Source organism: Solanum verrucosum, unplaced genomic scaffold (genome assembly GCF_900185275.1).
Source record: "Solanum verrucosum unplaced genomic scaffold, falcon-dt-bn FXZP01000035.1, whole genome shotgun sequence".
Lineage (NCBI taxonomy): Eukaryota > Viridiplantae > Streptophyta > Magnoliopsida > Solanales > Solanaceae > Solanum > Solanum verrucosum.
Window position 1 is genome coordinate 92,722 of NW_026020234.1, and position 72,089 is coordinate 164,810.

The 72,089-nt window shown below is 36.9% G+C and overlaps 1 protein-coding gene across 1 annotated transcript; it reads right to left on the reverse strand.

Moving 5' to 3' along the window:
- Nucleotides 1-3,680: 3,680 nt before the first annotated feature.
- LOC125832781 (membralin-like protein At1g60995) lies at nucleotides 3,681-49,042 on the reverse strand. The gene is made up of 14 exons (XM_049511977.1): nucleotides 48,734-49,042; nucleotides 48,142-48,204; nucleotides 40,623-41,027; nucleotides 39,139-39,220; nucleotides 35,613-35,674; nucleotides 35,402-35,496; nucleotides 23,130-23,209; nucleotides 9,531-9,614; nucleotides 8,931-9,047; nucleotides 8,520-8,605; nucleotides 8,315-8,421; nucleotides 5,276-5,367; nucleotides 5,118-5,194; nucleotides 3,681-4,346 (listed from the first exon to the last, which is right to left on the reverse strand). The coding sequence occupies exons 1-14, from the start codon at nucleotides 48,884-48,886 to the stop codon at nucleotides 3,873-3,875; spliced, it is 1,977 nt and encodes a 658-aa protein (XP_049367934.1). The 5' UTR covers nucleotides 48,887-49,042; the 3' UTR covers nucleotides 3,681-3,872.
- Between the last annotated feature and the right edge of the window lie 23,047 nt (nucleotides 49,043-72,089).

The following is a 72,089-nucleotide window of genomic DNA, read 5'->3' on the forward strand; positions in this document are numbered from 1 at the left end:
TATAGGGGCGATTCTTAGACATAACATGATGAAATTTTGGAATAATATGAGGTGGCGTCTTTGCTATGGGGGTTTGATCACCCGGTTTCTGAGGGACCGGGGTATTGAGAAAGAGGTTGTGGACCTGACTACTGCTTTTCACCTAGATCTAACGGCTAAGCTAGTTGATGTGACTGGAACAAAGGCAATAGACACGTCTCATGGACCTGTCTTGTCTTCCCAAGAGAGGCAAGCCCGTGATGACAGTGTCATGGCAAGAATGTTCGGTATGGCAGAGCTGCAGCTGTGAATAGGAGGACGTCTGTTTACAGATGAGGAAATGGAAAACCTGGCGGATCGATACCCTTTGACCGAGAGTGCAGCGTCCTTATGCAAGACTAGTCCCGCAGTTTTGGAGCCTCTAGATGATGATGAGGCTACTGCTGATGAGGTGATGGATGATGAGGAAGATGATGCTAATAATGAGGAGGTGAATGCCTTAATGGTGTTGGATGGCGGTGACAACGAGGCCTGAGGGAGTATTCTTAACTCTATACTTTGCTTTAAATTGTGCATTGAGGACAATGCTTATTTTTAAGTGTGGGGTGGGGTAATACGTCTCTGTTGTATATAGATGTTTACTGCTTTATCGAGTCTAGTGTTAGTTTTAGTTGAATTTTTAATTTTTAATTTTGGGTTCCTCAACATTTGTTTTCGGTACTTTTACTGAGGATTGTCCATGTGAACCGACTAGGACTAGTTTACTGCTTTATTGAGTCTTAGAGTCATCATAGGAGTGATAGTTCCTAATGATGGATGGATAACGACCGTCTTAAGGGAAAATTAGTCACATAGAAGAGTAGGATTGAGAAACCAACCTTGGTCTTTTGAAACTATGTCCGAAAAAGCTAGCCAAACGTCATGGGTAGTCACAATTGGAAAAGTGAAATAGAATGTTAACCTTGTAATAAGCATATGTTCTTAGTTTGACTCAAAATAAAATAAAATAAATGGGCTTAATTGTGTAGTGATATTGTAATGCAAGTTGTATGAGCATGTTAGTTGGTATGTCTGTATATGTGTCATGATGCCATGTGTGGTGAGAGTTGATTGGTTCTTGCTTAACTTGATATCTAGAACTTGCCTTGTGTGTGATTGAATTAGTAGCTTGTATGACTTAGGGAATGTGATAGAGGCGTTTCTTTGAATTAATCAATTCTTGACTCTACTTGTATGCCTACCATTGAAATTATCCCTAGTGAAGCCCTATTGAACCTTTGGCCTTGTTTATTGATAAGCCACATGATAAGCCGAAACCCGTTTGTTTGATACCAAGTCTTTTGATCCTAATAAAATCTTTAATGCACTATGTTAAGAAGAAGGGTTGAAAATTGTGGGTTGATATAATAAAGGGTGAAATGCTACATTGTGTGGAAAAGAAAAGGATATTTAAAAATTATGTTCTGGCCCTGGTCCTAAGTGACAAAGTGCACCTCAACTCAATTGAGGGTGGCTATTTCAGAACTATGCTCGAAACATTGGCCCTGGTCCTATCAAGGATAATGTGTACCTTACTTGGACCTTAAAATCTAAAGTGAGGGTGGCTAATGCAAAGACATGAAAATATATATATATATATATATATATAAATAAATAATATAGAGGGCAAAGATGGAGCAACAAAGAGGGGTAAATATTCATGAAGTGTGTACTAGGAGAAAAGAAAAACTATGAAGGAGATTGTTGGCAAAATAATGACATGTGCATTAGGGAGGTGTAGTCACTAAAATAGTTCCTAAATATTCCCTTCCTTACCCTAAGCCGACATTACAACCAAATGAAAGTCCTCTTGATTTCTTGAGAATTGTAATGTGAAGGTAAGAATACACTATTGGCAAGCTTATGGTATGTTGAGAAAAGTAAGAACTTCTTTTATGAGAGTGAGTTGATTGTTTGAAAAATAGGCCTTGTGATATTGTGAGTGCTTGAGTGAAAGGCTTTACTAAAAGCAAGTGAGGGCATTCATGGAATGTGTAGGATTATCTAATTGATGTGTTTGTATGAGTTTGCATTAGCCCGGAAAAATATTAAAAGAGTCATTCTTTGAGTATGTGTTGCAACTTGGTGTAAATGTTGTGAAATGTTGCATCCATTGTGAACTACAAGATCATGATTAAAAATGTTTGGTTGATTTTAAGGTGGCTTGACAAGTCCAAGGATTGTGAAAAAAATTTGATAGTCTAAAGATTGTTTGAGTACAAACAAAAGTCTAAGTGTGAGGTGGTGATCTTAGGCGTATTTATATGCCTAAGTTATCAATATTTGCCCATGAATTGATTGAAGTAACGAATGATCTTGAGTCTATTAGCTTGATTTCGTTATACTTGCGATATTATGCACTAAAACATGTGATTAGAGGTTTCGGGAACTCTAAGGAGATTGGAGTCAAATTGAAAGAAAAGATGCAAGGATATGTTGAAAAGAAGCTAAGGCTGAAGGCCCCAGGGCCAGGCGCACTGCTAGGCGCGAGGCACCAAAGGCCAACATTCAGAGAGGCCTCTCAGGCGATCTGAGAGGCGCGACGCGCCAAGGCCCAACATTCTGGGGCCTTTCTCAAGCGCTTTGAGAGGCGCGACGCACTAGGGTGGAAACCTCAGAGGTGAAGTTTGGGCGCGATGCTAGGCACGACACTCTAGCAGGATCCCGATTTTTCCAGCTTAAAAGTGTTAAAAAAAGGATTCCTAATTGTATTAGACTTTGGCTCTAATTTTTCTACCATTATAAATAGACCCTTAGGGATCCATAATTAGGGTTCGACTTTTATTGGGTGTGCAAGAATAAGTATTCACGTTTGTAATAGGTTTTGATCTTTTAACTCTTCTATTTTTCGGAAATCGCATGAACAATTGTATTTTGTTATTTTCTAATAGCATGAGTGGCTAAACGTCTTAGTTATGGAGCTATAGCTACGAATAGATTGTTGACTATTAAAGGCCTGCTGAATTAATTCTTGGTTGTCATTATAAGTTACTTCTACGTTCTTGTTTTAGTATTTTATGATTGATCACCATAAGATAAATATATTGTCTAAACTTGAATCGGGAGAGGAGATGTTAGATAGACCAGAGAATATAGAGAGCTTGATCGACCTATTAAGTTGAGGTGATTTGTGTTCAGGAGTGACGCTCGAACGAACAACTCGCTTGGTTACGAAATAGGATGAAATATAAATGCTCATCAATTAGTCTATTTATCCCCGCTCAACGATGTAGTTAGATAGCTAACTGGGGTAGGCGACTAGAGGTGTGAACCCGACTCATACAATTAACCCTATAAATCAGTAACTTGACGACTAAAATTAGTTCTAAGCCAATAATATGATACATGAGATTCATTGCATGTTGCAGCCTTGGAATTGTCTTTTACTTGCTTGAAACATCATCTTAAAGTCATTCACCTTTAGTTACATTTATTTAGTTGATAATTAGTAGTAGTTAACAATCATCACCATCTCTGAAACGGTTACTTCTATTTTATTTGTGGAGTTAAGTGTTGAATATAAGTTAATCACAAGTCCCTTGAAAATGATAACTCGTTTCTTTAAGAATCTATATTACTTGAGCGATCATGTATACTTGCGTGTATATTGGGGAGCAACAAGAAGGTTTGCACATTTTACTTCAATTCATATGTACATAAGATTAAGTAAACCAAATAATAATAAGTTTTTAGCGATTCATCAACTACAGAAATCTCTACAACTTCTACATATCTGTCCAGACAATGACAGCCTCAGTCCTTAGCCTTATTTCACCATTCTCATGGATAAACAGTGTTTTCGAAATACTTCTCCCTTGTGCTTATGCTGCCAACATTTCAGCTACCATCTGCATCTATTCAGGATTTTGGGTGGCATGAGTTTCTTGTCCAGCAAAAACTTGACCATGCTCTCGTACATCTCGAAATATAGAGAGAAAGGAGTTTAGACCTTCAGAAGAAGCACCCCCTAATATCCACAGCAGCAAGGAGCTGAATGAATTCATAGACCCCGGGTTAGCTCCACCTTCAGACTGGCGGGTATCCACTTGCCCTCCAAGTTGAAGAGAATTACCAAACTCATCTTGGTTTCCATTACCTTGTCCATCTGCAACTACCGGAAATTCATTGGCACCATTTCTTGGCAGTGACGGATCAGTTCTAGGCCCAGGACCAGGAGCCAAATCAACATTAGTTGGAGCAGGACCCCTTCCATTTAATCTTGTAATGTGCAAAGTTGATGCAAGAATCGTAGAGGAGGTGATATGAAAGTCAGGATGCTGCTGAAAATGTGATCGTCTGCTTTGCATAAATCTCTGCAAAGCTGGAACCTGAACAACAAACATACATGGACAGATCCCAAAATGTATTTAGGTTGCAAAAACAAGGAAATTATTTTCCTTTTAAAATATGTATTTACATACGTAGATGAACTCCCATCTAATCTGAAATAAAGCTAGGAATTTGAACAGAGATCAAGTTTAAGCAAATACGCTCGGGATCAATCAGTTGTAAACCTAATTCAAGGAGTGTTAAGATTTGCTGAGGCAGTCATCTAGTCAGCTAAATATAGATCAAGCATGGAATACTCAAAGAAAATACATTCAAGCATGATTTTATCAGCATGATGTTGTCATTATCAATCTGAAATATCATAGTCAATTTGAGAACAGTCAGAAAGTTATTAGGCGTTTAAGTCGAGAGGAACTGTATGTGTAATCTAACTTCAATTAGTTATTCCTCTAGCGTTTCTGTCAGTTGAATTCATTCCTAAAGACATAAACTTTGATTCAACATTCTCTCCATGGGGAGAAATAACAAAGATGTGCTCAAAATGCTTAAGAAATCATTGTTTTTTCTCCTCTGTTTCCCAGCACACTAGCAACTCCTGGACATGGCTGTACAGGATCGACGGAGTATAATAGAACACCGGTAACACATCTTTCAGATGAACTGTTACTGTAAAGCCAGGGAAGATATATTCACACCCACTAAACAGAAATAATATAAGGTTTTCTAGTGTCTAAACATGTTTAATTTCTCAAAGCCCCTAAAACAAAAAGAATCTCTAACTGCTAAAAATATCAAAAGTTGCATTCTACCTCAAAACGGTTCCAGAAGTATAAAATAAGATGTTGCATAAATGCAGCTGTTGTCGAGAGTGCTAGATAAGAAAAACCTGAGAAGATAGACCATGTTTGTCAGATAAGGAACACTGGAAAAGTAAGCAAAAGCTGAACCTTAAGTAATTTGGACATACCATAACTATAAGAAAAGAAGTAGATGTGGAAAACCAGAAAGTAAAGCAAAAAGAAGCGTGGAAAGTACTTCATGGATATTGGTGTGCGTACGCTGCAAAAGATAACCAACGTGGTTAAAATAGAGAAAAAAAGGTAAACAAGAAATAAAATTGTTGAGAATATCATTAAATAACAAAAGTGTGCTCTCTCTAACAGCTTAAGCTTTTAGATGAGATGGTCACACACTTCATCGTGGTAGCAGAGCAGGGCCCATCTCAGCCAATGTTGGATCCCAAAAAAAATCAAAATTGCTCACGCACGCATATGCTAAGCATTGGGCGTGAGGTGGGTAAAAATTACCCAAAATTGCCCATGCATCAGAAGATAAACTGGGCGTGAGGTAGGGTGTTAAAAGCAAAAAGTCTCGCATTGATGGTTAATGAGATGAGTGGACTCCTTATAAGGCTTGGGCAATCCTCCTCCCTTTGAGCTAGCTTTTGGGGTGTGAGTTAAGCCCAAGACCTAATTTAACATGGTATCTGTCTGATATTGAATCTCACCACCACCCAAAATTAAAAAGAATTTCCACGTGCTTGGCCCATGAAAAAGAATCAAATCTGCACATGAGGAGACATGTTGAGAATATCATAAATAATAAAAGTGTGCTCTCTCTAATCTTTCTCAAAAAAAAGCGTGCTCTCTCTAACAGTTTAAGCTTTTAGATGAGATAGTCACATTTTTAACTGAACCTATTTAAGATAGCAAAATAATTGTACTCCTACTTGTACTGGGACCGGGGTGAGGAGAGTAGGGTTGTATGCCCTTAGGCACCTTCCCCGAGGATGGCACTTCCCAACCTTTCTTTTTCAGTGGTACCACAATTTAAGAGGGGTTTTCAAGTTCGGCCGGAATCTATCAGTTCCAACCTTTCAAAGTACAGACTAACTAGCTTGTTGAGATGGAAGACAAGACAATTTATTTTGTTGTGGATATTAAATCCGATGAGATGATGTTTGTGACGATAAATTCCCCTTTTGTGATCTTGTTACATAAAAACATTGAATATACGTCTTGTTCGTATCACTAACTTTTTTGAGTATACATCCAAGTCGGGTCTTTCTTTTGATCTTGTGACGTCATTTACAATCTTTAAGAGCAAAAGAATGGAAATTCCGCGACTGCAATATTTTAAAATAAATCGATTGAAATGGACTATTAGGATAGAATTGAAATTCAGTTACTTTAATTGAAAATTTTTTAACTGAGACTGGAGGATTTGAAAAACTTTTAATCTCAGCTACTATAATTAACCAAAAAAAATAGCAGCAAAAGAAAGAGAAAAACAGGGTAGAGAAACAGCAAAACAGAGCAAGAAGAAAAAGAAGAAAACAAGCGCAGAAAACAGAGGAAAGAAGAGAAGAAAAAAACCATAGGCTGAAGTCGAGAAGCAGAAGAGAGAATGAAAGAAGGATTGATCTCCTACGAAGTCGAGAAGCAAAGAATTGTGTCAAAACCCTAGGCTCTGAAATGTCGAGGACTCCAGGTAATGTCGTAACTTGTATTTATAATTAAAATCAAAGTCTTAAAAGGTTTAAAACAAGAGAATTTTTTTTCTGCGCTTCACACTTCACGCTCTGCCAATTGAAGCGGTCGCTTATCTTCTCCAAGGTCGCTTTAGGTAGTTCAGCAAGAAAGGGTCACTTCGCTTGGCTTCACCGCTATAAGTGTTTTAAAATAGTTATTCCTTTAAAAGTTGCCCAGTTTTTCAGCTCCCATTATAGTTTTTAGTTTCAATAGTTTTCAGATTTAGTTTCAGACTCAGTTTTCAAATTCAATTTTAGCTCACAGGTTCACAATATTTATTATGTGGATTACTTGCTTTACTTTTCTCATTTCATTATATTACATACTTTGTCCAGACTAGTCTTATCCTCCACTCAGGGGGTTAACAGAACTTACTGGTATCCTTCAGAGGTAGTTAACCCGTTTGGGCCTGTCGCATTGTACGGTAGGTGTTGAGTGCGCAGGTGAAGAAGCATGTGGCTAGGGGTAGACTTTCTAAATTTATTGACAGGCTCCGTTGATTTGTTCACAGCAGTAGCTGACCGTTCCAAGAGTTCCATTTATTTAAGACGCTATGTATTTCCTGGGAATGCCCCGAAGGCTTTGTATATAGATTGCAGTCCTTAGAAGCTCATGACTTATCAGTGGATTAGTTTTCAGACGTTTTAACGTTATGTTTGTATTTCAATTTTTCAAACCATTGATTACATACTAGTTTTTATTGTTATGATTAGTTTCTTAATAGCCATCAGACAGAACAGGGTTTACTCAACGGGTATTACAAGTTGGGTGCCAATCATGTGGCACACTAATTTGGGAACAACAGACTACAATTCTTTTCTCCACCAAACGTCTTCTGTCTTGGCAAATAAACATTAGAAATAAGAAATAAAGATAATCATGTAAAATATACTCACAAATAGTGATAGATACAAGAGTACAGGTTTATTCTTCTGATCAATACATAATATTGGCAGAAGTTGCTGATCAAGAAACTAGCCATTAACTCCAGCAGACTAACAAAATGCTGAAGGGGTCTTCCAAGCGGGAAATGTGTGGCTGTTATTAAGGGAGCACCAGATCATTTTCAAATATTAGGCAAAATCTCAGGCAGTATGAATAGGGACTTCAAAGTTCAAGCAGCTTTAAAGAGGTGTTGAAATTGTTTTCCTTCAATCAACTAGATATAGAGCTGACAATCATCACCCAAAAATGTATAGGACCCATCAGGATGTACACCGCTATAGACGTTTCTCAGGTTCCAAACTTAAATCATACTAGTATGAAAGGAGGAAGACCAAAGCATGTATTGCATAGGACAGTCAAGCAACATTAGCACTTCAGATTATCAGGAAGTTAAATGACTTGGGTCGCTACCAAGTACAATCTGAATTTGTCATTTTTTAACTAGTAGAGAGTAGTAATCCATGTCTATGTGCATGACAGCACATGTGACAAACACACACACACACACACACAGACAGAGAGAGAGAAACCTGATTAATGTGAAAAGTTCGCACAGCCAAACAAAAATTAACACCATGAAAGCCAGCAGCTGATCATCATAGAACTCGAACAAAAAAAATAGGATGCCTATCATGATCTGCACGTCGAACTCTAAGTTACACCTGAACGGCCTTGAATATATAACCAACATTCACTGACTACAAAACATACATGGAATCAACTGGGAAATCTTACCGGTACAAAAACAAGGGACTCAATTACATGCACAAAGATCAATTGAAATGTTGGAAGCCTGTGCCGAGCATGATGCTGTAGCTGCACTGCACATATTTTTACAGTAGAAATGTCTAAGAAAGGAAAGGAAGGCAACATCAAACAAAATATAGACAACAAGCAGTAGAGGCTCAACGAATCAACAATTAAACAGCTTGTTTAGAATACAAGATCAACAGAATATTTGTATATGAAAGTTGAGTGCTTCATACTTTGACAACAGCATGACACACCTTTCTTGTTTTCATGTTGACATGTAATTTAATCAATAGAATATGATTGAGAAGTATCCAGATGTGTAAGGCATTATAATTTCACGATATAAAAACACCACTGCAGTTTGTGGCATCAAATATACAAAAGAGAACCTACCCGTAAACTTCAGCATGCGCGTTTGGGTCTCTCTCAATGTAAATGAAACTGACATTGTCGTGGTAAAGAAAACAAAGAGTGACATCATGAGTACACCACACTTTGTGACAAGGTAGTCTGCAAGAAATATGAAGCAAATATTCAAATGGGATCTAATGATATGTTGGGAAGTGCTCACAACAAATCTAACATGTATTTAAGGTGCTCATCATAAGACTTCATATAATCAATATACATGCAAGTGCAAGTACCAGTATGTCAGGTGGAATGTTACATAACTGTTGCACAAATTTTAAATTCTGACAAAGAAGAGAAGCAGCATCTAACTTTCAAGAAATACAATTCTGTGCATCTGTGAGTTACCTAGCTAAGATCAAAATTCAACACTCCGCTAACAAACTACAGAAAACCCCATTGTTCAAAGTCACTAGATGCCATACCCTGCTGTTATTCAGGGTGAAACAACCTTGAGATGAGTATAAGGAAAAGGAACATCCAATTTTCACAATAAAGTTCAATCGAATTCAGTAAAGGATGCAGTAGCCCACAATATAAACACATGACATTAGACTTGGAAGAGAATAGGAAAGAAGGATAAACCTCCAAATCTCGCAGAACTTTCAGGTTGCTCATGTGCATAAGTAAGATTATAGAACTCCTTTGTTTGGTGATTATAAAGATAACCTGCAGAATATATATTATCATGAAGCATCAGTACAGTAAAAGGCAATAAACTATGCCAAAGAGACTTGAATACTAGAATCTTCATAAATCAAGAGGCTGTGGGATTCTCCCAACCCAAAATAGAGACACTTTGAAAGAATGCAGAAGTTTAGATCTGCTACACATTGTGTGTGTGTGTGGGGTGGGGTAACCAGCTGCAGAAGAGCACTAAGAAATAATATATCAGTTTTTCAAATGAAGGCATCATAAGAAGATGCCTGAAATTAACACAAAAATGGTTTAAGTACCAAGATAGAGAGTTTATTGGACCTTATAGTTATTCGAAAAAATACAAGAATTAAAGTAAACAAAACAGAAGCTGATGTTAAGTAAATTAACCATGCCTACAGTTTCTACTGATTTTTCCGTTATGTTAGGTGACATGGTTTTTAATTTTGGAAAACCGTCCAGAATTTGGTTTTGGTTTTGGCTTAGAGAACAAAAATCACACACACATACATTCACACAATGTTGTAGTCTAAATAAACTATACATTTCTGCCTAACTCCAGCTTTAGAATCTCTCCTGACCCTGTTTAGTACATGAACTTCTAAATCATCATACTCTACGGTATTTGCTGTGTACCACATGAACTTCTAAATCATCATATTCTATGTAATTTGCTAATTTACAGGCTTCAGTTTTTAAGATTGGCTTTCCTATTTGTCAGCGAAACTAAACTGTTGTGGCCAATTTGCCTTTTACTTTTATCTACGTAAAATACCTGGAATTACTTCCTTAATACTTGGACTCTTAACATTGTTATTTTCCATCATGTTCTCTTTTCCATGCCAACTTATATAACAGTAACAACTCCTCAATCCCAAACTAGTTGGGATCAAATCCATGTTAACTTATCAAAGGAGAAAAAGTTTTGTACAAATAGATACTCCCTACATCCCATTTTATGTGGCACCATTTGACTTGGCATGATATTAAAGAAAAAAGAAGACTTTTAAACTTGTTGTCTAAAACAATCCTTAGATATTTATGTGGAGTAATCATTTCATTAAGGGTAAAAGAGGAAATTTTAAAGATAAAATCCTTTCTAATTATAGTAAAGTGACATTCTTTTTGGGACGGACTCAAGAGAAAAGTGTGCCACATAAAATGGGATGGAGGGAGTATTTTTTTTTTCAATCATGTGGAGTTCAAAAAACGTTCTACAGAGTAGTGGTTAGATCGACTTTGTAGTACGACGCGGAGTTTTGGCAAGTCAAGAACTCTCATGTTTAGAAGATGCAAGTTGCAGAAATGAGGATGCTGAGATAGATGTGGGCATACTACGAGCGTTAAGATTAGGAATGAGGATATATGGGACAAGGTGGGAGTGGCCACTGTGGTGGATAAGATGAGGAAAGCGAGGTTGATATGGTTTGGGCATGTGAAGAGGAGATGTGCAAATATAAAAAAAATGCTCTCTCTTGTGGGAAACACACCTTTCTCTCTCTCGTGTCCTCTCTTTTTTTCTTTCTCAGTTCGTAACTCCGGTGAGTGCTTTACCGATGGAATTCCTACTTTGCCCTAAGTCATGGATTGGGGATTCTCTTTTAGCACGAGAGGAAGTTTTTCAATTTAAGCATTTTAGTTAAAAGATGGTTCCTTTTAACAGAAGTAGTAGAAGGTTCACTAGCAGCATCAAAATCGATGGCAATAATCCCCAAGTGATCTGCAAAGCCTTGAAACATGCTTCTTTACAATATGGCAACAAGTGCAGAAGGTGGGGAAGACAAGTCCAAGCCTACACTTTCAGAGTCATTCAAAATTTCAATAGTTAAGGTCGATTCGTGAGAATAGAAAGGGATATAAAGGATGCAGTCATCATACCAAAAGGAATCTATAACAAAGGGTGCAGCGACACAACAGTGAAGATTCAGAATTTTTTGGGTTCTTGCCCAAACCCAAGGTTCCATCTTTATGCTGATAAGTCGAGATCCTTTAAGGAGGCCGCAAGATTATCAAACTGCCAAGCATAGCCAATACTGAGATAGGGGCTAGGAACATAGAGAATTATCTTTCAAACATTTGCCCTAAAAAGGATGTCATTCAGGATTGGTTCATTGGGAAATGGCAAGTCACTGTAGGGCTCAAAGTCACCCCCATTTAGAACAACCAATTTTAATTTGAGCTCCCCTCTCAGATTGAAGCAGCAAGGGTAAAAGCCGGTGAATGGTTTAGGTAGGGAGAATATTGACACTGGAATGGTGGTCGCCGGTGGCTGGATCCACCTTAATGGTGCAGAAATCGGAGAACGAATGGATACGAGCCTTAGGAGTCCCAATCCATGCCTTGTCGTTCGAAACTTTAAGTTTTATCAGAGATAAATGTGGAGGATTTATCGGAATAGACGAAGACACAACTTTGAACCTATCTTTATTGGGCTCGAATTTGTGTTGGGAACAACATACAAGAAATTCTGAGGCAATTAGAGATTCTAAGAGAGATGGGGGGTATGAAATCATGATTCTAGAAGATTTGCACACAAAAATCAGGCTAGCCGGAAGAAACAATGCCGGCAAGAAAGGTTAGACGTCCGAAGTGGATGACACATCAGAGAACGCATCATTAGAGGAAGGACAAGTTGGCAGCTTTAAATTGAAAGCAGAAGCACAGCTTTGTCCAGCAGATAAAAGGGCAAGGGTAAAGCAGATAATTAGTAAGAATGGACAATGGAGGTGGGCCAGTCTTGGGCCTAGAGGCTGATAAAGAGTGCTATTTTTAAGGCCCAAGAAGGAGAAAAGGCAAAGCAAAAGTCTCAAAGGAGGTCAGTCTCTTACTTCAAAAGACAATTTGAAAAGTAAAGTCCAGCCCAAGCACAAACAAATTTAATGCGCAGGCATCTGAGATACAAGAGACACAGGACTGAAAAATCCACAGCAACGTCATGCAAAAACAATCGCCGATTCTTTCCTCAGAAATTCACCCTCAGACGCTGATGATGAAGGCTATCAAGAAGGAAGAATACAAAGACCTCTGTGACTCCCATGCATGGACTTAATCTTTGTTTCCAGCTCAGATACAGACTCAAACGGAGTGTGCGATGCTCTCCCTTTAACCTCTTTAACATGGTATAAAGGAGGGTACTTGTCCCCAGGTTATAGACAAGCCTAATACCATTGACACATCAAAGTGGACGAAAATCACCATGTTGAAGTCTTGTAAAGCGTTTGGTGTTAATGCAACAAGATTCGAACATGACCTCTTGGATTTAGTTCTTAGAATGGAGTAAAGAAGGCAAATTCAAATAGAACAACATGAATCCAAGCAGTAGAGGTTAGGGAAAGAGAAGAAGAACAAAGGGGAAGGGGAAGAAAAGAGACTAACATGTGGGATCAATTATGATAGAAGCAGGCAACAATCGAATGGAGTCAAGGGTAGGCAGTACAACTCATTGTCTGGATGAACTTAAAAATCTTGAGTTGGAATGTAAAGGGGCAGAATGAGGAGAGGAAGAGATGCACAATCAAATCTCTCATTCCAAAGTGGAGAGTTGATATCCTTTTTTTGCAACAGGAAACCAAAATTGAAGAATGTTCAGGCTTATTAATCCAACAGTTGTGGAGCAATAGATGGGCGTATTGGGTGGAGCTTAAAGCATCAGGCACTTGGGGGGGTATTCTTGTGATCTGGAACAAAATGAAATGGGTTAAGGTGGATACTTTGCTAGGTTGTCATTCTATTTCTTCTATACTGGAATGTTCTAATGAGAACTTCAGATGGTACTTTACTAGCTTCTATGGTCCTCACACAAATCCGCAAAGGGAGGAGATGTGGGATGTATTAGCAGGAGCCAACCGCTCTACCACTGAGCTACGGAGGAACAATTGGAGATTCAATCTCATCGATTTCAATTCCTAACAAGCTTCAAGAATAGACAGATTTCTTATTTCACCAAAATGGAGTGATTCCTTTAGAGCTGTGAGACATCCTTGGGTGTAGCATTGCAGCACTTTCAACCACCTATTTAGGAATTCCTCTTGGAGCTAAGTTCAAAGCAACAACGTATCTAGAGTTGGCTTCTTGGTAAATCCAGTATTTATCTATGGGAGGAAGATTTACTATGATCAGCAGGTGCTAGATAGAATTCCAACTTATAATATGTCTCTCCACCCCATTCCTGGCAAGGTCTTGGAAAAACTTGACAGAATAAGAAGGGATTTCCTTTGGGAAGGAAACAACAATAAGCACAAATTTCACCTAGTCAAGAGGGACAAAGACATACTGCCTAAGAGGCAAGGGGGCTTATGCATACAAAATTTAGCCTTGCATAACAAGTGTCTCCTGATGAAGTGGCTATGGAGATGCACACGGGAGGAGCAAAGCTTTTGGAAGGAAATTATAATTACCAAGCATGGAGCACTGAATCACTGGAGATCAAAGCTGTTTAACTGAACCGTATGGGGTTGGAGTATGGAAGTATATGAGTAAGCAATGGGGAGAGTTCTCACCGTTCCACCATCTTGCAGTAGGAAATGGCCAGAGAATCAATATTTGGAAAGATAAATGGCTTGAAATTTCTCCTTTAATGTCTGATTTCCCCAACATTTTTCAGATAGCAGTGAACCTGACTCAACAGTACCACAGAACAGAGAAGGAAATGCGTCTCAGAAGGAACCTACAAGACTGGGAGTGGAAATGATAAATCTGCTAGCAGCACTTCACGATGGAAACATCAACCCCTAGGCCCAGACCAATTCAAATGGGGAGTTACAGATAAAAAGAAATTCTTAGTGAAGGCAACCTACAAACTTCTAGGTCCACCGGGCACAATCACAGAGAGTTGGCCATGAAATCTTATTTGAAAGAGCAAATTCCCCCCAAGATAAGTTGCATCAGTTGGACTGCCATGCATGAAGCATGTTTGACACAAGAGAACCTAGCAAAGTGGAAGTTTCAGAATTCAGATGGTCAACAGATGCTATTTGTGCCTGAGGGAAACAGAAACACATAGCCAGCTTTATCTACAATGCCCTGTGGCATCGAATCAATGGAGCATGTCTATAACACTTTTTGGTCTCAAATGGGTCATGCCACAAAACATCAAAGACGCATTCGAAAGCTAGAGCAAATGGAAAGTGGATAGCCCCATCAAGATAATATGGAAGATCATACCAGTAACTATTTGTTGGGAGTATATGGAATGAGAGAAATAGAAGATACTTTGATGGGATATCTGTTAGAAAATTGGCATTTTTTCCAGCTTATTATTTTTACTGTTTTTTACTTATTTCAGTTTAGTGCTTCCTATTTTTAAGCTAGACTTGGTCAACTTTAGTTGCTCAACTTTCTGTAGTTAGTGGCCCCTTTTATGGTTGTTAGTGGCTACTAGATAGGAAATGGTTAGGTTTTTCCTTGTATAAATTCAGATCTTATGCAAATTAATATATAGCTGGAATTTCATAAGTTCACTCAATTTTTATTCTTCAAATCAGTTTCTTGAGTATTTTTGTTCTAACAGATCAGTTTCTTGAGTATTTTTGTTCTAACAGTGGTATCAAAGCCTCTAGTTGATCTTACAGGACCAAAGAGTTTTAACCTACAACACAAATGGCATCCAACAACCTACCTTTAAATCCACCATTCACTTTCACCTGTGAAAATTACCAAATCTGGTCTGTGAAGATGCAAGCTTTTCTGGAAGCCTATGAACTTTGGGAAACTGTGATGGAAGATAAACCACTTGCTGCTCTACCAGCAAATCCTACCTTGGCTCAAATCAAATCCAACAACGAAGAGAAGGCAAAGAAATCTAAAGCCAAGTCGCTTATGCAGAATGCTGTGGCAGATTCTGTGTTTTACAGAATCATGGCTTGCAAAACAGCAAAAGAGGCTTGGGATAGGTTGAAAGAAGAATATCAAGGCAGCGATAGAACACGTCAAATGCAAGTGTTGAACCTGAAAAGAGAGTTCGAGTGCTTGAATATGCAGGATGATGAAACAATCAGTAAGTATGCTGATCGAATCTCCTTAATTGTTAATAACATTAGACTTCTTGGTGAAGAATTTACAGACAAACGAATTGTGGAGAAAGTTCTTGTCACTCTTCCTGAGAGGTTTGAATCTAAGATTTCCTCTCTTGAAGAATCCAAGGACCTGGGCAAACTTTCATTAGGTGAACTAATGAGTGCTCTTCAAGCCCAAGAGCAAAGGAGGACTATGAGACGGGACAAGTTCACTGAAGGAGCTTTCTCTGTACAAAAACAAATATTTGGTAAAGGAAAGCAACAGGTCAACCAAAATAATAAGGGCAAGCATGATGGAGGAAACAATAGTGGAGATGTTAAGAAGAAGTTCCCTCCGTGCAAACATTGTAAAAGAACTACACATCTGGAGAAGTACTGTTGGTGGAGAGTCGATGCTATATGCGGCAACTGTAAGCAGACAGGGCACATATCCAAGGTCTGCAAATCAAGAGCAAAGGCCTCTGGTTCTTTACAAGCACAAGTAGCAGAAGCTGCGGATGCACATGAGGAGCAACTCTTTGCGGTTTCATACTTTTCAATCAATGAATCCTCTGATTCATGGCTTCTTGACAGTGGTTGCACACATCACTTGTGCAATGATGCTGAAATGTTCAAATTCCTCGATGATACTTACAAATCTAAAGTAAAAGTGGGAAACGGTGAGGCAGTAGAAGTCAAAGGCAGAGGTACAGTGTCTATCTCAACAATATCAGGTATCAAAACTATTCCTGATGTTTTGTACACACCTGATATGAGTCAAAATTTGTTGAGTGTTGGACAAATGCTTGAAAATAATTATTCTCTGCATTTTAAGAATCGTGAATGTGTTGTTTCTGACCCTTCTGGAGTAGAATTATTTTATGTCAAGATGAGCAACAGAATGTTTTCAGTTGATTGGGAGAAAATAACTGAGCAGGCTTACACTATTACTTCACAAACATGTACAAACCTATGGCACAAAAGGTTTGGTCACTTCAATCTGAGAAGCATCGCAGAGATGAAAAAGAAGGAGCTAGTGGAAAATATGCCTGAATTTCTTTCTAATGCTCAAGTTTGTGAAACTTGCCAACAGGGAAAGCAAACAAAATTGCCATTTCAAGCAAATCAAGTATGGAGAGCTAACCAGAAACTTCAGCTCATTCATACGGATGTTTGCGGCCCAATGAAAACACATTCATTGAGTGGTAACAAATACTTTCTCCTCTTTATTGATGACTACACCAGAATGTGTTGGGTTTATTTCATTAGACTGAAGAGTGAAGTCTTTGATGTTTTTAAACAATTTAAAGCTTTAGTAGAAAATCAATGTAATCTTAGTATTAAGGCTTTAAGGTCTGACAATGGAGGAGAATATACTTCTTTTCAGTTTGTGGAGTTTTGTAATAGCACAGGTATTGAACGTCAATTGACATTACCATACACTCCTCAACAAAATGGCGTGTCTGAAAGGAAGAACAGGACAGTAATGGAGATGGCCAGATGTCTTTTGCTCGAAAGAAAGATCCCAAATCAGTTTTGGGCGGAGGCAGTCAATACCTCTGTATATTTGCTGAACAGATTGCCTACTAAGCCATTGCAGGACATGACTCCATATGAAGCTTGGTGTGGGAACAAACCATCAGCACACCATCTCAGAATCTTTGGGTGTATATGCTATTATCGAGTTCCAGAAACAAAGAGGACTAAGCTGGACAACAAGGCTCATAAAGGCATATTTATGGGCTATAGTTCATCCAAAGGTTACAGGATTTTCTGTTTGAGATCAGAAAAAACTAATTCTCAGCCGAGAAGTGAAGTTTGATGAAGCAGCTGGTTGGGATTGGAAAAATCAGAAGACCTCTCATTCTGATTTATTTTCAAAAGAGCAGCCTCAACTTTCAGAAGATGAACTAGTGGATGATGTACCAGTGAGGGGAACTCGATCCTTAAAAGATGTCTATCAGCGGTGTAACTTGGTTACCTCTGAACCAACAAGCTATGCTGAAGCACAAGACTCTCAGGCATGGAGGAGAGCTATGCAAGATGAACTAGACATGATCGAGAAGAACGAAACCTGGCAGCTTGTTGACAGACCTAGAAATCGCAAGGTGATTGGTGTAAAATGGATTTTCAAGACAAAACTCAATCCTGATGGAACAATTTGCAAACATAAGGCTAGATTGGTGGTGAAGGGATACGCACAACAATATGGTGTGGATTACCAGGAAACATTTGCTCCTGTAGCAAGGTATGACACAATCAAGCTTATTTTTGCATTTGCATCTCATAGCTCCTGGCAGATTCATCAACTTGATGTCAAATCAGCTTTTTTGAATGGTTTGCTTGCTGAAGAGATCTATGTAGAGCAACCTGATGGTTTCTCAATTCCTGGAACAGAGGATCAAGTTTATCTCTTAACGAAGGCCTTGTATGGCCTAAAACAAGCCCCAAGGGCATGGTATGAGAGGATGGACAATCATCTCATCCAACTTGGCTTTAGTAGAAGTCAAAGTGAAGCTACTCTGTATGTGAAAGTCACTGCAGGTGAGTCCTTAATTGTCTCAATTTATGTGGATGACATGCTTGTGACAGGAAGCAAAATTGAACTAATCCAAAGGTTCAAGGATGAAATGGAGAAAATCTTTGAAATGACTGATCTTGGAGTCATGAAGTACTTTCTTGGCATGGAAGTGTTGCAATCCAGTGATGGAATTTTCATATGCCAGCAGAAATACATTTCAGATATTCTAAACAGGTTCAAAATGCAAGACTGCAAACCTGTGAGTACTCCAATCTCTACTGGTGTGAAGCTTGGCAAGGATGAGGATTCCGAAAAAGTGGATGATAGTATGTATAGAAGCTTAATTGGCAGTCTTCTATATCTAACCGCAAGCAGACCTGACATTCTATTTGTTGTAAGTTTGCTCTCTAGGTTCATGCATTCGCCTAGAGACACACACTTCACAGCGGCTAAAAGAGTGTTAAGGTATATTAAAGGAACCAGCAAGTTTGGAATTTTTTTCCCAACATCTGCCGAAGTAACCATGAACCTGATCGGGTACTCTGATAGTGATTGGGGTGGCGGAGTTGATAATTCCAGAAGCACCACTGGATATCTTTTTTGTTTGGGGACAAGTTGTTTTAGTTGGAGCTCTAGGAAACAAGAAACTACAGCTCAATCAACAGCAGAAACTGAGTACATAGCTGCTGCATCTGCTGTGAATCAAGCTATCTGGCTAAGGAAGATGTTGAAAGACTTGGGCTATGAACAAACAGAAGCTACCAAGATCATGTGTGACAACAGTTCAGCAGTTTCTATCTCAAAAAATCCAGTGTTTCATGGTCGAACTAAGCATATCAAGATCAAGTTTCATTTTATTAGAGAAGTCCAACAATCTAATGAAGTGTTGCTTGTTCATTGTTCATCTCAGAACCAGCTAGCTGACATTTTCACTAAGTCATTGCCAAAGGAAAGGTTTGAAGATCTGAGGCAACGAATTGGTGTTTGCCACAAAAATGCCAAGGAGGAGTGTTAGAAAATTGGCATTTTTTCCAGCTTATTATTTTTACTGTTTTTTACTTATTTCAGTTTAGTGCTTCCTATTTTTAAGCTAGACTTAGTCAACTTTAGTTGCTCAACTTTCTGAAGTTAGTGGCCCCTTTAATGGCTGTTAGTGGCCCCTTTTATGGTTGTTAGTGGCTACTAGATAGGAAATGGTTAGGTTTTTCCTTGTATAAATTCAGATCTTATGCAAATTAATATATAGCTGGAATTTCATAAGTTCACTCAATTTTTATTCTTCAAATCAGTTTCTTGAGTATTTTTGTTCTAATAGATCAGTTTCTTGAGTATTTTTGTTCTAACAATATCAACTACCTACCGATCTCTAAGAGCTAAATGCATTTTGTATCTGTATAGTTGGGTTTATTTGTCCCCTATAGATTCCCCAGATACCCTTTTGAACTTTGCTAGTTCCTTGTCTTTAGTATAATGTTTGTAATGGAGCTTCTTAGTTATTTTTGCTACACTCTTTTGTAACTCGTATGCATCTCCTTGATGCAAGCAATGGAAGCCTTTAGTTCATCAAAAAACAGGAGATGTGCAAATGCCCCCATGAGGAAGTGTGGGAGGTTGGATACAGGGGGTACGAGGAGAGGTAGAGGTAGGCCAAAGAAGCATTGGAATAGGTGATTAGAAAGTACATGGCGCAACTTCAGGTTACCGAGGAGATGACCTTAGATACGAAGATGTGGAGGTCGTGAATTAGGGTAGAAGATTAGAGTAGGCAGTGGAGCTTTTAATTGCTTTTCAATGGGATTACGCTTAGTGGTGGTCTCGAGCATCGTGTCAATCGTAGTATTAGTGCTATTCATGTAATTTTTTTCTTTTGTTATCTGTTACCATTTGTTATTTATTGTATTTCGGTGATCACACTATTTTGTGGATGCTACTTTTTTCTTCTCTATTAGTTGGCATGCTTTCTCCACTACCGTTTTTCATTTTTCATTACTATTTTGATTTGCTACACTTGAGATGTGGGCCCTTTGGAAATAGCCTCTCTACTTCCATGAGGTAGGGGTAAGATCTATGTACACTCTACCCTCCCCAAACCCCACTTGTGGAATTTCACGAGGTATGTTGTCATTGAGAGTTTGGAGAACAACTTTGCCTATGTGAGTTTCGCATATTGATTCCAAGCCTAGATAAAAGGAGGGAGTAGTGATAGGTTGACGATCACATAAAAAAAAAGAGTTTATAACACAAACCCATTTTGCAAGTTTGTTATTATGGGAAGTTCCTAAAAAGAATCGGACATTACATATACAATACTTGAATCTCCCAATTGAATTGAGGACAAACACCTACAAAAAGATTGCTTGAATTCAAGGAGGTCGCTTTGATTGTCTTTTCTGAGTGACAAAAAGAGGGAAAAGAATGGGTCAGAAGAAAGTGTCATTTTGGACTTACCCAATCAATGTCCCGAGATGTTTATCAGGTAAATTCAATATAACAAGCACCTGTTGGCATTCTAGACTTCTCCTTTCATGGCCAATCCAAAACATAATTAGGTACTTCTTGATCGTAAATATTGTTATTTATTATTCAAGAATTCTTGTTTAGGTGCTTGGTAGGAGCAAAGGGTCTAGCAGAGAGTGAAATGCATACAGATCGGAAAGAACACCTTTGGTGAAACCACTCTGCTGAACCGACACAGTAACTGGTCCCAAACATTGTGGGTAGGTCTACTTTGTCCCTAAAATATAAACTTGAGCACTTCTGATCTTTTTTACTTTAATTATAAAGTTTGTTTGTTGAAAGAGAATTTATGAGACAACTCATGTAGATGGAAAGTCACGAGCAATGCATATGATCATCTTATGCTCATATCTAAAGACACACTAGCAAGAGTCAAAGCTAATTGTGTCGGCTCTTTTGTAGTGGAAAGTTATGTGTCATATTGTGGTGAGATGAATGTATGTTTTCTCAACTAACTCAGTATGGGCGTGGGTATTTGTGTCAGAGTATGAATGAGTGCCTCTAAGAGCTTTCTACTTGGATGTGATGAATAAACTCTGAAATTAGAGGGAAAGTGGGCACCAATTGTCACTATGGTAAGCTCTTGCATGCCTCTATTGTTATGGTATGGAGAAAAAGAGTGAAGGAATGTGAAATGTATGTCATTTTTTGGGGATGAGTGAATGTGTGTGTATTTGGCTAGTCTGCTCTCCCGGTTGTGATAAGAATGAGAAGGTTGTTTGTGTATCGCAAAGCTCTTTCTACTTTATTATATACATATATTTCTCGTTATGTTGTTTTGTATGTGTTGTCTCTATGAGTGAATTTATATAGATCATGAAGGAATGTAAAGATGACTAAAAATAGGAGTTAGGTGTAAGATTCTCTGGGGTGAGGTAGAAGAGGTCCATGGTGTAGTCATGTGAAGGAAGAATTGTGTGACACTTTGTTCTACAATGATGAAGAAAAAAAGGGTGGGGTGTTTTTTATATAGATAAAAGAAACAAGAGTTTTTTTTTGGCTCTTTTCTCAAGAAGAGTAGAGTTGAGGTTATAAAAGTGACTTCTCCATCAGTTTTAAAAAACATAGTTTGACATTCTACTAAAGACTAAGCTTAATTTTTGAAAACTTGAATGACTAAATATGTTCCATTGTGATATTTCGAGGAAAATGGACTTACCCCAAACTTCAGAGAAATTGTGTAAAAAACTCATAAATTAGCCATAATGTGATTACCCTTCAAAATGACTTTATAGTCTAGTTAGCATACATGTGCATGTAGGGAAAGGCATGTCGGTACCTAATTATAATAGGAGTAGATTACACCTATGTTGCTCGGACTCTTCAAAAATGTCAACGGGTGTGTGTTGGATCCTTCAAAAATAGTGTTTTTTTAAGGATCCGACAAGGATGTGGCAACATTTTTGGAGAGGCCGAGCAACTTAATTACACTACCTACTATTTATTTTCTTATTTTTTACGACAAGGAAAATTTGTAGCCGCTACCCTTTGGGTGTGCACAAGGTAATACCTCCGCTCCTATGCAATAGCTCGCAAACCTCACAGGAGAGGTAACCCGCACTAGGCAAGCCCACTGCAACGTGCTCGACCCTTCTACCTACTATATTTACATATATTCTAGAATATTCACAAGGACTCTTACACACTGATTCTAGAGAACCGCTAATATGTCTTGAAAGAAAATATTTAGTATTCTAATGAAATTATCCCAAATAGAAGATGTTTTGAAGATTCTGTGAGCTCTACCAACAAGATAAAGTGTAACTGTATATTTTGTTTTGCTTATGGTGTAGGATGGAACATGCATATGAGGCTGAAACAGTTCTACAATCATTAGACTCTTTACAAGATTAGACAGGGCACACTTTTGTTGAGTGTTCTTTTGCTAATGGTACATCCCAATAGCACATCCTTTGCGCTGATCTAATTCATAAAATTACTTTACCTTCTCAAATATATTAGTCCAAATGAGCACACTTGAAATAGAGGATCTTTTCATGGATATAGAAGATTCATATAGTACGGCTTTTAGGCATAGTAATTATTTGATTGTAGTGTTTGGAAATTATTGATCTTCCACATGATGTAATTTATGTACAAAAACTGACTTTTCAATGTCAAATGTAGGCGACTAGTGTGCAACTGTGTTGAACCATAAATTTTCACTCTACAATTGCGCACAAGTCTTTTCTTTAAGCTGCCTAAACCAGTCACAATACGTTTCAAGCTGTTCAAACCAAGTATTTGTGCAGGTAGTTCTGGTTCTAGTTCAACACAATGTCAAGTATGATTTGATTTTTCCATTTATAACGAAACTGTCACCTACTTATTTTGTTCTAGCTTTAAGTATGCAGATGGGGCCTCCTGGTTTATCATACAGTAATATGGCCAATGTAATGGAATATAGCAGTGGACACAGAACCTCAGGATATGCTGTTACTCAAGTGAGAGCAGATAAACAGACAAAAGGTTGTTGAGGTCTTGAATACTTTATACCTTCACCAGGAGAATTCAACAAACTATTCATCAATATAGTGTCATATCCCACAAGTCTGTTTATAAGAAGCTGCTGCCACCTGGATAAAAAAAAAGAAGTTTTCCATTAAAATATGAAGTTTTACCTAAAATAAGTTATCAGAACTCAATTGTATTAAAATCTTCAAATAAAAACTGAATTCAATAAGAGTAACAAACTTTGACCAACCAAGTCGTAATCACAAATAAGAGGGCATAAGAAAGAAAAGGAAGTTTTTGGGTAAAGGAATCCTTGCAGTTATAATTTTTGATGAATGACTGGTGTTACAGCAAAAGTGTATTCACAGGAGTGAAAGATTTGCTAATCAAGCAAGAAGTTGAAAGAGAAAAAGGGGAAGGGAACATTATTTGCATTGTAAGGCCATAATCCTGTCCCATGTTTTTCCACCACGTCTGTTCTAAGAGATAACAAAACAAGCTCAGTAACATAAAATGGGAAATAAAATAGAGGAAAAAAATAAAAGATAAAACAAAGATGAGAATTCTTCTTCAATATATGACAACCGCTGGGTAACCTGCAATTTCCCAGCAACCTTCGGCAAGAATGATCTCCGGCAAACTCCTCAGAGTAATAAAACCTGCCGGCGACTACGACTGAATAAGGAAAATACTGCTTTGGTCTTCTTATTCTTCTCTCTTTCATTTCCAGCGAATGCAAGAAACTCTGGTCTTCTTCTTTCTTTTCCGGCGAATGCAAGAACCTCTCTGCAACACTTTCTTTCTCTATCTCTGCCGGTGACCACGGAAACACCACAAAACCAGATCTGTCTATTTTTCCATTAGTTCATTCTAATATTTGGGGTCCTACTAGAATCAGCCAACCTTAGGATTTTGTTAGTTTGTTAGTCTCATTGATGATTATTCAAGATGTAGTTGGATTTTCTTAATGCAAGATCATTCTGAGTGATTTCCTATATCCAAAAGTTTTCCTGAAATACAAAATCAATTTGGTGTTCGATTCATACTTTTCGTAGTAACAATACCTTAGAATACTTATCCTACCAGTTTCAGGAATTTATGATTCACTAAGGAATTATTCACTAGACATCTTGTTCGTACACCACTCAACAAAAAGGAAGAATAGACATCTCATTGAGACTGCTGGCACTTTTCTCATTGAATCCCATGTTCTACTGCACTTTTGGGGTGATGCAATCCTCACATCTTGTTATTATTTAATTAATAGAATGCCTTCATCTTACATTCAGAATCAGATTCTCTATTCCATATTGTTTCCTCAGTTACATGCAGTGTTATCAAAAGCGAAAAGCGCAAAAAAGCTCTAAGGTCCGTGGGGGCTTTAAGCGCAAAGCGCAAATAAAGCGTGGGCTTTAATGAAAAAAGGCGCAAAGGGAGAAAAGAATACAAATATATATGTTTAGCCAAGACTAATAATTATAAATATGAATGACAAATATATGACCAAAGAAATTGAAAAAATATTATGATAAAGTGAAATATCAATTATTTAGTGTCACTTCTTCATAAGAGGCTCATTGGCAAGGAAATGTTTGTCTTAGAACCTTGATGACAACACTGAAGCACACATAAAGCGAGGCGAAGCGCTCAACACGTTTTGAGCCTCGCTTTAGGGCTTAAGCGCGCTTAAAGCGCGCCTTTGATAACACTGGTTACATGTACTCTATCCCTCTTGTGTCTTTGGGAGCACATGCTTTGTTCATAACATATCCCCAAGAAAAGATAAATTTGCCCCTCATGCTCTCGAATGTGTCTTTCTTGATTACTTTTGAGTTCAAAAAGGGCATTGTTGCTATTCACCTGATCTTCGTCGATATCTTATGTCAACCGATGTCACATTCTTTGAATCTCAACCTTACTATACATCTTCTAATCATGTTGATATTTCTGAGGTTTTGTCCATATCTCAGTTCTTACCTATACCGGCTTTTGAGAAATCTACAGTTACTCTACATCTCCACCAGCAATGCCACAACTCCTGACTTATCATCGTCTTCCGCATCCAGCAGTAGGCCTAGATGACTCATGTCATACGCCAGACTTTGCTCTTACTACGGACATGCCTTTTCCTAGCCAGCCGATTGCACTTCAAAAAGGTATATGATTCACTTGTAATGCTAACCCCCATTACACTTTCTTGAGTTATCACCGTCTATCATCACCTCATTATGCCTTTGTATCATCTTTGTCCTATATTTCCATCCCTAAAACTATAGGTGAAGCACTTTCCCACACAGTTGGAGGCAAGCTATGATAGACGAGATGTCTGCTTTACATACAAGTGGTACTTGGAAGCTAGGCAAATCCACTGTTGGCTACTGTTGGGTTATGCCATCAAAATTGGTCTAAATAGTCAAGTTTATCGACTTAAGGCTCGCTTTGCTGCCAAAGGGTATACTCAGATATTTGGGCTAGATTACAATGATACTTTCTCTCCCAAGGTTAAAATAACATGTGTACCTTTTTTCTATCTATGGTTGTTGTTAATTATGGTATATTTGGATAGTGTAGATATGAAATTTTTTTAATATGGTATGATTAAATAATCTAGATATGAGAATATTTTCTAATCTCTTTAATTAGGCAATTACGAGATTGTGTAATATTTTATCATCTTCTTTCCTTATTTACATTATCTGTAACAAGTTATTTAATCCCATCAACTTGAGGGAGTGATCAATCAATTCAATTCCCAATATCTCTTCTTCTTCTAATTTCTCATGGTATCAGAGCTATTGGTTTTTTAGCCCTTTCTCGGAATGTTCTTCTATTTCAGTAATAAAAATTGAAAAAAAAAATAGAGGGATTGATCAACTGGTTGCTAAATCAACAATATCAGAAAACTGTCAAATCTCATCTCTCTTTCTTCAATACTTCTTTTTGTGACAAAAAAAAGGCTCATATTGGATGGATCATCTCAATCTATCCCTTTAATTGGACCAGACTATAATGACTACCTTCAGTATTAAAAATCAAGGCAACAATCATCAATTGCTTGCACAATACAACCTAATAACTCCTTTTATTATGTCGCATAGTCTTCGTTTCAGGAACAATGGATTCTTGATTCTGGTGCTTCTGACCATATTTCTGGTGACAAAAACACTCTCTATCTTACTTCCCCTTCTACTCTCTCTATTGTTACTTTGGCGAATGGATCAAAGACGATTGTAAAAGGGATAGGTATAGCTCATCCTCTGCCTTCCATACATGTAAAATCAGTCCTTTTTGCACCTGAAGGTCCATACAATCTTATTTCCATTAGCAAATTAACAAAAAACCTAAAATGCACTATAACCTTCTTTGATGATTTTGTTTTGTGCGGGATCGGAGTACGGGGCAGGTGATTAGAAAAGGACACACGAGTCACAAGGATTGTACCTACTCTTTATCCCAAAACCACATGTTGCTTTCACTTCTGTTGTTTCTTTTGAATTGCTCCATAGTCAATTGGGTCATCCAAGTCTTCTAGTCTCCTGAAATTGCAAAAGATGGTCCCCAATTTATCTAGTTTATCTTTGTTAGAATGTGAGTCGTGTCAGCTTGGTAAGCACACTCATTCCTCTTTCCCAAACGCGTCAATAATAGGGCCACCTCTATGTTTGAAATTATTCATTCGAATATATGGGGTCCAAGTCGTGTCAGACTATTCTCGGTGCACATGGTTAATTTTAACGAAAAATAGATCTCAGCTATTCTCTATCTTTCAGAAATTTCATGCTGAAATCCGCAATCAATTTGGCATTTCCATTAAGAAGTTAATCAGTAATAATGCTCGAGAATACTTCTCTACTTCTCTCTCTTATTTTATGTCATCCCAGGACATATTGCACTTGTCTTCTTGTGCACATACTCCTCAACAAAACGGAGTTGCTGAGCAAAAGAACATGCATCTAATTGAAACAGCTTGAACATTGCTCATTCACAATCATGTCCCTATACGTTTTGGGGGTGATGTTGTTATTACGACTTGTTATTTAATCAATCACATGCCTTCATCTATTTTGCAGTATCAGAGTCCTCACTCAGTCCTTTATCCGGACCAAAATTTGTTTCCTCTTCCTCCACGTGTGTTTGGTTGCACCTGTTTTGTTCATAACCTTACCCCGGGAAAAGATAAATTTTAGCACACGGCTTTTAAATGTGTCTTTCTTGGGTATTCTCATCTACAAAAAAGTTATAAATGCTTTGATCCTTCTACCAATAAGTACTTGATCTCTGCTAAGATTGGCAGGGGGACCGGGTCGGCCCGCGATCGGTCCGAGAACCGGCTCGCTGGACCCGGTCCCGTTAAAGACTCGCGGGATGGGGGCTTCGGGATTAGGGGACCGGTACCGGTCCGGTTCACCCGTTGGTCCCAGTCGACCCGGCCCGGTCCCGGCCCAGATGAACCGGCCGGTTCGCGGGATCCCCTAACAATTTTCTTTTTTTTTTTTTTTTTTAATTCTATCCGTTAGGCAACGGCTAGTGGGCCCCCCCAACGGATTTTTTGACAGTTTTTTCCCCCTACCCAACACCCCCTACCACCCCTACTTTTAATAATTTACTTTAAACCCTCAAGTTATTATAAATACACTTTAACCCACTTTTAATATTATAAATACCCCTCTATCCCTTATTATTTCTTACAAAATCATATATTCTCTCATCTATTTTTTATATCCTTTCAAGTCTCAATCTTAAGTCTCAAATCTCAATATTTTATTCCATTTAAGTCTCATATTATATCATAATATATATAATTCTCATATTTGCTATCAAATATTGCTATCAAATATTGGAGTTCCAAATTACAAGTTACAACAAACTACAAGCTTCAAGAATCGGTTATAACGTCTGCTATTAACGCAGACGTTTGGTACATTCGTTTCATAATATTTATATTTTATTTTTCTTCATTAATTTTTGTGTTATTATTATTTTTATATTATACTTTACATATAATTAAATATGAGTTCTAACAAAAAAGATACCGGTAAAGGAAAAGAGAAAGAACCAAGTGGCATTAGTAGATTATTTAATTTTACTAAAAAAAGTAGTAAGGAAAAAAATAAGAGTAAATGTGGTGGTACTTCTAGAGTTAGATTTAATACAAATGATTCTACTTATGTTGATGATACTTCTTATGATATTGATTCAAATGCTCAACTCGATCGTGAACTTTTACAACAAATTTATGGTGATATTAATCCTTATCTTGATGAAAATTCAGGTGAAGAAGTAGAAGTTGGTTCGGGAGAAGATGAATTAGAAGATACACCTACTAGTCCGGTGACAAATCTTCCAAATGAAACTACAAATTCAACGGAGCAAAATTCTGGACGCCCACCCCTTATACCTCCTACAAGGGAGAAGGTGTAGTATCAACACCCTAAAACTTCTGTTGTGTGGCAATTTATGACTTTAGATAAGGAAAATTCTATTGCTATTTGTAATAAATGTAAGCAACCTTTTAAACTTAAACAAGGTGGAGGTCAAGGTGGGACGGGGGGCTTAAATAGACATTTGTTATCTTGTGTGCCGATTCAATATAAAGAAGCTAAATCATTAGACAGTAGAAAAAAAGGAATTCCAGTTAATGATTTTGATATTAATGTTAATGAATCGGTAAGGGCTTCTAACATGGTTCAAGGAACATTAGATCCTTCTAACCCCGGTGGTCCACTAACACAACGTAAATATAATAAGGAAAGAGATCGTGAAAATTTAGCTAAAATGGTTTCTGTTCGTGGTTTACCTTATAGTTTTCCTTCACATCCCGGTTTTATTGAATATATTCAACAAACTTATAATCCTAATTATAGAGGTTTTTCAAGAAATACTGTTAAATATGATGTTTTTGTATATCAAGGTAAACATTGTCAATATCTTCGTTGTGTGTTTAGCATATTAGATTGTAGAGTGTCTATAACTTCGGGCATGGGTCGTAGTTTAACTGTTACAGCACATTGGATTGATCATAACTGGAATTTGCAAAAAAGAATCTTAAGTTATAAAGAATGTGTAGAGAAAAAAATTGGTGCATATTTAGCTTCAAATATTTTGAGTGTTATAGATTATTACATACTTATAGATAAAGTAATGTCTGTCGCATTAGATAATGCATCTAATAATGTAAACGCTGCTAGTATGTTAAAAACTAGATTATGTCCAATTGATGTTAATTCTTTTCATGTTAGATGTGTTGCACATGTATTAAATTTAGTTGTACAAGATGGTATTTCATTATTTGAATGTGGTTGTATGAAAATTGAATATGTTGTTGCCTGGATTTTTTATGCTAATAGAGCTGCTAGAATTAGGGAATTTAATGAGCGTTGTGTACTATGTGATTTGCCACCAAGAAAAATTCCAAGACATATTAAAACAAGGTGGAATTCTTTTTACGAAATATTTTCAGTTGCTTACGAATATAGAGGACCCATACAAATGGTGTTTAATGCTCATAATGCTGACCCATTAGACAGAATTTGTGAAGAAGATTGGGAAGAAACTAATGAACTATTAGAATTTTTAAGACTTTTTTATGATGCTACACCCATGTTTTCTGGAATTTATTATCCTACTATTTCATCAGTATTAATAAATATTTGTGCTATTTCAATTCAATTTTCTAAATACAAAAAAATTGAAAAATTTAGAGTTGCAATTGAAGGTATGATTGAAAAATTTTAAAATTTTTTTTTTTCCTATTCCTCAAATTTTTTTAACTGCTACTTTACTTCATCCTGACTATAAATTACAAGGTGTGCAGAGACTTGTTGACACTTTTTATGATACCTTAGAAATTTCACCGGAAATAAATCCAACTTGTGAATTTTGTAAGTGTAGCATAAAAGTAGAAGCAAAAATTTTGTATGAAAAATATAGAACTACAGGAAATACTCAAGAAGTTGGTCAAACTTCTAATCCTCAGAGTAAAGCTCGAATTTCAAGTTATATGCGAGATTTTCTTGGTCTTAATTCTACTAACCGTGATGATTTTGAAGAATATCTTAATCAATCTTTAGAAACAGTGGAAGACGAAGATGGCAATGAAGAATTATTAGCATGGTGGAGGAGGCGGAGCGTTGCATTTCCAATTTTGAGCAAAATGGTTCGTGATGTTCTAGCTATTCAAGCTTCATCAGTTGCATCAGAGGCTGCTTTTAGTGCGGCAAGGTTTCAACTTGGCGATCATAGACATTCATTGGCGGAAGACAGTTTGGAAATATCAGTTTTATTTAGAGATTGGGTCAACGCCGAGAGGAGAAATTATAATTTGCCAAAGTTAAGTTCCAAACAAGAAGCTTGGATTAATGCGGTACTTGGATCTAGTGATGATGAATTAGAGTCACAAGAGTTTCTAGCAAGTTTGCCAACACCGGAGGATGTTATCGTCGATATGATGCGACAATTAGAATTGGATTTTAAAGGAAAATACAAATATTAGATTACATCCGAGAACTAATTGAAACAGAACTCTTCCTAGAAGGTGGCTGCGTAAATTAGTTACTCATCTAATATTTGTAACAAATATTAGTTTTACATATGAGAACTTATTGAAATAGAACCCTTCCTAGAAGGTGGCTGCGTAGATTAGTTACTCCACTAATATTTGTAAATTGTAACTTCTAAGTTCTAAGTTGCAATTAGATTTTATTGAATAAATTTGAAGGCTTTGTTAAGTCTTTTTTATATAACTATTGTCTTGCATTTTAATTTTAGTATATTCATACATATTTACATATATACTAAACTAACTTTAAAATACTTAATTTAAAAATCAAAATTTCAAGTTTAAATTACTTTAAAATATTTAAAATACAAATTTGAACTTCTCAAATTTGAAATTTGAAATTTGAAAATTGAAAATTGAAAATTGAAGTTAGAAATTTGAAAGTTGAATTTGAAATTTGAAATTTGAAGTTTGAAATTTGAAGTTTGAAATTGAAATTTGAATTTAGAAATTTGAAAACTTAAGCATTATTTATTAGCTAAAAATGTTATTGAAAAAAAATCAAATAAACTAAAAATGTTATTCAATAACATATAATTTCAATACAAATAAATAAGTATATAAAAATAAAAAATCCCCCGTCCCGTCCCGTCCCGTCCCCCCAAAGCCCGTCCCATCCCGTATATATAGTGGGACGGGACGGGACTTCTTTTGTCCCCCCAATCCCGGTCCCGGCAAAATCCCCCCAGCCCCGTCCCCCGTCCCGTCCCCCTTCGTCCCGTCCCACAGTCCCCGTCCCCGTCCCCTTGCCAGCCCTAATCTCTGCAGATGTTACTTTTTTCGAGACTTCTCCGCATCTTTCTCCTAATACGGAAAATCAAAAGGCCATAGCAGTTCTTCCCATTCCAACTATTCCAACCCCAGCTCCACCTCCAACTCTTAAGGTCTATTCCCGACGACCTCAGCCTCCTGCTAAACTTGCTAATCCAGTTGGTACTTCTAACTGAACAGGTGCACAAAACAATCTTGGTGACTCATTACCTGCTCCAACAATGTCTTCTGCTTCGGTCAAGCACTTATCTGATGATCTTCCCATTGCTCTTCGCGAAGGTACTAGAACTACAGCCAATCAAATTCCTGTTTATTCTTATTTAAGTTATCATCGTTTGTCACCTTCATATCATGCCTTCCTTACTAGCTTATCATCAGTCAAAGTTCCTAAGACTGTGGCAGAAGCACTGGTTAATCCAGGTTGGTGTCAAGTAATGATTGAGGAGATGACTGCTTTGCATGATAATGGTACTTGGGAGCTTGTTCCTTTACCTGAAGGCAAAACCACAGTTGGTTGTCGTTAGGTATTCACCATTAAGGTCGGTTCGGATGGAGCTATTGATCGTCTCAAAGCAAGACTAGTTGCTAAGGGATACACTCAAATTTAAGACATCGATTATGGAGACACTTTCCACCAGTTGCCAAGATGGCTTATGTCCGTCTTCTCATCTCTATGGAGCAACAAATCATTGGCCCCTTTTTTAATTGGATATCAAAAATGCATTCCTACATGGAGAACTTGTTGAAGAGGTATATATGGAGCAACAATCAAGGTTTGTTGCTCAGGGGGAGTCTAGACTAGTTTGTAAACTTCGTCCATCTCTCTATGGTCTCAAGCAGTTTCCCAGAGAATGGTTTGGTCGCGTTCGAGATGTGGTTCAACATTTTGGAATGATTCGAACAAAAGTTGATCATTCTGTATTCCATAGGCATTCTTCTTTTTCTTTTTTTTTTATGACAAGGGAAACCCGCAGCCGCTACCCTTTGGGTGCGCACAGGGTAAAACCCCCGCTCCTATGCAATAGCTCGCAACCCGCACTAGGCAAGCCCAGTGCGACGAACTCGACCCAGAAGGCAAACCCCTTGCTTTCGCTGGCAAGGGGTTTCGAACTTGAGACCTCCAAGATGGAAGTCTCAAGCCCAAACCACTGGGACACCCCGAAGGGTAATATTCCATAGGCATTCATCTCCTGGCAAATATATCTTTTTAATTGTTTATGTTGATGATATTGTTATCACAGGAGATGATTATGAAGGTATTGCTCAACTCAAATAACACCTTTCATGTCACTTTCAGACTAAGGATTTGGGCAAGTTGAAATACTTTCTAGGCATTGAAGTGGCACAATCTGGCCATGGTATTGCTATTACTCAAAGGAAATATGCCTTGGACATTTTGGAAGATGTTGGTATGTTGGGTTGCAAACAGGTGGACAGTCCAATGGATCCAAATACTAAGCTTATTCCAAGACAGGGGGAGCCTCTAAAAAATCGTAGCAGATATTGGAGACTTGTTGGCAAACTCAACTATCTTACGATAACACGACCAGACATCTCATTTGTTATTAGTGTAGTTAGCCAATTTTTGCAATCACCTTGTGATAGTCCTTGGAATGCAGTGATTCGCATCCTGCGATATATCAAAAGCTCTCCAGGACAAGGTTTATTGTATGAAGATAAGGGACACACCAACATTGTCTGATGCAGATTAGGCAGGATCACCTTCTGACAGACCGTCCACTTTAGGTTATTGTGTTCTTAATTGGAGGCAATCTAATATCTTGGAAAAGTAAAAAGTAAGTTGTCGTAGCTAGATCAAGCGCAGAGGCAAAATATCGAGCTATGGCACTAGCTACATGTGAGCTTATATGGTTGAGACAACACCTCTCCTTCTTGAATTACTGTGTAAATCTGAGACCTCATGGCTCTCAACCACTTCATTGACCACTGGGACACACCCTTGGGTGCCATTAAGAATGTTTTTCTACATGGTGATCTTGAGGGAAAAGTCTATATGGAGCAACTACCTACTTATGTTGCTTAAGGGGAACTTAGAAGCCTTGTGTGTCGACTGTGCACATCACTCTCTACAATTTTAAACAGTCTCCTCGAGCTTAGTTTGGAAAGTTCAACATAGTAATTCAAGATTTTGGCATGACTCATTGTGGAGTTGATCACTATGTTTTATCAACATTCTACATCGAATCTATATATTTATTTGGTGATTTATGTTGACAACATCATTATCACAGGCAATAAACAAAATGGTATCACTAATTTTAAGCAACATCTCTTTCACCAATTCCATCGGCAGTATGAAGTATTTTCTAGGTATTGAAGTTGCTCAATCCAGATCAAGTATGCCTTAGACATTCTTGAGGAGACAAAAATGATGGGGTGTAGACCCATTGACACTCCTATGGATCCAAATGCTAACTCCTACAAGGGTAGGGGAGCCACACAGTGATCCCGGAAGGTATAGGTGACTGGTTGGAAAGTTCAATTATCCCACGGTGGCTAGACCTGACATCTCTTTTCCTATGAGCGTGTTGTAAGTCAATTTATGACTTCTCCTGTGATAGTTATTGGGATGCAGTTGTTTGAATTTTGTGACATCTAAAGCCAGTTCCAGGTAAGGGCCTACTCTTCGAGGATCGAGGTCATGAGCATATCATTGATATACAAACGTTAATTATGCAGGAGCACCCTCTGATAGACATTCTACATCCGAATATTGGGTTTTAGTAGGAAGTAATTTGGTGTTCTACAAAAGTAAGAAACAGAGTGTGGTTGTTTGATCTAGTGCAGAAGCATAATATCAAGCAATGGTTGTAGCAACTTGTGAGCTAGTTTGGATCAAACAATTGTTGAAGAACTAAAATTTGGAGAAATCAATCATATGGAATCTGTGTATGATAATCAACCAGGCCTTCATATTGCACCAAATCCAGTATTTCACAAAAGGGCTAAGCACATTGAGATTAATTGTCACTTTGTAAGAGAAGATACTCTTAGGAGATATTGTTACAAAATTTGTGAAGTCAAGTGATGAACCTTCAAATATATTTACCAAGTTCTTCATTAGCTCTCATATCAATTACATTTGCAACATGCCTGGTACACACAACTTGTATGCACCCGCTTGAGAGGATTATTAGAATAGGAATAGGAACAGGAAAAACATATAGAATACTACTTGGGAAAGGATTTGGAATAAAGCATCTATAAATAGTACTCCCTCCGTCCACATTTATTTGTCATGTTGCGCTTTTCACAAGTCAATTTGACTAATTTTCAAAGTTAAATTAGATTACATTAATTCGATATTTTAAACAAAAAACTTAGATATTCAAAAACTATACGAAAAGTACTATACATTGCAATTTTTTGCACATCAATATGATGAAAAAATATATTGTAAAATGTTAGTCAAAGTGTTTATAGTTTGACTCTAAAAATGGAAAGTATTACAATTAATAGTGGACGGAGGGAGTATCTCAATTTAATAATGTAGATACACAATTCAATAATATTTTTCTCTTATATTTCTCACATGGGCCTATTTACACTAATAAACAGTGTTGACTGTTTAGAATGTGTAAATTAGTTTCTTAAATATTCATTAGAACAGTTGAACTCTTTTTCAAATCTAATAAAGGGATTCTTCATTATTTTTAAAAAAAAATTAAGTTGGTCTATTTTATAACATAGGTACAAAGGAAAAATGTTATATTTTCTATTTATTAGATTAGTTTTGCTAAGTGGTGTCCTCCCCTGGGAGGGTGTTATACAAATGCTACAGCCATCATAGTCATTGCCTTTATGACCTTAAATTCATATCGAAGGGGTAGACTTGTGTATGAAGCATCCTGCGTTCACGCAGGACCCAGGGAAGCACTAAAAAATCATTTCATGAAATGAAAATCATAGAACACAAATTCATGTATTCAAGTGATACCTTTTTAGTGAAGGGGTATGAACTGACCTGTTACCAAAGCAGGAATGCCGAGCAGAGATGCTTATGTTTATTGTGCGAATGTTATGGCGCAATCTAGCTTCCTCGGGCAGTAACAAGTAACCCTAAAAATAAATGGTAATACCCAAGAATTTACAACAAGACAAACTTTAGCTTTTCATCAACAACTTGAGAGAAGATGCATAAATTAACAGTAAGAACCACAAAGCAACAGTAGTACCTTCTCTTTGGTGTATAAATAATTAGGTTCAAATGCATTGCTTCTTGTCTCAAGCCACTGCACTACCAGGTCAAATAAAGATCACAACCATCACAAGATAATTCAACAAAACCACCAACAACAATTAAACAACTAAGGGGTCGTTTGGTAGAATGTATAAGAATAATGTTAAAATAGACTGTATTAGTAATGCTTGCATGAGCAATACATGTTTTAGTTGTGCTTGCATTAATTATACATAGATTATTTTATGCATCGTTTGGTTTGATGCATAAAAAAATAGCATGCATTGCATAATAAATTTAATTTACAAAGATACCCTCCACTATTATGGTGGAAAGGATGTAAAAAAGGTTTTAAGGGGCAATTGCGTCTTTATATGCTAATGCATGCATAAAAATCATTGCATTGCTAATACCTAGAAATCCATGGTATTAGCAATACACACCTTAATACACTATAGAGTGTATAACTAATGCAAGCATTAGTTATGCATAGGTTGGAAAAGAGTACCAAACAAGGTACTAGTAATACACAAGACTAATGCATGCATTATTTTTACTAATGATAGGTGTTTTGAGAACGTAGAGAATAGTATAGAACAGATCAAGTTGTTTGTATCTTGATTCTGTGTTTTTTGGTGTAACCAAATTTGGTCTAGTGATCCTGTATTTATTATTGATGTGTTAGATTCATTATAGACATAGGATCTGGATTTACTAGTGAATATGGCTCCAGTAGTTTAATGTTATTTTTAGGACGACAAAAATGCCCAACGAATGGAGGTGAATACAATGATTCCATTGTACAAGAACAAGGGTGATATCCTAAACTATAATAATTACACGGGTATCAAATTGTTATGCCACATTATGAAAGTTTGGAAGAGAGTGGTGGAGATGAAGGTGAGGAAAGTGGAGTCCATTTCTGAGAATCAATTTGGATTCATGCCAAGACGGTCAACTACTAAAGCTATCCATCTTGTGCGGAGAGGGGTGCAGAAATATAGGTAAAGGAAGAGGGACCTACATATGGTATTCATTGACCTTGAAAAAGCATATGACAAATTCCCGAGGGATGTCCCCCGGAGGTGCTTGGAGACTAGAGGTGCTCTGATCGCTTATACTAGGATGATAAAGGACATGTAGATGGATCCAAGACTCCGGTTAGAATGGTGGCAGAAGACTCGAAGCACTTCCTAGTTGGGATGGGGTTGCACTAGGGATCAGTTCTTAGTCCTTTCCTATTTGCCTTGGTGTTGGATGAGTTGATGCAGTCGATTCAGAAGGAATTTCCATGGTGTACGTTATTCTCGGATGACATAATAATGATTGATGAGACACAGGATAGATTTTATGTTAGGTTGGAGGTTTGGAGACAAACTATGGAGTCCAAAGGGTTCAGGTTGAGCAAGACCAAAACGAATATTTGGAGTGCAAATTCAGTGTTGCATTGGATGAAGCAAACGTGGAAGTGAGGCTTACGACACAGACTATTCCTAAGAGCTTGAGTCTATAATCCAAGAAAGTAGGGACATCGACAATGATGTCACACATCGCATTGGGGTAGCATGGATGTGATGGAGACTTGCCTCGAGAGTCTACTAATAAAGTACCACCTAAACATAATTAAGAACTCCTTCTCGCGAGATGTAAAGATGGCTGAAATACTAAGAAGTATTTCCTTCTTTCTCAATTTTTACATGGTATCAAAGCAATTGTTGCTTGAGTTTCCCTCCCTAGAAGAATTAGGGCTCCTTTTTTCTTCAAAAAGAGGTCGAGTTTTCTCTCCTTTAAGTTGTCCAATGCTTTTTTCCAATATTTACTTCTTTGTCAAATCAATCATAACCACTACCTACATTCCAGGTGATTGTGCACCACAAATAAGAGCTAATAAAGAGACCAACAATTACTTAGAAAGATATCACGATTCTTGGTGGAAAAAAATGATTTGTTGAGGCAGAAAAATAGATATCAAATTTCTACCAAGATAACTGGAAGTTCTAACTTGATGACTCCATCATCTATGATTGAGTTGCAAAAACTTCTGGATAGGTATCCTATATCTTAACCAAATTCTTTCTGGTTAAAGAATTTCTTTCTAGTTGCTCTGGAACAATTAGGAGATTCTATAGAAGAAATATGGGGTTTTGCTTTTGGCGGCAACATGCTTGGTCCCGCTCATGGGATCAAATCAATACGTTCAAGAAGAAAATTGGATTATCAATTTGATCAAGATCTCTTTTCCTGATTTGCGGTCCTATATAGCTTAATCAATACTATAGTAAAGGAGGATGCAATTGGATTTGAGTTGACATAGCTTCCTGGATTTAAAAATGTCAGGGAAAGGTGTGCAAACTGAAGAGAGCCTTGTACATAAAGAAGCAATCCCCTAGAGCTTGGTTTGATAGATCCTCCAATGTGTTGCTCTCTTTCAATTACAACAAAGTAATGTCGATCACACCCTCTTCATAAGACATCAATAGGGTAAAACTCTTCTCATTATTTATGTTGATGACATAGTAATCTCAGGAGATGACCCAATTGAAGTTGTCAACACAAAAAAAAAATTAAAAAAAATCAACTATCTAGGGAAGTTATTTCTTGGGGATTGAGGTTGTTGGATCAAAAAGAGGATTTTTTATTAAAAGGCTTGCAAGCTTTTACTAATTTGGATTGCACTTGATCTTTAAATGATAGAAGACCTTATCCGGTTATCATACACTCGGAAGAGGGAACCTAGTTACTTGAAGAAGTAAGAAGCGACGTGTAGTTGCAAGATCAAGTAAGGAAGCAAAATATAGAGCTATGGCCTAGGGTGTTAGCGAGCATCTTTGGCCACAAAAGTTGCATGGAAGAATTGAGCTTGTCTGAAAAAGGAAAGTCTTGTACTGCAACAACAAAGTTGTAATCAGTATAGCTCAGAATCCTGTTCAACATAACCAAAGGCGAACAAAACATATTATAATTGATTGACACTTTATTTAAGAGAAAGTTACTAGTGGCCCCTTGAGTTTGCTTCATGTACCGTCAAACAAACAGCTAGATAATGTGTTTATAAATGGCCTCAGCAAAAGGACTTTTCATACTTTGGTTTGCAAGGCCCCCATGTGCTACATCTTTGCTCCCACTTGACAACTTGAGAGGGAGTGTTGATTGTGTTAACTAATTAGCATGATTTTAGGAGACTTTACTTTTCCTTTTTCTAGAGTAATCATCATAGGATTAGAATATTTCCTTTTATTGTAATTGATTGTCTTTCTCTGATTGATTAGGATTCACTTGAATAATACCTCTTCTTATGGTATATAAAGACATACTGAAATACAAAGAAGTCTTTTCTTCTTGCTCAATTTCTACATAACATTCAAAAAAGTGAGCAGTTAAATACCAACTCAGTAACCTTTTTCGCCATCCAATATTGGGAAGAAATGGCATAAAAAGAAACTCATATTTTTCCTGTACTAAGATTAGCTCATTATATAGTTGCAGATACTGCACAGAATTATTCAAAGTTAGATAGATACCAGCATAAGAGTTTAGCTTGTCCAAGTGAAGCGTCTTGAGCAACTTAGGAATGTCAATATGTAGATGTATACCAGCAATTTCCTGCACATGGAACTTTAATCTGAGAACCACGTTAAAGCAGCAACAGAATGTGCTTAGCTCTTTAATTTACAAGGAAAAACTGAAAAGAAACGAAATGTGCATTTGCTTATTAAATTTGACTGAAAAACTAACAGCTCATAATTAGATATGGGTAGAACCAAACTTGATAGTGAAAGCAACCAAGTTGGATGTCACCTATATATAAGAGTGTACAGGATAAGTAATGCATCATTTCTTTTGAACAAATATCAGGTATTTAATATCTAGCAACACAATGTCTCAAGCCCAAGCACTACCATAAATATGATCAGCAAAGTAAACCCCAAGTTAGACGTTCTTATCAGTCAGTAATCATAGAACTCAAACAAAACTTCCGCAAAACACAATTAGGTGATAGCTGTTCTAGACAATTTCATAAAAACAACATAGGGTAATCTTAGTAGCTCAGCTGGTTGGCTACCTGAACTCCCACCTTGTTGGTGAGGGTTTGATTCCCCACATTGTAATCCCCATCCATTTCCCTTTCCCCTACCCCTAATTTAAAAAAAAAAAAACAAAAACATAGGGCAAACGTTGGCACTAGTCTGCAATTCAATCAATGACCTGCCATAATCCAGAACCCAAAATGTGCAGAACAGAGCAACCGAAACTGAAAGATGAAACAAAGCAATCATATTTTTACAATGTGAATTTATAATTTACATTCAAACTTCAAAATCTTTTATTCAAATGCATATCTCAATAAAAACTCAACTTATGTTGCGGGTAAAAAAAATTGTGACTGAAGGTACAACACAACACCTGATCTCCCCAGTTCCTTAAGAATAACTGACAAACACAATAAACCTTCCATGTAGAATTTTAATAAATTGGGAAAAATACAATAGCTATCACCTTCTTCTCTACATACCGTAACCCTTCCAAAAGATAAGCACAGAAATGCATAAAACTGCAATGTTATAACACAATGAGAAACATCATTAAACATCTGGGTAATAGAAGTAGGCAGGTATGTGATATTCATATTCATTTTCTTAATTAACTCCCTTCATAAGAGATAACTATACCTAGTCTACCAAGTACAAAGAGTTGCATGTGAAGCAATAAATACATGGGAAATCCACAAGTAAAGCTAGTCTTCCTAAGTGTATTTCTAGTCTGTTAAATGGGGAAATATCACAATCTAGGATTAAGACCACTCAATATGACCTAGGATCTTCATTTACATCTAAAACACTAATAAAAGATGACATAATTCGATGCACAACAAGATGTTAATACTTCATAACAGTATTCACTTTGCTGTTCCTCAAATAAGGGAATCCCATAATATGCCAAAATAAAGTATCAAAGAAGATGCAAAGAATTCTTCCGAGCAAGTTTACACTTTATCCAAACTTACCCATAATCCTCCAAGGACTCGCTTGGAAACTCTCCAAATGAAAGACAAGCGCCCATTCCATTTTTGGCCAATTCGAATTATAGCTGCTTTTAGTGATTCCTTCGGCGAGATGAAAAATCGTGCACGTGAAACTTCCTTACTGATTTTGGGGACCACATCATCACCCACTGACTCACTGTTCGTTGAACTTCCCAATGAAGACTCAGAGGGCTCATTGTTTGAATATAATAGAGATTTACCACTCTTAGCTCCATCACTTAACCAGTCCAACCATGGTTTTGTAGCAGCAGTAACTGAACTATCTTCATTCACATGTTTCAGGTTCTCATCAATAGGTTCTTCATTGACAACATTTACTACATCATAGTTGGTTTGATTTTGTGACCACAAGCCAGCACTAGTTATCTGTAGGAGAAAACAGAGTCAGCTGAATCTTTCAATAACTGGCACATGTGAGTGTTCAGAAATTTACTAAACAACCATTACAGCTAGCAGCTGCAATAGTGCAGTTGATGTACAAAATCGAGATATAATAGATTCATGAAAATGCTAAATGTTCTGCGAGAACTCATCCTTCAATATTAGTCAACTCAGTTTATCATCGATATTAACTTTGAACCAGGTCATTTTTCACTGTTCATATTTCTATCAAATTTTTTTAGAACAATTTGTCGAACTTCATTTTTTGAGAAGGTAACATATATTATATAATATCAGTTGCACAAGGGATGCGCACAGCATATTTACATTCCAAAAGAAAGCAAAAAGATCTCCTTGCTCTTCTTACAGTTTGTTGAACTTTATTAGCACACAATTTCTTTTGCTAAGAAATAATGTGAACCAGTTCCAATTAGACAAAAATGCAAAAGAAAGAAACAACCAAAAAACATAGCTTCTTAAGATGTTATGTGAATCATTCAACTGTACAAGATCTAACCTCTTTTTTATATTTCTTTGGATAACAGTAGCGTCTTGGCCGACTAGCACACCTCAACTAATCTACCAATACTTGTTATCCACCACCAACACATGTACTAGATAACGCCTTTTTTTTAAGACCGTGGTATCTGTGTCAGCTTTCGCGTACCTCGACTAATTTCACGGGATGCCTACCACCTCCGACCAGCAACAGGTACCAGGTAACTCTGTCTACCAAGCCTATGACAGATGGGAGGAATCACCTAGTGTTTTTGTCTCCGCTATGTTTTGAACCTGAGACCTCAAGGTTCTCAACCACTTCATTGATCACTAGGCCACACCCTTGGATGCCATGTACTAGATAGCTCTGTTAACCTAGGTATGGACAGACAAAAAAATCACCTAATGTTGTCTCTGTGCTCAGCAAAGATTTGAACCTAGGTTCATATGTTGTTACTCCAACTCTTCAACCTTAGGCAATAGATTCCTAGGCATGTACTTAACTCATCAAATGAGCCACCTTAAACACGCAAGCTTATCAACATTACCATTCTCAAAGACAGTGTTTTGAAAGGCGAGAGGCGAGGCGAGGCCTCGTCGCCTATTACAGGAGTGGCAATGTGATTTCAAAATGGCGAAAGGCGACAAGGTAAGGCGCCAGGCGTCACCTTTTTGTTTTGTTTTTTAAAAAGGTCTAATTTAATAGTTAAAAGGCAAAATTAGGGTTATTTTGGTGTATTTGCAACCCTGGGATCCTCTTCTCTCTATTGCGACCTGCGAGATCTCTTCTCCTCTTTCGTCGCGACTCTCTGGCCTTCAAGAGGACGAGACTTCAACAATCAATGGCTGCTCAGACCTTCACATCGCGAGTGGCGACTCACTCAGCTACGTTCTTCTTCTTCATTTTTTTTTTCTTCTTCTTCAGTTCTTCTCTTATTCATCTTCTTCTTCTTCTCTTCTCTATTTTTCAGTGGCAGTGGCACAGGGTTCTGTTTTTCTTTTTCAATTTGCAGCTACTAAACTGATTGTCATACTGTTTCTGCCTATATTTTAAAAAAAAAAAAAATCAATCCTTCTATATTTATTTCTTCCCTACTAAATTTAGTTTTATACCATATAGTATTTATGTGTTCATAAATAGTGAATATAATGGCATCTGATGCTAACAAAAAGAAGAACATTGGATGGAATTATGGTATTCAAGGACCAAGAAAAGATTCAGTTATATGTATGTTTTGTATAGTTACTTATAATGGTGGTATTACTCGACACACGCAACATTTGTTGGGTGGAAACAAAAATGTAAACAATGTCCAACTAGTCCCACGGAAGTTACAGAAGAAATAAGGGTTAATATGGAAAATAAAATCGCCAGTAGTCTGAAATTTCAGGTGAGACAACCAGAAGAATTTGTGGTTAATATTGATGATGATGATGATGATGATATGAATGAATATGGTAAAATGATGCCTCCCTCAAAAACTCAAAAGATATCTTCTAGTGGAAGTGCATCGTCCACGGGGAGGAACGCGACGAAAGGCCATATCATTCTATATTCTGCAAAAATACAACAAAAAGTAGGCATTGAAAAAGAGCAGGAATTGATGAAACCAAGAAAATTCCAAGAGAGCGAGCGGTAAGTGCTTTTGCATCATGGATATACGATGTGGGGTTTCCTTTTAATTGAGTTTAATTACAAATCATTTGATAAATACAGTGAGACAATAGGACAACATGGCCCCGGAATGAATCCTCCTACCTTTCATAAAGTTAGAGTTACTCACCTAAAAAAAGAGGTGAAGAAAGTGGACAAAATTGTTGATGACCATAAAATGCACTTCCATCAGCTTTGAGGAGCAACAAGAACTACAAAAGCCTTTTGAAGAAGAGGAGGTCCTTCTTGGACTTAAAGCTTGTGCTGTAGACAAAGCACCAGGTCCAGATGGATACACAATGGGTTTTTTTGTTAATTGCTGGGAGATAGTGAAGGGGGATTTGATGTCTACTATGCAGAACTTTCACTCCCAGGAGTTTTTGAAAAGAGCTTTAATGCAACATATATAGCTCTCATCCCAAAAAGAGTGGTGCAAAGGAATTGAGAGACTTTAGACCAATCAGTTTAATTGGAAGTGTATACAAGTTGATTGCAAAGATTCTCACACAAAGATTGAAGAAAGTGATGCACAAGCTAGTAGATACTCAACAAATGGCCTTCCTAAGAGGAAGGCAAATAACTGATGCAATCTTAATTGCCAATGAGTGTCTAGACTCGAGAGTGAAGGAAAAGTCCCCAGGAGTCATGTGCAAACTGGACATAGAGAAAGCATATGATCATGTCAATTGGAGCTTCCTACTTGAAATCATGCAGAGAATGGGCTTTGGATTGAAATGGATCAGATGGATAAAGTTTTGTATAAGCACTGTTAAATTATCAATACTAATAAATGGATCTCCTGAAGGTTTCTTTCCATCAGACAGAGGAGTAAGACAAGGTGATCCCCTCTCACCTTTTTTATTCATTATAGTGGTGGAAGGCCTTAACAATATGCTAAAGACTGCTCACACTAAAGGGTGGATAAGGGGCTTTAATGTAGCAAATGAGGGGAATCTAAGATTGGAAGTCACTCATCTCCAATATGCAGATGACACTCTCATCTTCTGTGATGCAGAAGAAAGCCAACTTAAGATCCTGAGAGTGATACTCATTCTTTTTGAAGCAACTTCAGGTCTCCATATCAACTGGAGAAAAAGTCTTATTTTTCCAATTAATGAGGTGAACAGAATGCAACATCTGACAGAGATCTTGGGAGGAGAAATAGGTAAACTACCAACAGTATACTTGGGGATGCCTTTGGGAGACAAAAGCAAATCCAATGAAATCTGGAATGGGGTGCTGGAGAGATGTGAAAGAAGACTATCTAGATGGAAAGCACAATATTTGTCTAGTGGTGGAAGATTGACCCTGATCAACTCAGTCTTAGATGCTTTGCCAACATATTTGATGTCAGTTTTTCCTCTCACCCCTAAGGTGGAGGAAAGAATTGATGCATTAAGGAGGAATTTTTTGTGAAATGGAGAGAGAGAATACAAAGGATTTCATTTGGTCAAATGGAAGACTGTAATTCTTTCAAAGAAACAAGGTGGTTTAGGCATTAGAAACTTGAAGAAACAGAACAAAAGCCTTATGATGAAGTGGTTGTGGAGATTTCCTAAAGAAGAGCAGGCCATTTGGGTTAGAGTGATTCAGGCCAAGTATGAGAAGATAGATCACTGGAAAACTAAGGAAGTGACTTCTACCTATGGTATTAGCCTATGGAGATCAATCAGAAATTTGTGGCATTGTTTCTTTCAAAGAACTAGATTCAATGTAAACAATGGAAGAAAGATTTTGTTTTGGGAGGATAATTGGTTAGGAAATGGCAGCCTCAAACAGCTCTTTCCAGACATCTATCTGTTGAATCAGCAACATGAGGTCACTGTGCAAGAAGTTTGGTCCATCCATGGATGGAACTTAACATACAGAAGGAGGATACAAGACTGGGAGGTGGATAGACTAGCTGAATTTTATGGCACCTTGGACCATTTTGGAGGATTGAAAGAGGGAGAAGACACTCTTAGGTGGATTCATCACAGCAAAGGTATCTTCACAGTTAGCTCTGCCTACAAGAACTTGAATCAAATGGGGACTCAACTCAGATTTTTGCCTTGGAAGCTTATTTGGAAAGTCAAAATTCCATATAAGGTGACAGTCTTTACTTGGTTGGTAGTTAAAGAGGCGGTACTAACACAGGAGAATCTAATGAAGAGGGGAATACATGTGTCCTAGATGTTTTTTTTGTGAGCAACAGGCAGAGACAATCAACCATCTGTTTCTTCATTGCAAGGTGGTTAGACAACTGTGGCACTTATTTACAAGCTTCAGGGGCACAAACTGGACCATGCCACAAAGGGCAAGTCAGGCTATAGAAAGCTGGAACAATGAAGGCAGTGGCAATACAGACCAAACCAGATGGAGGATTGTCCCAGTAGTGATTTGGTGGACCATATGGAAGGAGAGAAATATGAGATGCTTTGAGAGTAGTAGTAGTCCTTTACACAGGATTAAAATGAACTGCATAATCACTTTTTGCTATTGGTGTAGTTCGGAGTATGTAGATGATCCTATAGCGATTAGAGATATCCTAGGTCCTTTGTAAGATGAAGTAGGATCTAGTTTAGTTTTGTTTTAAGTACACGCAATTGTATGTAGCTCCATGATGTAAATTTGGGATCCCAGCCTTTGGTGCTAAATATTAATACACAAAACTGTTACCTTTGTCAAAAAAAGTTTGGATGTTCTATTATGATGGACAAATGGATGGCATGATATGGTAAAATGATCATTTCATGATGGACAAATGGACGGCATGAAATGGTAAAATGATCATCAATATTTTGGTGAATTCTCCAATTGATAGTGTATTTCTTGGTTTTGTTGATGCTAGCAATGAATCTACCGATTCTACCAAAATATACAACTTGTTTTAAAACACAGTTGAAAGAATTGGATCGGAAAATGGATAGTCATCGATAATGCTAGTAGAATGATAAAACAAGAAGCATGATGATGAGTGCATACCCACACATTTATTGGGACTCCATGTGCTGCTCATTGCATCTACTTGATATTTGGTGACATATTCAAGATTAATCCATATGCTTCGGGTAATATCACTCTCGTATCCTCTAACTTTCTTTATAGTCAATATTTAATACTTATTAGCTACTAATTACTATAATATTACTTTAACAATTTTTAGGAAGGCCTTCAAAATCCATTCTTACATCAGTGAAAGGTCGTTGTTGTACTTGATATGAAAATTCTCCAATGAAAGAAATTTGGTGAAACCAGCCAAGACAAGATTTGCAATGGCCTTCTTAACTTTGAGAGTTATGTGCAACAACAGAAAAACTTGAGAATTCTAGTCCTCTCAACTGAATGTACTTCCAAGTAGATTTGCAAAGGGAACTTTGGGGAAAGAAATTGCCAACCTTCTTATTTCTGCCTACTTTTGAAATGATGTTGTTCGGACACTTAAAGTTTGTGGTCCTTTGACAACAGTGCTTCGTTTGGTGGATGGGGAGAAAAAACCACCAATAGGCTATACTTATGAAGCAATGGATAGAGCCAAAGAAACTATTAAGCGGGGTTTTGGTGGAGTTAAGAAGCAATATGAGAAAGTGTTTGAAATTATTGATGCAAGGTGGTCAGACCAAATCCATCGGTCTTTTCATACTGAAGGCCATATTTTGAACCCAGGATTGTTTTATAGAACTCATAACAATGGCCCTATACATCCTGATGTGTGGAGGGATTATCATGCATGTGTTGAGAAGATAAACCCCGATTTAGCAATACAAGATTTATTAGTCGTTGAGTTGCCCAAGTACAAAACTGCGGATGGACCATTTGGTTGTGGTCAAGCTCAAAGAGCCGACACAAGGTCACCGGATAAGTGAGCTGACTTGGTTCTTTATAGTTTATACTTTATACTATAGCTTTACTTAAGTTGTTTGACTTACTTATACTTACTAACCTTTAAATTTATTTTTTATAGTTGAATAGTGGTTATTATTTGGTAGTCAAACTCCAAACTTGCAAAAGTTTGTCATGAAAGAATTAAGCCTAACTTGTAGATCATTAGGGTGTGAGCGAAATTGGAGTGTTTTTTTTATGACAAAGTGTGTTTGAATATGTAAGAAGAATATTTTATATCCAAATTTCCATATTTTACCCTAATCCTCGATCTATGTATCCTCTTATCTGGTCATGTCTTCAATAACATGTAGGTGTGTCATATCTTGTCTAGTCACCTTTTCTCAATACTTCTTTGATCTACCTCTTACGTCTCTTAAAACCCACCATAGCCAACTTTTTGCACCTGCGGCATCTGTGCATCTCCACTTCACATGCTTAAACCATCTCAGTTTCGCATCCCTCATCTTGCCCTACCACTGGTGTCACTCCCATCTTGTCCCATATATCTTCGTTTTTTAATTCATCTCTCCTAGTATACCCACACGTCTATCTCAACATCCTTATTTCTGCTACTTGCATCTTTTTGACGTGACCCCATACAACATAATCGATTTAACAGCTTTATAATACTTACCTTTAGGTCTAGGTGGCACATATATATATATGACATATACCCAAAAATCAAACCAAATACCCAATCAAGACTTCACGGTCTAAAATGTGGTCAAAGTACTCAAGATAAGTTGACCAAATCTGGTATGGATCCCACACTCATGTCATGTCAACACAGGTGCGATGGCGATTTTGAAGAGTTAGCACAACATAGACAAGGACAACAACATAAGTCATACATTTAATAAGTTCTCACCATGAACTGTGGCTTACTTTGCTTGCTTCCAGGCTAAAAACTTTTCAACTAAAGTTGTTACTTCCCAAACCCAAAATCTAAACACACAAAACACTGAAGACTTTTTTCAGCTTCAACTTTTCTTTCAACAACCCAAAACCTAAATGCATACAAAATTATTATTGAGAAAATAAAAAGGTACAAGTTTTGCAGTAACAGCAGATGAGATCACTCACCTTGATTTGAATGAGTTGTGCATCTGAGATGTTCACTCTAGACAGTTCACTTGAACAGCCAGGCTACACAGAACAAATTATAGTTCAGACGAGAATAAAAAAATTATAGTCATTACTTAAAAATTTTACATGGAAAGGAAATGAAACTCCCACCCCCAAACAACCCCACCATATCCAGAAAGAAGAGAAACCTACATAAAGAAGCATTAAGAGAGTTGGTCAATCCAAAATTGATAGCTGAAGAACAACATTTTTATTCTAAAAACTTAAAAGGTAAATAATTTTATTAATTATGAGACAATCTGGCATAGAGAAATAGAAGTATGATTCTAAACAATCAATACCCAATCTTGTAAATAAAAAAAAACCAAGGGTATTCCTGAGATGTACATAATCATTTCTTTGAAAGCTCTAATATTTGGTGCTTGTGGGCAATCAAAAAGACCTAACTGCAAATTGTTTCACTTAGTGTCAGTAACTGAATATGTATAGGAGGGAGCAGGTGAAGCATAAACATAGGTAATCCTACTTTTTTTCCCCTGAATGAAACAATTATTAAAAACCTAACGAAAATTGTAATAATTAGAAAAACCTGTTGAACGTAATTGGCGTGCATAACAACAAGTATACAGAAGAGGGTAACGGCCATGAAGAGATACAAATACTCGAGAGTAGCTCTGATCCTGGGCGTCAGCATCTGAGCAAATCGTTCTTGAACCCGTATAAACGTCTGCTCTGGATCCATCTAAACATACATACAACTCTGATTTGGGATTTTCAGTCTTCTCGTCAGCTCTTCACAATCAACCTTGTCATATCAATTCGCGAATTAAATTTTGTGGGAACGAATACTCTTACTTGGAAACCATTGTCAAAGTTCAAAGTTGTGATGCGATGCTCACAGATGAGGATGTCAAATATATTTGTTTTCTTACCATATATATATATATATATTATTTTTTATTTTTTTTAAATTCATATGTGGAGCTATTAGCTCCATTTTATTAATAAATTAAATAAATTAAATTAAATTAAATTAATCTGTACAAAAAGGGCCAATTGAACCCAAAGAGGAAAGAAAAGAAGAATGGAAACAACAAAAAGGAAATGAGAAGGTCCAGACCAACTAAAAAGCCCTCTTTTAACCAGATCCCTAAATCATTGGGTTTCTACTTTGAGCTTCCGACCAACTCCCATGTCGCCGCTCGGAGCCTTCGTCTTCTCTTGTTGTGATTATCAACTCCTACTACAATGGTGGCGCTAGTTCCATCTTTTCTCAGCTCATAAAAGTAATCGATAGGGGAGACTTGTGCTCTCAGGTAAGTGTTTTCTGTGAGAATCTTGCCTCTTCATCTCTGTGAGCCGCTTTGTTATGATTGTTTTTTTCTTCTGCATATGTTCATGTTAATGTCCAACATTCCCGATTCTTCTTGTTTTGATTCTCAACATGGGTATTTGTGTTTTATCCGTATTTAAAATATGTTTGCATTCTACCGATAATTGATTAAAGCTCTGATATTGTACTAGCTCTTCATGATTGTACGCCTCATTCGCCATCTTGTCTTCTAGATTGTTCACTTCCCTAAAAATATGTTTAATACTGGATTGTGTAATTTGAACTAGCTCTTGTATCTCCTCTATTATCTCTGTTTGCTGCCATGGTATTTTCCACTGTCTCCTTATTATGTTTGTGAGCGCTTTCGAGTCTGATTCTATTTGTACTCTTTCAAGGTTTGTGTTTCTACAATGTCTTAGGGCTTTTAGGATTGCGAGGGACGCTGCCTCCATGTTAGTTCCATATCCTATTTTATTTGCCTCTACATACACTAGGTTTCCATATTCATTCCTTATGCAAAAGTTGTACGAGCTTTCTCCCGGATTTCCTCTACAAGTTCCATCCGTATTGCATTTCATCCTTCCATTTGTTGGCTTCTCCCATTTTATTGCTTGATGGTGTAATTGAGGCTTGTAACTGTCTAAGACTCTTAGTATTCCTTCTCAATTCCTTGGAATGTCAATCCAGGGATATAATGTTTTTACAAGCTGATAGACAGTGTTTATAGATTGCCTATGTAACTTGTGAAACTCCACCCCTGCTCCATGCCTCTTTGCATTTCTTCTCTTCCACAGTTCCCACATTAGCACAACTGGAATTGCTTGTAGTATTAGGCTCAATTTGGTTTTGGTTGTTGTTCCCCACTATGCTATAATAGTTTGTTGTAGTCCTTCTTGTATTTGAATACCTGCACAATCAACAAATTGCCTCCATAGCTTTTGAGCTATAGGCGCTGTTAGAAATAAATGGGTCATTGTTTCCTGTTCATAAGATTCACAGTAGTAGCATCTGGAGACAATGCTCATTCTCATCTTCTTAAGATTGTCTTCTATTGATATTCGACCTTTCCAACACCTCCACAACAAAAAGTTAATCTTAAAAGGAATCCCCTTAGTCCAAATATATCTCCACCCAAGTCTCCTATTTTTTTCTTTGTCTCATGATGTCATATGTAGAACTCACAGTGAAAATTTCGTTGGAATTTCCCATCCACCAAGGTTTGTCTTTTTCCCCATCCACCTGCCTCGAATTAATACTTTCCACTATGAAATCAGCCATTTCCCCTTAGATATTCGAAGTTTATTCCTATCCCATTCTCTATCAATGATAAACTGTCTGATTTCTAGTTCTTCCTCCCCACTTGCCTGATCTTCAGTGAAATAAAAAGCCCCTTGTTTGTGAAATGACCCAAAAAGTTCTTAAAAATGTGCTTCGGCAGTTACCGCAAACTTGTTTAGCTATATATAAAAAAATTCATTTCGTTTTTCAAAAATCCGACTTCATATTCTTGTTTAGGGGGTCAAATTGAGTGGGAAATGGGTCTAACCCAAATTTTAGAGGAACCGTATCAAAATCCGAAATTTCCAAGTGAAGCCTTTTTCGAGGGTCTACTTTGGAGGGTCATATCTCCTAGCACACAAATTATTGGGTGGTCAATAACATATCCATGGAAAGCCCTTTGAGTTAGCTACCTAACGCACTTCGTTTCACCTCATTCGGAGTTCGGACGAAGAAGTTATGCCCATTTTCGTAAAATCTGTCCGGCAGGAAAGACAATTTCCAGTGAGCGTTTTTACTGTTCACCCGCCTCATTTTTTTTTCTAAGTGTTGGACCATTTTTCCAAAGGGCATATGTTATTTCCTATATACCATTAGTTCAATTCTCATCTCTAAAACATTTCCCAAAACACCTCTCCCATACTTAGACACATTTTCTCTCAAGTTCTCTCAAGAACTCTAATCCAAAACCTTCCTCAAGATTGAAGAGACTCTTGCTCCAAGTTCCAAGCTTCCATTGAAGACACTCTCAAGACCTTCATAAAAACTCAAGGTATGTGGTGTTGAACTCATGGGTCCTTCCACCCATAGTGCCTAGACTCTATTCTACTCACTAATTCATGGTTTAAGTTAAGATTCATAAATTAGTCTTGTTCTTTGTAATAATTTCCTGCACATTAAATTTTAAACATGAAAAGTGATTGTTTTGAGCATGTTGTGACTCTAGAACTTGAACCTAAATTTGGAATGGATGTGGAGATTTTCATGTGGTATTGTGGGTGTTAAAAAGGTGTTGTTGTAGGTTGTTCACTGGTTTGGCTGCATAATTACTACCCTATTTTCCATGCTCTTTGATTTCATTACATGCCTTCAAGGTGTTTGACAAAATGTCCAACTACGGAGAATTGATGAATCGATGCTTTAAAGCTTAAGTTATGAGATGTATGGAAATCCAGAGATGTGTTGATGACAAACTAAGCTTGTGTATATGTTCATTCCATACGTGAGATTGCATTAGAGCCTAATGGGAATTTCCTATATAAAGTGTTGCATGACCATGCCCGGTCCGGGGGAAAAGAACCGGACAACCATGTGAGAGGTTTATATCTCACCACCTAGGATGCTTGGGGTGTGACCAACATCAACCATGTGAGAGGTTTATATCTCACCACCTAGGATGCTTGGGGTGTGACCAACATCAACCATGTGAGGGGTTTATACCTTGCCACCAGGGTGTCCGGGTGTGAACGGCATCCCCCATCCTAAGTTGGGGTTATAGATTTGTTGGATCATGCATACACATATGATATCTACTATTAGTATAGGTTTACTTAAACATGTTTTGACTTCACTTTGATCATGCATCCTCATATTGTTATTCATAATGCCTATGAAACTATTTCTTGTATTTCGATTGTGTCCTTGTCTATTGTTGTGTTGCACCCCGCATACTTAGTACATTCCAAGTACTAACGCATATTTTGCCTACATGATGTCACCATGTAGGGACCGGAGCTACTCTTGATCCTTCTTTCCATTCACGTGGCTAGTACGGTGCTTATCCGAGTTGTTGGTGAGTCCTCAATGATTCGAGGGCTATGTTATGTTTCCTACTCCTATGTTTTGAGACTTTAGCTTGCAATTGTATTTTGACTATGAGGGGAGCCGGTAGTATGTCATGGCCCCGTCCTATCTATGTATGTAGAGGTGTGCGTTGGACAAGTATTTTGTAAATGAGCTTGACTCTTGTTCTATGATGTCATTTTGAAATGGTTTGCCCTTAGTCCCTATTTCCCGTTAATTAATGTTGAATGTACTTCCGCGATCGATGAAGTGTGATGACAAGTTTGAGAGGCTTGTTTGGGGTTCCTTCGGGTTCCTCATTCACCATGTCACGTCTAGGCCCTAGGCTTGGGTCGTGACAGTTTGGTCCAATTATCAAACCAAAAACTAGCCTCTCTTGATTTAACTTGCCACCAGATCTCATGCTCTATAACTTCTCTTACTTCAGTCATCTTTTTCCAAGTATTGGAAGGCCCAGTTCCTTTTGCAATTAAAGGGTGAACCTTTTTGCAATTAAAGGGTGAACCTTTTTGCAATATTTATTCCACATAAAGGTGCTCCACAGAGATGTCGATGTTCTGAACTTCCACCATAATTTCCCAAACAAAGATCTTGATATATCCTTCCACGCTACCCAGCGCTTCCCTCTTTCTCCACCTATTTTGCTCTAGAAAAAAGTTGTAAATACTTGATGGAGTTGATCAATAATCTTTTTTTGAGGGTTCATGGCTGATAGTAAGTATATTGGCATGGGCTGTAGGACATTTGTAATCAGTATGAACTTGCCACCATAAGAAAGACACTTATTTTGCCATGCCATGATTCTCTTTTGAACCTTTCTAATCATCTCCTCAAAGTATGATGCTTTTTTCCTTCCATAGTAAACAGGGCAGCTCAAATACGTGAATGGGAATGAACCCTGTCTGATTCATGTAATTCTCCACAATCTAATACCCACTATTAATGGTGTGTTATCTTGAAGATAGAAAACACTTTTGTTCAAATTGATCATTTATCCTGAAATTTTTTCATACTCCCTTAACACCCTCATCATTTTGCTAACCAACTTTCTTTCCCCTGAACTGAATAGAATAGTGTCATCGGCATAGGGAAAATGATTTATTGAAGGGCTCCATTTAGGTACACCATATCCTTTGAAATCCACATCCTCCAGTAGCTTGTTTAATCCTCTCGCCAATACTTCTGCCGCTATGATAAACAATGTAGGTGAGAGAGGATCCCCTTGCTTTACCCCTCTCGGGGACCGAAAGAAACCATAAGACCTTTTGTTAACTAAGATTGAGTACCAGTTGTTGGAAATAAGTCTCCACACCATGTCTATGATAGTTTCTGAAAAACCAAATCTTCTTAATACTTTAATCAGAAAGAACCATGATACTCTATCGTAAGCTTTGGCCATGTCCAATTTCACCACCACATTATGATTCTTTTTTCGCTTGTTAATGTCCCTTATTATCTCTTGGGCTAACAAAATATTCTCAGTAATGTTTCTCCTTTTAACAAAACCCGATTAATTCTTAGAAATCATCATAGGTAACCATTTGGTGATCCTTTCGTGAAGTACCCTAGAGATTATCTTGTTGGCAAAAGTACTTAGGCTGATCGACCTAAGATCTGTGAAGCTACAAACATGTTCCTTCTTAGGAATCAACACTAGGTTAGTATGAGTTATGAACCTAGGAAGTTGTTGTCCACAGAAGAATGCGACCATCATTCTTTGTATATCTTCCCCAATAATACTCCAACAGCTTTGGAAAAACATACTCGAAAAACCATCAGGACCACCCGTACTTTCTCCATTAAGGGAGAATACCACTTCTTTGATTTCCTCTTTGCTTGGAATTCTTCCCATCTCCTCGTTCTGCTCCGTTGTAATCATTTTAGGAATTAGTTGGAGCATGTCATCTGAATCATGTCTATAATTCTCCCTGAATTGCCCTTCAAAAAACAAGACTGCCTTAGCTCCAATATCGTCAATCGTTTTTACCATATCCCCTTGGGCATTTTGGATCTCTATTATGTTTAGCTTCTTCCTTCTCCCTTTCACATAATTATGAAAGAATCTGGTATTTTTGTCGCCTTGTTTAAACCATCTCATCCCCGACTTTTGTTTCCAGTACTCTTTCTCTATATGCAGATATTTCTTCAACTCAGCTTCAACCCTGCTTAAAATCTCTCTATTGTACACTCCTTCACATTTATCTCATCCTCTAGTGTTGCTATCCGCCGGAAGATATCCCCAAAGGTCTCCTTACTCCATTTTGCTAACACTCCTTTTATCTTCTTGATTTTTGCCTGAAACACCATGAATGGACAACCCACAAACTCCACATTCCAACTCTCTTCAATGATCTTTTTAAAATTTGGATGTTTAGTCCAAAAAATTTAGAACTTGAAAGGTCGAGTTATTATTTCCTCATTAGAGTTGCATGAAACATGTAACGGAGCATGGTCTGACCCTTGTCTCACCAAATGTAGTACTTTGCTAGAAGGTAGGATATTTAAAAATTCTTGATTACAGAATACTCTATCCAATCTGTTAAAGATACAAGCCCCTTCTATCCTACCATTCCACCACGTATATTTACTACCCGAGAACTTCAATTCAGATAGCACAAAATTGTTTAAACACTGATTGAAATCCACAGCCTCGAGTTGGGTAAAGTGTAACCCTCCTTCCTTTTCTTCAGCATTTCGAATTACATTAAAGTCACCTACAAAGAGACTTCTTGCGCTAAGTTTTCCAGTTCTTCCTAGAGTTCCAGCCTATGAAATGAGTCACATCTAGCATAGACAAAAGTAATCACTATTTCAACATTGTTTTTGATCAGTTTCATGGTCAGTTGTTGCATATTATCTCTAATTACTTCTCCTGACCACTCATTGTCCCACATAACCCATATCTTTCCTGAGAAATTACAGTAACCATTCTTGAAACCCAATTTTCTTTTGTATTGTTCTAACTGTTGTGGTCCTTGAAAAGGCTCCATTAAAGCTATAAAATTGTATTTATGCCTTCTATTCAAGCCAATTAATCCCTCAAAAGCTTTTTGAGTTTTAACTGACCTTATATTCCAGAAGATTGCTTTCCCAATCATTTCATAACTATCTTCTAGTCTATCATTATTGCACCTTGTTTTTACTTGAAGAGGGAGTGATGGTGCACACAACTTATTGCGTTTTGCTCCATTCTCCAAGTATTTGATTTGTCTTGGGGATAAGTCTCCATCCCGACCTATCGCTTGTATATTCTCCCCAATGTCTTTATCTTCCTCTGTATCCTTTCTCTGTATCATCTCCTCCACTGTTAACTCTTGTAGGTCAGGAATACTATTGTCTCCCCTCTGCAGTGCTTCGTCATGCTCATAGGGATCTCTCCCCCCGCTATTCTGATCAACCTGCTTGTTCTCTACCTCATCTATCACCTTGTTGCTACTTCTTGCATCATCCTCATTCTCATTATTCCCTCTTTTATCCACCATATGAGAGCCAAGTGGTATCTGACTTTTTACTGTCTTTTATTGAATTGTTTATACTTTCCTCATTGTTGCTCTTTGTCCCACTATTCTCTAAGTGATGTTTTTTCACACCAAAGGTCTCTTCCACCCACTATTTTGTCTCTCTCCCTTTGATATTCACAGGTTGTATCTCTTGTATATCACTTGCCTCATCCTTCTTTGATAAAGCTTCAAATTTGTTCCTAGTGCTCACCACATTTTTTTCCAGTTGAGTGCCCTTTTTGTTCCACACTTATTCCCCTTTTCATTTTACTTTTCTTCTCCATCCCGCTCCATTCTTTTGTCTTTGTGCCTTGAATTGTTCCTGATCTTTGTTATCGTTATGTTCCGCACTCTTCTTCTTCTGAATAGCATCACCATCATGTAGTTCTTCTTCCTTATTCTTCTTCCCTCCACTCTCTCCTCCCTCCTTTGGATATAGCTCTGGGTGAATGATATAACATTGTTGTTCATTATGTCCTTGTATTTTACAACTTTGGCAATATTTTGGTACATAATCGTACTTGATTTTGATCCACTTTTCACATATCTTTCCTGATTGCCTTCTAAGACCCACATTGATTCTTTTTGGGAATTCACTTAGAAGATCGACTTCCACCTTCACCCTAGCGCAACTAGGTCTCGTTTGATTTTTTGTTGCCAAGTCCACTTGAAGCGGCTTTCCAACCGCAGCTGCCAAAGAAAATATCGCTTCCTCAACAAAAAAATTAGGAGGTAGTGATGGAAAGGAGATCCATGCAATAGCTGTAGATGTTTCCTCTAATGGATCAAACATGGGATCCCACTTCAAAGTTCTCATTGGATATGACCACTCTTTGTGCATTAAATAAAAGCTGGTTTTGATAGCATGTTTACATAGTCCTCCATACACGATGCTCTCATCAACACATGTATGTTGCTCAACAGTCCTATGTTGCATTCGCCTTTCAATTCGCACTGTTTTGGAATGATTTTCCTCAGATCTTGGATGTCAGGCCATCCATATGAGAATTTCCCAATTACTGCATATTCCAGATTCTCCTGGATGATCATTTGTTCTACCTCTTCCTCTTCCCAAATTATTCTTGGTTCACCATGTAAATAAGCAATGGGATTCATGGGAATTGTCTTCGCGACAGTCTGTACTGGCTTCAAAGTTGCTGCATAATTAAGTTTGATTAGTTTTGGGTGTAGATAAACCCCAGTGGGGGGTTGACCGGGTGAACTGGTGGCCATAGCCATCGAAAATTGGTCGGAGGTGAACAGGTTTAAGATGGCGGCTAGCTAGAGAGTGGATATAGAGGAAATCCCTCTTATATATATATACATGCTTATATGCATGAACTCTCAAACTTGAATGTTGAATTACTATAATACTCCAATTAAAAATACTTAATTTATTTTAGTTATTAATTTAATTAATTTTATTATATTGAAAGTAGATACCTTTTGAAATTAAAGGATTGTGACTTTTTCAATGAGTTGTAACTTTTCCGAAGGGTTGTGACTTTTTTGACGAGTTGCGACTTTTTTGACGAGTTATGACTTTTTCAATGAGTTGTGACTTTTCCGAAGGGTTGTGATTTTTTCGAAGAGTTGTGGTCTTGCCTTTTCTGATAAGTTATGCCTTTTTTAAAGGGTTGTGACTTTTTCGATAAGCAGTGACTTTTCCAAAAGGTTGTGACTTTTCGGATAAGGCACAATTAACATCTATTCATACTAATATTTGGTAGCTATAAATAGATGGATTTCCTCACACTTTTAAACTACAATTTCTTTAAGTTCTCTACTCTTCTTCTTGTTAAAAAATCTCTAGTATTATTTGCAAAAATTGATCAAGTTCGAAATTCAATAAAAATCGAGGTACCTCATAAGAAAGAGTTGGTGAAAAAATTGTAGCAAATCATTCATCAATTCACACTTGTATTTTTTTCTTACCATATTCATGAGTTAACAATGACGGAAAGTTGTGGGAGAGACAATACTATTAAAAAGATATGAAAAAAGGCATATGATTTGGGTAAGATATTTCTTCTTTGTTTTTTTATTTTTTATTCTTTTCCCTCAAACGAAGGAGTTTCTTCCTAATTTTGCTAAAACAATGGGTATCAACGTAGTCCATTGAATTATTAGTTTTGATGTTAAATTCACTATTTCAAAAATAGATTTTCACTTTTACTTATAATATGATAACATAGCCATGATAATAATTATTTTTTAATAGATATGTATGTAAAAATTAATGAAGAAAGTAAAATGTTGGTGGCAAGAGATTTAAATCAAATGGGACACTAAAGTGAATTTAGCATGAACATATATTTTCGTCTTCCTTCGTCATTGACTATGTATTTTTCCGTATAAATTTTTTACTCCTTACTAGCTATATAAAAATAGATAAGAAAATAGTGATTGATCATAAAATGAGCTTAAATTAAATTAATGATTCTATAAATAATACTTTAAATGTTATTCATCTATCAATTTTTACTATTGAAAATTTTAAATATTTTATATCATGATACGACTTTTATAAGATACTAGATACTTTCATTAGACAACAACTATATGATATGTATGCGGCAGAAAAAAGGAGAAGACTACAATTTCACAAAGATAAGGTAGAAACTTAATAAAATGAAATATTTTTCACCATATGTGATGTTATTCATATATTAATATTAAATTATTCTACTGAAGTATATATAACCATCATTTATGATAGCAACCAAGTATACTTTTTTGGTAAAATTACCTCTCTATGATAGCCTTACTTAAATATTAATTGAGTAATAATATTTTGTCAAAGATATGTTGCATATAAAGATAAAAGAATGAAATACTTATGGTAATCCTTATTAGTGGCATGCACATATTAAATTTCAAGTATGAATCTTTAAGACAAAATTTCTACTTAAATGGTGTACATCATTTATGTTCATAACCTCAAGAGGAAAGGCTATTGGTGACATTTTTTGAATGGATATTTTTCTTCTACTTTGTTGGTTAGATTTGTTTACAAAATTGAGTTAAGTAAGAAATAATATTATTAAAGAAATGTCACTTTCTCCCATATTTAAACTTTGAATGTATTTTGAAATGTTTTAATGATATCTGGTCATTTTGATCTCAAAATACAAGTTACTCTATAACAATATGTATTAATAATTTAAAAACACTTGTCCTATGTTTGTTCAACTATAATTATTTACTAAAAAGTTTTAATTTAGTAATATTAATTCTATTTTACAACATCATATACTATATATATGATACACACGTGCAACACACGTGCCGTAAAACTAGTATAAATAAATATATATATATATCAAAATCATTGCATCTTAGTAATTTATGTATCATATTTATTGATTTCACAAAAAAAATTTATTATACATAAAGTACAACAAATGCATCAAAATCATTGTATCTTACTAATTTATGTATCATATTTATTGAATTGTCACTATCATGCAAACAAAAGAGCATGGATAACATTTTTTGATGAATATATTTGTTGGTTTGACCACAAAATGCATGGTACACGAGTTTTTCTTATGGTAGATAATTGTCCAACCCATACTAGAAATATTGAAGGACTACAAAATGTAGAGTTGTTTTTATTGCCGCCCAACATGACATCCAAAATGATAATAAGAGCTTTCAAGGTGTATTATCGTAACAAGTTTTATCGTAGGATATTAAAAGGCTATGAAGTGGGACAAACTGATCCAGCAAAGGTTAATGTTTTGGATGCTATCAATTTTGCAATAACTGCCTGGACAACAAATGTTCAGCAATAGACAATAGCAAATTATTTTCGACACTGTAAAATTCGTTCGGGGATGCAATCTTAGAGAATTTGAATGAACCTACTTGTGAAAACATCATTCAAGAACTTGAGGTCATGATTGATGATCTCGATTACCACAATAAAATGGATGTCAATAACCTGTTGGATTATCCAGGTTAAAGTGATACATGTTCAGAGGTCCAGAGCTTAGATGAAATAGTGGATACCATCGGAAAAAGCAATGTTGATGATGAAGTTAAAGATGATACTATACCTTTGGAACCAGTTATGCATAAGGAAACACTTATCACATGGTGTAGTTTGAAAAGACAACAGGGAGCTCTTGGATGCAATAAGAAAAGTTATAGAAGAGCTTCAACTAGATTTATGTTTTAAGAAAAATAGAACACAATAAAATCATATTTTCACTAAATTGTCTAAGATATATTTGTACTTTTAAATAATTATTAATTTATGATATTAATGGACCATATATTTATATAGAGTCCTTCTGGAAATATACTGTCTTATTATCTTATCGAAATTGGTGTTTTTTTCCATTCGCCCAAGTCGGGACCGGAGGAAAATATTATTTTAGAGAGATTATCAATTTACCGAGTATTAATTTATAGAGGTTTTACAGTATATATTATCAACTTTTGACAGCCTAACACTCCCTACTTGATTAAATAATTTAAAAAATACCCCTCAGGAAATGTCATCTATTCATGCGTATATTAAAAAATATATTTAAATAATCAAATGCTAAAATTTAGCAATTAAAGAATAGAAGAACTTTAAAAAAATATTTTTTTTCTTAACCTACCCCATCCCCTATCCAATACCTCAATCCCACCACCCAGCCCACCCCTTACCCCCAAATTATTTTAAAAGTTTTTTTTTAAAATACTCGTATCTCACACCACCTCCTATCTAGACTTCCCCCACCCCAACCCCTCTTTAAAAAAATTAAAATTACTTTAAAAATAAAATTAATTTTTTTTCTTACACCATCCCACGCCCTACCACCGTTCCCCATCCCATCCTTCCCCCAAAAATAATTAAAAAAAATCTTTTTGAGGGTGGGTTGGTGATGAAGTATGGGGTTAGTATACTGGGTAGGGTAAAATGGAGTAACAAGAAAATTTCTTCTTTTCCTCTTTATATACTAAATTCTTAACCTATCATAAAAGCATGAACTCACAAACTTCAATATTAAATTACTATAACGCCCTCAATTAAAAATATTCAATTTATTTTATTTATTTATTTAATGAATCATATATATATGTTTGTAACGACCCGAGAGCATCCCCTAGTCGTTACCAGCGTATTCGACCTCTCGGAGGTCTTATACAAGCCCTTAGCATTCGTCATAGCATTTATCATAGAAAAATAGCGGAAATTTTAAAACTTTTTCATAATATAATACAAGACATAAAAGTCACCTCATTTAAACCTTTAATACAAAAATTGGAGTACTACGTCTCAAGGTTGCCATCTTAAAACATGACTACAACACAAGAGGGACACAACCCTTACAATACAAAAGAAACTACTATCTAGTACTTAGAACTTAAGGAAACTCTTTAACATAAAGGTCCTTGAATCTTTAAGGACACACCCGAACTTGGGAATAGTAAGCCAAGCTCATCACTTCTAGGAAAGGCCCTTTAGCAACCACCACCTACACTTGGTGTAAAAGATTAAGAAGAATGGTGTTAATACATACAAGAATGCACTAAGTATGATAACCATGCAAAGCATGCTTCTAAAAGGACATTTACTTGGAAACTATGCATCATGCCTTTTTAGAGAAACTTCAAGAAAATTTAGTACAATATGCACAATATAAACCACATACATCATCATACACATGGAAACCATTCATAATAACACATAGAGCCACTTATAACATTTCAGGAACTTTCAATGCATACAATACATTACCTTCCTCTTTATCTTAACTCCTTTCCTCAAGCAATCCTTAGGGAATACTTGGTGCAATGTATTGCCTTAAGGTTACCAAAGGTGAACTTACATATAGCCTTCATCAATCCTACCACATATATTCATAGAGTCATAAGTACACCATAAGACATAGTCTTCACATAGGAACCATCACCTAAGACAACCCCCAAGTCACACTAGTGCAATGTGCAATTAGCCTCCCATAATACTACTCACACCAAGTGTTCCTAGGAAGCCACCATAGACTAGGAACATCATATTCAACAAGTCATAACATCTTCATTTAACATTAGACATAAGACCAACATACTTAATATCATCATATAAGGACTCATTCCTTTACTACATCATTAGACATAACCTATTTAGTTCGTATCATAGGTAAACCACCCTCACAACCACTTCACGAGCTCACTTGTGCAATGTACACATGAAGTCCCATACCCCCACATATACTAAGCAAACCTATTAAGAAGTCATAAGTGTAATTCACATGCATAAACCTACTTCATGTCTTGACATAAGTAATGTCAACCTTAACATGCTTTGATATTAACATACATAGACCATGGTCTTCATTACATAAAGAGCCTAATCATAACCTCCCTTTGAGTACACTTGTGCAATGCATAAGTAGGGTCCATAGTCCTACCTACACTAAGTAACTCTTCAAGAAATCATGACTAGAGTTCATATTCTTATCTTAGTTCATTTCTTAACTTTCGGGAGACATTGCCATAATCGACATAGACCATGTAAGCTACATGGAATCCGGTGTTCTACTCCCACACCGAAAAGAGAGGGTACTACTTGCCAAAGTAGGACCTACATACATAATAGCTATCTAGTGGATCCACTAAGCTAATACCTATAGGGGCACGTAGTTATGGAACAAGGAGATTTCAACTAGAAAACCTTGACTTACTAAGCGTGCAGGTTTCCATCTCATGAGACAACATCTATGTTGGGAACCCGGACTTGCTAAATGTGAAGGTTCTCTTGTGGGAAGCCGGACTTGCTAAACGTGAAGCCCCCACTCTCATTTTTCATGTTCACTCGGTGCTAAGCTCCAACTCCCTTTTTTAATCATCTTTAAGCCTTTATTTAATATTAGTTCATAAAATAGGTTTTAGGGACTTAACCCCTCATATCATATAGCTCAAAGATTTCTAAGATGAGAATGACCTTTCATCATAGAACCTACGTTATGTGAGAAAGACCTTTCACATAATCATACCATATTCATAACATAGTCTAGTTTAGAGTACAATTGAGAATTTTTTTCAAGAGACTCACTTTGACTAGATTATCATAAACCTGATTCATTCATTCATTCATGTGTATGTGTACATATGTGAGAAAGCCTTTCACATAAACACCTTTATACAACACATATTCATACCTTGCTAATCATACACTTTGCATGTATAATAAGATGTAAGGGTGCACATAAGAGTTCACTTTTCAATAGAAACCATAACACATCATATTCATAGCTATCCATGTAAAATGTGTGTGTGTGCGCATATTGGTCCTCATAGTGACATATTAGCAACAACATTGATATTGAGTGTTCTTCCTTCAAAGGGATCACAACACATTCACAATGTCCCTAATTCATGAGCAGTTCACATATAAAGCCCTTAGGGATTCTAAACCAAACACTCACACTAAATCATAGGATACAAGGACACATTCAACATTGAATAGGTACTCCTAACATGTATATGATCAAACATTCATATAGGGGTCATATAGGTAGGGGTCATTCCACAATAGTACCTAACATAATCAATCATGTAGACCACACCTTATTCCTAACATTATGATTCATATTATACTCCTCATTATCAACACACTTTAAACATCATGCTAGCATTGAGGATTTCACACATAACCTTCATAGCATAACTTCATAATCATATGCATCATATTCATCAATTCACTTCACATCTATTGCCTTTAAGGCCATGATCTCAACATGCATACATAGACAAGAAGTGAACACCTCCACCATAAGTGGATCAAACCACACAACATCAATTCTCATACTATAGACTATAAGTTAGGTCAACTTATCAATTCTCCAAGTCATAATCACCATGGATCAATCCTCAACAATTCATAATCAATTGACATAGGTAGTAATAGGAATCAACAATGTAATTCAATATCATAAACATAGTCTAAGTACAATTTCATAAACAAAGGGATCAACCCATCACTTTGCCCATAAGGCCATAATCCTCAACTCATCAATATACCAACAATTCAACATGAATAAGTATAGATAATCATAAGAAACATCAATACATCCTAATCTAAACATAATTTCACCAATATAGATAATATTCACAAAGACCCACATCATAGGCCAATTTTTGAGAATTTAGGGATCATGGGTTCTTTAAGAATTCCTTTGAAAATTATCTTAAAAACCTTAATTCCACATTAATTCATCAATAGAATGATTTAGAAAATCTTTTGACAAGGAACCCATGTTTAGATTGAAAATTGAGAATTTTGGTCTTTGAATGACTTTTGAAAATCTTTGATAGAACTCCTTGAATGAGAGGTTATTCAAGAATCAAGAGTCACCATACCTTAATTATTGAAGACCTATGAAATTGAAGAAGAAATCAGTTGAAAACCCATCTTCTTGCTTGAGCTTCATCAAGGTCTTCAATGGAGTTTTTGAGAGAATCTATTTTGAGAGGGAAGGGTCAATTTGAAGAATGGGGTCTAATTTTAGCTTTTGGGGTTTTAACCAACTTAAAATATCCTAAAATAGGTAGAATAACCGTTTATAATAATTCCGCAAAGTACCGAAAGTACCCCTCACTTAGTTGGACCTTTTAAATAAGTCAAACTTGAGTTTTATTTTCACAGATTTCGTCAAGAAACAAGTTCGTGACGCGGAGATGTTCCCACAAGTTTCTGGAAATTAAATTACGAGACAGTAGAGTCTACGAGGTGTCTGCAATGTGGACCATATTTTTTTGCCCTTGGTGGAGCAGGTCCGCGATGCGGAGCCACTCCCTCCATGCACAACTTCAAGATGCCTTGGCAACTTGCTTGGCCAAGGTTGGGTCCTACTCGGAGACCCTTAAGGTCCTCCCCCCCCCCCCCCCCCCCGGGCGTCGTGTCCAAATATATTGACCCTAAAAACATTTATTAAGACACTAGGGTCACCTCCACTGATTTTAGACTCCAAACAACACATAAAAGCATGAACAACATACTAGAACACACCAACACGTAAAAGACTAGTTTCCGAACGCCTTGGTCATCCCTTGACGTTTGACTTCCAAACTCTTTAAAACTGACTTACAAGTCTATTCTATATTATTTTGACAAGTTATTAATGCATAAAACCCATGTGGGGCTCTACTTTATCCTACTTTATTTTGAGGGTTGTTACATATGTATACACACACACTACCTTAAAAGCATGAACTCTCAAACTTCAATGTTAAATTACTATAATACCCTCAATTAAAAATACTCAATTTATTTTATTTATTTGTTCAATTAATCATATTAAATTGAAAGTAGATACCTTTTAACATTAAAGGGTTGTGGCTTTTAGGATGAGTTGTGACGTTCTGAAGGGTTGTGACTTTTTCGAAGGGTTGTGACATTTTCAATGAGTTTTGACTTTTCCTAAGAGTTGTGATTTTTTCAAAAGATTGTGACTTTTTCATAGGGTTGTGCCTTTTCCAATGAGTTGTGACTTTTTGAAAGAGTTGTGACTTTTCCTATGAGCAATGACTTTTTCGAAGGGGTGTTACTTTTTCTGATAAGACACAATTAGCACATATTCATACTACTTATTCTCAGTTATAAACAGAGGGGTTTCCTCTTAACTTTTCAACTACTATTTTTTTAAAGTTTTCTACTCTTCTTTTACTTAAAAGAATCTCAAGTGTTATTTGTCAAAATTGATTAAGTTCGAAATTGAATGAAATTCGAGGTACCACATTAGAAAGAGTTGGTGAACAATTTGTAGCAATCATTCATCAATTCACACTCGTATTATCCTCTTACTATTTTCATTGCATACATACTTCAATATTATTTGTATCATTTTAGAACACTAATAATACCCTTTTAATTAACCTACATATTATATGTATTAAAACAAGTCTAATTTCCTACGAATAGTCATAACAATATGAACGTTCAGTTTTCTTCGATCATAAATCACAATCATTCACTCCATATAAATTTTTGGGAATCTCTATTCTGTGACAATTTGAGATTATTTTAAATTTTCACAAATGATTCATCCCCAATCCATTGATATTTTTCACCGAAGTTCTTAGCATTGAAATTTAGGTATAAACTTTCTATCAAAGAAGAAAAGAAGAAACATAAAAATGTGCAATTAATTGTGATTTTTTTTGTTACTTTAATCAATTTCTTTTGTGTTTTCATTCGGGAGTGAATTTAATAATTAATGTCCATATAACGAGTGAATAATGATGAATACACACATTGTCGATTATTCTTTTTAATAATATTAATAGATCAAGTTGTGGGAGAGACAATAATAATAAATATATACAAAAAAAGAAGATGGTTGGGGTAAGATATTTCTTCTTTGTTACTCCATTTATTATTCTTTACCTTCAAACGAAGAAGCTCTTTCTAATTTTACTAAAACAACGGGCATCAATATAGTTGTAACGACCCGGAAAATGAATAAGTGAAACTAGAGCCTATGGACTTTGTGTTGGGTTTGTAATGAGGTTTCATGTTGTGTACTATTGTCCCGAGCCTTGTTTGATGGAGTTTAGTGAGTCAACATCAAGGTACGTCATAGACTCCGTAGTGGAAAGACCCTTTTTAAAGTTGGTTAAGGGTTTGAAGGGAAAGTGCCAAGCCAAGGGGGCAAGGCCTATGCCAAAGGCCAAGGCTGCCCAACCTTGGCCAAGCACTGTCCCAAGTCCACGGACCACTTCACGGTCTTTAAGGTGACCAAATGCCTTAAGAGAATCAAGTTCCGGTGGATCCCCTCAGCCATGACCAATGAAGAGATTATAGCGGCTTTTGTAATCCTCGATCAAGCCATGACGGCTCAAGCTAACCGGGATGTGGGGACTAGGGTGAATGCTAATGAAAGTACCGTGGCCTCAAGATTAAGAGATTTTGTGAGGATGAATCCTCCTGTTTTTCTTGGCTCTAGAGTGGGAGAAGATCCCCAAGAATTCTTGGATGAAGTTTATAAAATAGTCAATGCTATTGTGGTATCTTCTAGGGAGAAAACGGAGTTGGTTTACTATCAATTGAAAGAGGTGGTCCAAGTGTGGTTCACTCAATGGAAAAACAATAGGCCTTTAGAAGCGGGTCCTATAGAATGGGAGGAGTTAAATGGAGCATTCCTTTGTAGGTACTTACCCCATGAGAAGAGGGAGTGTAAGGTTGAGAAGTTTATCAATCTTAAGCAAAGTAGCATGATTGTGGAAGAGTACTCCTTGAAATTTACTCTCTTGTCTAAGTATGCTCCATCCTTGGTCTCTAACCCTAGGGATGAGATGATTAGGTATGCGACGGGTATATCCGACCTAGTTGAAGAAGAGTGCCTTACGGCGATGCTCCATAATGATATGGACATTTCTAGACTTATGGTGTATGCTCAATCTATTGAGGAGTCCAAACTTAAGAGGAATAGTAGGGAGTTGAAAAAGGGTAGGTCCGATGAGCAAGGTCAGCCGAGGTTTAAGTAGAGAGCTCCTAACCAAGATTCTTCAAGTGCTCCTAAGGCTAATGAGGAGAAAGGTGGGGGATCTAATTTTTCTAAACCTCTTTGCACCAGTTGTGGGAAGAGGCATCATGGGAAGTGCCTAGCCAGTACTAGTGGGTGCTATGGTTGTGGAAAGCATGATCACCAAGTGAGAAATTGTCCTACTCTTACGGCTAGAGGAAGGGAGGCCAAACAAGCTTCTTATGTTGGCCCGGATCCTAATGCTCCAAAGAAGAACCATTTCTATGCTCTTGAAGCGTACAAGGAAAAAAGAGCTAATCCAGAGGAAGGTACCGGTAAGTTTTAGTTCCTTTTGTTGTTGTTCATATTATCCTTAGTTGGGTTTACCCTTAAGTGGGGGATGGTATGTTGAATAGTAGGTTGTGGTGAGTGTTGATGTCCTTATCTCTTTCCTTTTATTCTTATTCAAGCTTGAGACCAAGAGTTCCTAGCAGGTTGTTTCATGTTTTGGAGTCTTGTGTGAATATGAGTTTCCATGGTCTCGTTATGATATGCATGTTTTGATGAAGTTTATGTTCATAAGAGAAAATGAGTTTTCATAATTGTGTTCCTCATGTTAATATGCATCTATAATGAGTTGCTTAAATGCTTCATGAGTTGACTTGTTTAGCATGTTTAAATGTGATCTTGAAAAGAGTTGCATAAATTGCCTTATAATGTTGTAATGAACATGATGTGAGTTGGAGAAGGAAGTTCCTCTAACGAAATGAGAAAATGTTGATGTTTTGTGCATAATGAGTTTGTAAATGTAGTTCCTACCTTCTTGTTTGCATTGAGCTTGTGGATGTGGAGTTGATGTTTCCTCCTATGATTATGCATTTATATTGATGTTTCTTGATTGTTGGGCTGCTAGTATTGAGTCATTTTCCCTTAATGTGTTTAAGTGTCATTCGAGGACGAATGTTCCTATGTGGGGGATAATGTAACGACTCGGAAAATGAATAAGTGAAACTAAAGCGTATGGACTTTGTGTTGGGTTTGTAATGAGGTTTCATGTTGTGTAATGTTGTCCCAAGCCTTGTTTGATGAAGTTTAGTGAGTAAACGTCAAGGTACGTGATAGACTCCGTAGTGGAAAGGCCCTTTTTAATGTTGGTTTAAGGGTTGGAAGGGAAAGTGCCAAGCTAAGGGGGCAAGGCCTAAGCCAAAGGACTGAAGTGCTTGGATTGAGTTTTCCTCCAACACTTGGTATGTCCTCATAGGTCGAGGACAAGGACTCTTATTGTTTCTAGTTCTTTCTTATTTTTAGACTACTGTTAAGACTTCGATTGTAAAGGGCCGTGACCCTATCTTGTTAAAGTTTTGTCTAAGATGGCCATGTGAGACTTAGTCTTCCGCTGTGTCTTTTGAAAGATTTCTATGAGTATTGAATGTTTTTAATCGTATGGTTTTAAATATAAAGTTTTAATTCAACACTATTTTCATTATTGAATGCAATGAATGACTATGCGGATTGTATAAGACTCCTTCGGGGTCGAATACATCGTGTTATGACTAGAGGGTGCTCTCGAGTCGTGACAAACATGGTATCAGAGCATAAGATTTTGGAAATGGTTTCTAGGTTGATATCTCACATGCCACGTCTAGTAGAGTCTTGTTCATCGGTGTGAGTTGCGACACATCTATGAGCGAGAGGCTATAGGACGTTAGAAAGTTACACTTCTTTCATATTCTTGAAGTCGTGCCTTAGAGTTTAGCTTTATAGATGTCCTTTTCCTAATTCTTCTCTTGTGTTTATTGGATATAAATACAAGGGCTAACCCAAGAAGGATGGAAGAGGAGATTGAGAATGAAGGAGTTCCTCCCCAAGGTCTTTAAGGTGACCAAGTGCTTTAAGAGAATCAAGTTCCGGTGGATCCCCCCGGCCATGACCAATGAAGAGATTAGGGTAGCTTTTATAACCCTAGCTCAAGCCTTGATGGCTCAAGCTAACCGGGATGTGGGGCCTAGGGTGAATGCTAATGAAAGTACCACGGCCTCAAGATTAAGAGATTTTGTGAGGATGAATCCTCCTAATTTTCTTGGCTCTAGAGTGGGAAAAGATCCCCAAGAATTCTTAGATGAAGTTTATAAGATAGTTAATGCTATGGGGGTATCTTCTAGGGAGAAAGTGGAGTTGGTTTCCTATCAATTTAAAGAGGTGGCCCAACTGTGGTTCACTCAATGGAAAAACAATAGACATTTAGAAGTGGGTCCTATAGAATGGGAGGAGTTTAAGGGAGCTGTCACGACTCGAGAGCGCCCCCAAGTCGTAACACGGCGTACTTGACCCCGAAGGGGTCTTATACGAGCCCTTAGCATAATCGTCAACGCATAAAGACATTGAAAAATGCGGAATTTAAAAACTTTTCACAATCAATGTCAAAGTCTTTCATAATAGAAAATAAAGTGTCTAGATGTCGTCTCAATCACCATCTAACTACAACATGGAAGTCTCAAATAGGGACCTTAACCCTTTACAATAAAATTGTCTTATAAAAGGAAGTACATATAAGTCTATTATAAAAGAAAGAAACATAAGTGGCATCATGTTGTCCTCGAAACTTGAGGACATACCAAAGTCTTGGAGAATGCAATCCAAGTCTTCACTTCTTCACAATGAGGACCTACAAGCGGGAACCTACACCTAGTAAAAATAGAAGAAATATGGGTTAGCACAATCAATTGCACTATGTATGGAAGCCATGCAATTAAAACCATTTAAAACATGCATAAAAGGGACCTTTGTTGAAAACATGCTATTTCAAGTTTAAAAGCCAAAATGCATATTCAAGTAAGGCATAGCCAATCCATACCATAAGATAAAGAGACATTCATAACCATAAGAAACATCATACTTAACCATAATACATATCTTACATGTTTGAGTTCAATTAACATCATACCATAAAGACACCACCCATGACCCAAGTCCCATACCCTCATATATAATAAGTAGAACCATTAAGAAGACAAAAGTGTAGTCACATACATAGTCGTCATTATAATGGGTGAAACCATCCTTAACATCATTCATAGGTTGCCATACATAAGGACTCATACAAGAACCCCTCAAAGAACCCACTTGTGCAATGTCTAGGTAAAGTCCCATACCCTTACCTAGACTAAGTAGTACCCCTCAAGAAGCCCTAGTTAGAGTTCATAATCATCTTCATAAGTCATAGTCATTTCTTAGTTCATATCATTAAACATAGGGAGATTAGCAATAACCGACATAGACCATGTGAGCTACATGGAATCCAGTGTTCTACTCTCACACTGAAAAAAGAGTGTTCCACTTGCCAAGGTAGAACTAACATAATAGCTATCTAGGTGGATCCACTAAGCTAAAACCTACGGGGGCACGTAGTTATGGGATATGAAGATTTCTACTAGAAACCGTATACTACTAACGTGCGGGTTTCCATCTCATGAGACACCGTAATGTGAACCCAATTGACTAGCGTGAAGGAACCCACCTCATACAATATCCCCTCGGTGCTAAGCACAATTCTCTTTAAGTAACATTAAGTCTTTACTTAAGTAAATAGTTAATACGGGAGTGCCCTTAGGCCATTTATCCCAACTTATATCATATTAGCTCATGGACTCATTAGGTGAGAAAACCTTTCATCCTAAGAGTCAAGAACATGTGAGAATGTTCCCTCATATCATAGTCATATATTGTTTATGAGAATTATCTTCCATTCTACATATGAACACTATCATAATCATATCATAAAATACATGTTCATATCATAACATAACATACATGTTCATATCATAGCATAACATACATGTTCATATCATAGCATAATATACTTGATCATATCATAGCATAACATACTTGATCACATCATAGTATAACATACTTGATCATAGTTAGGGTTGTGGGGAAAGGATTCATATCCCTATACTACAATTCAATACAAGAACAATTCATCATATTGAGAACTCTCATTCATAGCCCTCAAGGCTTACTTCAATATTCAACCCTAATTTCTTAACATTCATACTTCATATAGGGTAACATTAATATACAATAATGAATTACATGTAAACATTCTAGATTACCAACCTACATTCATTATTCACAACATACTAGGGTTTAGATTTGAGAAAAAAGGGAAATCATGGGTCTTGTGGGGAGTTGCTCAAAAACTTTAAAAATTCCATAAATTCTTCCAAAAAACTTAATATATAATCATAAATAACCATTATAGATCAGTGGAAACGATTTTAGAAAGAGACCCACGAATTTGAGTGAAAACCTAGAAATTGGGGAACTTTGAAATCCAATTTTGAGAGGGCCTCTTAGGGATAAGATCCCAAGAGTGAAGAGCATCTATACCTTAGTAAATTACTTGACAATTGATGGAGGAAGTATAGATATTGGTGTCCTAGATGAACCTTGAACTCCTTCTTCAATGGTGTTCTTTGGAGAGAAGATTTTGAGAGAGGGAAGTTATGTTTTGATGTTTGAGTTGGGGGTTTGTTGAATGACTTAAAGTCTTAGGGTTAGGGTCTT

Coding starts and splice junctions, on each gene's coding strand:
- LOC125832781 (XM_049511977.1), bottom strand. CDS start 48,886: ATGGATCCAGAGCAGACGTTTATACGGGTTCAAGAACGATTTGCTCAG. Junction 35,675..39,138: donor CAAGCTAAACTCTTATGCTG/GTATCTATCTAA, acceptor TTGACCTGGTAG/TGCAGTGGCTTGAGACAAGA. Junction 5,368..8,314: donor GAACTTTTCACATTAATCAG/GTTTCTCTCTCT, acceptor TATCTTTTGCAG/CGTACGCACACCAATATCCA.